The sequence below is a fragment of the Oncorhynchus nerka genome, linkage group LG11 (assembly GCF_034236695.1).
Source record: "Oncorhynchus nerka isolate Pitt River linkage group LG11, Oner_Uvic_2.0, whole genome shotgun sequence".
In the NCBI taxonomy this organism is placed as follows: Eukaryota; Metazoa; Chordata; class Actinopteri; order Salmoniformes; family Salmonidae; genus Oncorhynchus; species Oncorhynchus nerka.
In genome coordinates, this window is record NC_088406.1 from 53,294,922 (window position 1) to 53,367,010 (window position 72,089).

Sequence of the window (72,089 nt, forward strand, 5' to 3'; positions counted from 1 at the left end):
ACTCGCCTTGATTCGATTTTTTATCAATATATATTTCTTTATGCAGATTCATTTAAATTGACTTACTGAAATCAGTTGCCATCCCTCAATTGTTTGCAAATTACAGTATGTATTACCTCCTGAGCAGCTCACAGTAAGTGTCTGGTCTTCGTTGTCTTTTGGTCAGACAGGAATTTCTCTCACGCTTCATAAAATGCGCCACCGGTTTTCCTCGCAGACCCCACTGGAAAGTGCCGCAGGCAGAATCAATCATCCTGTTCGTTGATGCCAAATTGTTGTGGAAATTCTTACACAGGGACACTCAAAGTCAATCTTAAATGAATCATTGTTTATTTTCAGCAAGCTGGAGAGGTTCCAACAAACTTAATGCACCATAGTGAACATCTGTCAGAAGCTCTAACGGGGCAGTCTTGTTAGTTCTCTTATATACTGCAGACAAGTCATATTTGCATGTTTTAGCTTATAATTAATTCATCATTAAAGTTTGCTTCATTCATGTGACTGACCAATACTAGGTCATGATTGTGACAGACCATACCTCACAACATTTCTTCTCTAAGCTGAGACCTTGAAACAGATATCGAAACAAGGGTCTGGGCGAACTGCAAATACTGACAGTGAGGGTTCATTCAATCAGTCACTTGCATGAACACAGAAACAGTTATTAGAAAAGCAAACATAAAACTCAGATATGTATAAAATAGAAAAGCACCAGTATAACATTTTCCATCACAGTGTATTAACAAATAGGGCTATCTTCTGTATACCACCCCTACCTTGTCACAACACAACTGATTGGCTCAAACATGTTAAGGAAAGAAATTCCTCAAATGAACTTTTAACAAGGCACACCTGTTAATTGAAATGCATTCCAGGTGACTTCCCCATGAAGCTGGTTGAGAGAATGCCAAGCGTGTGCAAAGTTGTCATCAAGGCAAAGGGTGGCTACTTTGAAGAATCTCAAATATAAAATATATTTTGATTTGTTTAACACTTTTTTGGTTAGTGCATGATTCCATATGTGTTATTCAACTATGAGACAAAATGAGAAGAAAAAAAATCCAGGAAATCACATTGTAGGATTTTTAATGAATTTATTTGCAAATTATGGTGGAAAATAAGTATTTGGTCACCTACAAACAAGCAAGATTTCTGGCTCTCACAGACCTGTAACTTCTTTAAGAGGCTCCTCTGTCCTCCACTCGTTACCTGTATTAATGGCACCTGTTTGAACTTGTTATCAGTATAAAAGACACCTGTCCACAACCTCAAACAGTCACACTCCAAACTCCACTATGGCCAAGACCAAAGAGCTGTCAGAAACAAAATTTTAGACTTGCACCAGGCTGGGAAGACTGAATCTGCAATAGGTAAGCAGCTTGGTTTGAAGAAATCAACTGTGGGAGCAATTATTAGGAAATGGAAGACATACAAGACCACTGATAATCTCCCTCGATCTGGGGCTCCACGCAAGATCTCACCCCGTGGGGTCAAAATTATCACAAGAACGGTGAGCAAAAATCCCAGAACCACACGGGGGGACCTAGTGAATGACCTGCAGAGAGCTGGGACCAAAGTAACAAAGCCTATCATCAGTAACACACTACGCCGCCAGGGACTCAAATCCTGCAGTGCCAGACGTGTCCCCCTGCTTAAGCCAGTACATGTCAAGGCCCGTCTGAAGTTTGCTAGAGAGCATTTGGATGATCCCGAAGAAGATTGGGAGAATGTCATATGGTCAGATGAAACCAAAATATAACTTTTTGGTAAAAACTCAACTCGTCGTGTTTGGAGGACAAAGAATGCTGAGTTGCATCCAAAGAACACCGTACCTATTGTGAAGCATGGGGGTGGAAACATCATGCTTTGGGGCTGTTTTTCCTGCAAAGGGACCAGGACGACTGATCCGTGTAAAGGAAAGAATGAATGGAGCCATGTATCGTGAGATTTTGAGTGAAAACCTCCTTCCATTAGCAAGGGCATTGAAGATGAAACGTGGCTGGGTCTTTCAGCATGACAATGATCCCAAACACACCGCCTGGGCAACGAAGGAGTGGCTTCGTAAGAAGCATTTCAAGGTCCTGGAGTGGCCTAGCCAGTCTCCAGATCTCAACCCCATAGAAAATCTTTGGAGGGAGTTGAAAGTCTGTGTTGCCCAGCAACAGCCCCAAAACGTCACTGCTCTAGAGATCTGCATGGAGGAATGGGCCAAAATACCAGCAACAGTGTGTGAAAACCTTGTGAAGACTTACAGAAAACGTTTGACCTCTGTCATTGCCAACAAAGGGTATATAACAAAGTATTGAGATAAAATTTTATTGACCAAATACTTATTTTCCACCATAAATTTGCAAATAAATTAATTAAAAATCCTACAATGTGATTTTCTGGATTTTTTCCCTCATTTTGTCTGTCATAGTTGAAGTGTACCTATGATGAAAATTACAGGCCTCATCTTTTTAAGTGGGAGAACTTGCACAATTGGTGGCTGACTAAATACTTTTTTGCCCCACTGTATGAGCATTTGTTGATTTAACATTATAGGTGATTCCTTAATACAGTTGAAGTCGGAAGTTAACATACACTTAGGTTGGAGTCATTAAAAATTTGTTTTTCAACCACTGCACAAATGTATTGTTGACTAACTATAGCTTTGGCAAGTCAGTTAGGACATCTACTTTGTGCATGACACAAGTAATTTTTCCAACAATTGTTTACAGACAGATTATTTCACATATAAATCACTGTATCACAATTCCAGTGGGTCATGAGTTTACATATGTAAGTTGACTGTGCCTTTAAACAGCTTGGAAAATTCCAGAAAAGTATGTAATGTCTTTAGAAGCTTCTGATAGGCTAATTGACAACAGTTGAGTCAATTGGAGGTGTACCTGTGGATGTATTTCAAGGCCTACCTTCAAACCAAGTGCCTCTTTGCTTGACATCGGAAAATCAAAAGAAATCAGCCAAGACCTAAGAAAATAAATTGTAGATCTCCACAAGTCTGGTTCATCCTTGGGAGCAATTTCCAAATGCCTTATTAAGCAAGGAAGAAGCCACTGCTCCAAAACCGCCATAAAAGAATCCAGACTACGGTTGGCAACTGCACATGGGGACAAAGATTGTACTTTTTGGAGAAATGTCCTCTGGTCTGATGAAACAAAAATATAACTGTTTGGCCATAATGACCATCGTTATGTTTGGAGGAAAAATGCTTGCAAGTCGTAGAACACTGTCCCAGCCGTGAAGCACAAGGGTGGCAGCATCATGTTGTGGGGGTGCTTTGCTGCAGGATGGACCGGTGCACTTCACAAAATAGATGGTATCATGAGGAAGGAAAATTATGTGGCTATATTGAAGCAACATCTCAAGACATCAGTCAGGAAGTTAAAGCTTGGTTGCAATTGGGTCTTCCAAATGGACAATGATACCAAGCATTCGTGTGTCAAAATGGCTTAAGGACAACAAAGTCAAGGTATTGGAGTGGCCATCACAAAGCTCTGACCGCAATCCTATAGAAAATGTGTGGGCAGAACTGAAAAAGCGTGTGCGAGCAAGGAGGCCAACAAACCTGACTCAGTTACACCAGCTCTGTCATGAGGAATGAGCCAAAATTCACCCAACTTATTGTGGGAAGCTTATGGAAGGCTACCCGAAACATTTGACCCAAGTTAAACAATTTAACCTCACTTGGGTAGGGGGCAGTATTTTCACATCCGGATAAAAAGCGTGCCCAAAATAAACTGCCTGTTACTCAGGCCCAGAAGCTAGGATATGCATATAATTGGTAGATTTGGATAGGAAACACTAAAGTTTCTAAAACTGTTAAAATAAAGTGTTTTTTGGAGAATTGTTTTTTCTAGGTGGCTCCCATTTTGGCTGTAGTGTTTCCAGGCTCGTGAATGAGAGCGCGTTCTTTGGTATTTTTCTCTGGTAATGACAATAACGATTCTGTCTTAAATTTTATCGTTAATTTACGTAATAGGGTACCTAAGGTTTGATTATAAACGTTGTTTGACTTGTTTGGAAAAGTTTATTAGTAACGTTTTGGATTCATTTTGTATGCATTTTGATGGAGGGAAATTGGGTGGATTATTGACTGAAACACGCCAGCTAAACTGAGTTTTTATGGATATAAAGAAGGATATTATCAAACAGAAGGACCATTTATGATGTAACTGGGACCTTTTGGAGTGCCAACAGAAGAAGATCATCAGGTAGGGCATTTATTATATCGCTATATCTGACTTTCGTGTAGCACCTGCCTGGTTGAAATATGTTTTTCATGGTTTTGTATGCGGGGCGCTGTCCTCAGATAATCACATGGTGTGCTTTCGCCGTAAAACCTTTTTGAAATCTGACACAGCGGCTGGATTAACAAGAAGTTAAGCTTTATTTTGATGTATTACACTTGTGATTTTATGAAAGTTAAATATTTATAATTCTGTAGTTTGAATTTCGCGAACTGCAATTTCACCGGATGTTGGCCAGGTGGGACGCTACCATCCCACCTGCCCATAAGAAGCTAAAGGCAATGCTACCAAATACTAATTGAGTGAATGTAAACTTCTTACCCACTGGGAATGTGATGAAAGAAATAAAAGCTGAAATAAATCATTCTCTCTACTATTATTCTGACATTTCACATTCTAAAAATAAAGTGGTGATCCTAACTGACCTAATACAGGGAATATTTACTAGGATTATATGTCAGTGGTTGTGAAAAACTGAGTTTAAATGTATTTGACTAAGGTGTATGCAAACTTCCAACTTCAACTGTATATTTTGACACTTGATATAAATGCGACGAGACATACATAAATACAAGTTCAACTAAATCTGGAGCACATGGGGCACGTGACACGAGAGAGCGCTGTTTTCATAACAGCTGTGTGCGACCGCTCAGACATCTCTGAGTCACTGACAGGTCTGTTCCAAAAATACCCTGCTAGATGTATTTGCCACAGGCACAGCCAGCAGCTCCCCCGTACAGTATCAGACACTCTGAACAGTGATTAACACAATGCTTGATGACGAGTAAAATACATTTTGGTACCTTCAAATGAAAGGACATTTTGGAAACTTCAAAATACACACTCAGTTGAAGAATACTCTATGCTACCATTCACTTTTGATATTAAATATTTATTTTCAAATTGAGGATCTTATGAGGTCAATCGATAAGAATCCCATCATGAGAATATTTCAGAATTAACCGGACATGAACCTTTCCTCCCAACCATAAATTCTGTGTTTTATGGGATAAATTAATAGCATGGTGAAAAACAAGAAACCATCATCAAATAACAATATAAAAAGGGTATTATAATTTTTACAAAGATTACAGCAGGTGGCCATTACACAAAAAAGTACACAATTTTGACATCTAAGTGCACTTATGGACTTCAAACTGCATAAATATATACGTATGTTTCCTTTTGATGCAATCTATACAATGTGAATATGACATTTCCAAAAGCAGGATAGTTTTTCTGAGATGACATTGACATTGATCTGATGCCCAATGATAGACCAATATAGGGTATTATCTAATTGTGACCAATTATGTCTGCTCTCATATCATGATTCTGAAATCATATATCACTTGCTAGTAGCTTATGGTGTCCCTGTCTTAATGCTACTTCCACAGGAGTCCTGAGCTTTTTGGAAGAAGCTTGTGTGGATCTACTCTGACAGAATAAGTTCCTGACTTCATTAACAAGTGTTCTTTACTTGGTAGTGTGAAAATTAATGGGTAAAAAGCATATCAACAACTGGGTCATTCTGATTTTCTGTGAGACAAAATACCTGGAAACCAAGCTTGTCTTGGAGAAAGGTAAAAGCATCAAAGATTTGTTGCCTGACATAGCTTTATTCGCTAGACATTTCTACTGCTTCGTCATGCCTGAGCCTTTGACGTTGAGATCGTCAATGTGTATTTTCCTTCCTTCAGGTTTTGGGTTTCGTTTGTCCCTGAGGGGGAAAATGACAAAGCAGACATAAATCATTCATCGATCAACCTAAATTAAAATAAACTGTTGATCAACCATAGTATAATACTTGACATTCCAATCATAACCTAAATTCAAAGTGATGTAGAATCCAGAAATGGTTTGTTTGGGCTTACGGCCACTCCTCCTTGAGCGGAACTGTCATTATATGACCTGTGACACATGATGACTGACCTCCGTCCCTGGTCGGGGCCGGTGGTGAGGGCTGCCCGGTGCACTGCCCTGGGCTTGGGAGCCTCCAGACGGGACATGGGGACAAATGGTCGGAATTTAGACACCTCTTGCTGCCACTCTTTGTCAAAGGACTGTGCCTCGGCTATGAGGGTAAAGAGCAGAGGTCAGGGATTAGGGGTTAGGAACCGTTTATGTATCACTCTGATGAGCCTGGCGAGGAGCAGTTTCTTGGAATCTGAATACCTTATTTTTTCTGAGATAGGAACATAACTGTGGTCTATGGAATGTCTCAGACTTCAAACCCCAAACAGAGCTGGGAGAGGAGAGTCCTCTGATATAATTTACTATGTCTTTGTTTATGACTATTCATCGAACACGGATTATAGCCTACATGCCTTAAAAGAATGATCAAAGCATCAGAAAAAAACACTTAATACATTTTTGGTAACACTTTACTTAAAGACAGCAAGTATAATAATGTGTTATTACTTGATAAGCATTTATCCTCCTTTGTAATGTTTTATTATAATGCTTATAATATGTTATGTCTCTTTATTTTCAACTCAAGTAAGGATCATTATGAGATGATAATAAGACATAACATTCTTACAACATCTTACAATTCATTATAACCACATCATAATGCATATTATCTGCAGGGTTAAAGTAAAGTGTTACCCTTTGTTTTTGTTGGGGGGGATGCTGGCTCCCTTACACTACAACTGACTTACATTCATCCAGATTCTGGAAGTCCTGGTTGAGCTCCCGTTCCCCTGTCTTCTTGTTGTGTTTTTTCTCCAGCACGTGTCCCCGGTCCTGGATATGGTGTCCAATGGACATCTTCTCCAGGCCACTCTCTGAGTCCTTCAGGGACTGCCGAGTCTCCTTAATCTAGACAAGGGGACAGCCAATCAGAATGAGTTACCAAAGAGGCAACGGCCAATTAGGACTGAGAAAGCAAGCATCAGAAGTTCTTGCTGTGTCAGACAGTTGGCCAGATGTTATTTTTGTGTAAATCCTTAAAAAGGAACTGAAACCAAAACGCCTAACTTTATATGAACAGTTTTATTTCCAAAACGCATCAGAAATTATTGCTTATGTGTGCGTACAATGTGTGTGTACAATATTATACAGATGTTTTAATAGATTTTAGATATATGAAAAAAATCTCAATCACATTATGACACCTGCACTTTCCATGACATAGACTGACCAGGTGAAAGCTATGATCCCTTATTGATGTCACGTGTTAAATCCACTTCAATCATTGTAGATGAAGGGGAGGAGACAAGAAGAATGACTTTCAAGAATGACTCAAGCCTTGAGACAATTGAGACATGGATTGTCTGTGTGTGCCATTCAGAGGGTGAATGGGCAAGACGAAAGATTTAAGTGCCTTTGAATAGGGTATGGCAGTAGGTGCCAGGCGCACCAGTTTGAGTGTGTCAAGAACTGCAACGCTGCTGGGTTTTTCATGCGCAACAGTATTACATATTAGGAAGAGGTTCTTAATGGTTTTGTACACTCAGCTGGAATGGAATGTTCATATCCTGTATATTTGACTGTGATATGTTGTTGTCTCACCGAACTATCTTAAGATGAATGCACTTCACTGCTCTGGATGACAGCATCTGTTAAATGACTAAAATGTAAATGTTTTACATAAAGATCTCATACTACTATATTTAATTGTTTGTAAAAATATGAATGTCAAATTTCAAAGGTGTATAGTTCTTTATAAAGAAAACAACATTTGTTACATTTGACTGTGTAAAGCCTAGCAGTACTACTTATTTCACTGAGAGATATTTAGCCATTTGCAAAATAAATGATCTGAAATGAAACCATCAAGTGCTAGGTTTTAAACAAATACATGTCTGTTATTGAACAACCTCATTGCCATGGTTAGATAGTGAAAAAATACTTTCTTTTAAACAATATAAGCTAATTTACCAACCTTTCTGAAAATGGATACAGTGTATAGTGTTTTGGAATAAAACTCTTCATATAAGCTCTTGCAGTTCTCATAAACGGCCTCTCCCTTAGTGTTCAGTGCAGTATCAGCTTGGAGAGACCTCCCCCAGCCTCTCAGCATTATCTCTGGCCATACTTGTGTACGTACCCCGCCGGGAGCACGCCGTGTCTGGGAGGAGGCCTGGAACACTTTGGGGGGTTCGTCTCCAACCTTGGAGTAGGTCATCACTGAGGAGGAGCTGAATGAGTGGGCGGTGGGGTTGGCGTTCAGGTCTGTGGACAGGTTCTCCTGGAAAACAACACACACACACAGATTGAGGTGAGTATAAAGCCATGCAGAACACACATGTTAAAACAATGAGGAACAAAGTCTTGTCATAGAAATATAATTAATTAATTAATACTATGCCCCTTCTAGTAATTCTATTTGTATGCGCTGTGTGGGGTATTAGAAGAGACAACGTGACTCACAAAGTTTCTGTGCATGTTCCCCATCCTGTTCCTCACGCCAAACATCATGCTGTCCAACATACTGAAAGGGTTCCTCGACTCCATGTCCTGCAGAGAGAACGAGAACAATGGGCCATTCAGAACTAACTTTATGGTCCATACCACCATTACAACAGACAATATACTATACGAAACCTCCATTCACACTGTGCCATCATAAGTTGAATTTTCACTTATTTTCCCATTGACATCAAGGCATGACTGGGTGAAAGCTTGACTTAAGCTAAAGTAAGGATTCACCCCATGCTGCACTAGCATATCAATCATATCATAATCTAGATTGTTGAAATCCATGGAGAAATGTAGGCTAACTGTATTGGAAATCTTTAAAAAATCAATTTTTCAGAGATAAACGAAACTCAAACTCACACCCCATTGACATGTTGTCACTTCAGTGGACACATATGTTTAAGTAACATGCATTAGTTGGGCATTTGCAACCTTTGTGATGTGGAAAAAAACGTCACAACAGCAAAAACCACACTGATACTTAACATAGCTTTAGGTTGCGTCCTTAAGGGCACCCTATCCCCTTTATAGTGCAGAACTTTTTACCAGGGTCAATAGGGCTTTAAATCAACATCCCGTGCAAGTCCATGTCTAAATAGAGCTCTTTGACTGTTTTACAAGACTCGACCCAACCACATGATCCTAGTCTCTCTTGTAGTGGAGTGGAAGTTCCAGTAACTAACCACAGGTCTCCTAGGACGGTCAGAGTGAGCTAGAGTGCTAGGCTGAGCCACTATGGGTACCAGCCAGCAGAGTTGATCTGGTCTGCTGTGGGTGCCAGTTGGCTGGGGTAATATTCGACCCAACACTCGAGGGGAGGGGTCAACCAGCTCGTAAAACAACCAGGCCACTGATACTGATCGCATGCAAACATACACACGTAGCTTAGTAAGCCTACACATTCACTTGATATGGGGTGAACACATGCATACTCTCACATCTAACCAATTTGACATGGCACTGTGAATGTGGCCTTTTGTTCAGATTCACAATCAAACAGATATTATGGTAAATTTCAAGTTTCAAACTGGCTGTGTGTGTATCTATAAAGACATAGTGTAAGTGAGGGGGGTTAGTACGTGCCAATGGTTAGTTTGGGAATGAAACAAGGAATCGTGCTGCATCATAGCATTTGAGCAGTCTGCCGTACTAACCGTGCTATCAATACTGCCGAAAGGTGAAAGCGACTGGCTCATCCCCTGAAAAGCGGTACAATACAGAATGAACACACAAGCACACAAAGAAGCCCGAGAAAGCACAACGCATCACCGAGGCAGGCAGGCTCAAAATAGTGTCCGTCCCTACAAATGTATTCAGTTTGTTCTCAGTATGTAGTCTATAGTCTCTTTAGCTTTCGTCTCTCGTTATATTACACTTTGAATCTGAACCTGTACCCTTCCCACAGGGCCTTGAACCTGCTGAATGTACAAATTAGGAGAAAGACTCTTTCAGTCCTAGCCGCTGCTCCCGACTCTCTACCCCAGGGTGTTTATAACCCCTGGATGCCTGGGCAGGCATCCCAAACACCCCAACCCAGGCAAGGGGCACCGTATGTGGACACAGACACCAGAGAGAGGGAGAGAGGTTGGGCTAAAGGCTGGATCTCAGCCTGGAGAGTGTTGAGAGAGCTCTGCACTCCGTGTAATTGGGACCTGTTTCCACGGATTACAGGGGGTTTAACACCGAAAACAGATCCTCGTTCTGAGAAACCCTGCAAGGACCCAATGGGCGGGCGGGGGGAGAAGAGTCTGGGTCTATCTCGGCTGCTCGCTCAGCTCTTTTCCAAAGGTCACGGTGATGTAAAACGCTCCTCGCTGCCCCTGACAGGCGTGTATGTAGCACGACAGGCAATTATATCTCTGAATGGCATCTATGAACAAATAAATGCCCGTTACACTCCTGTGGCGGGCATATTTTTAGAAGGCCGCAGAGGTTGAGAGTGCAAAATGTCATGGACTCGGAGGGGCTTTAACACATTATTTTGGGGATGGTTGTGCTACTGCTCGATTATTTGAGCTCATGGTCTCTTTTTCCCCCTCCCAGCCTGTCATGGCATCGCATCTTACACTATTCCCCCCTCTCGCTGTTCAAAGGGAAGCTATGAGTCACACTGATGCCAGGGCTTTTATTTCAGCTCTCAGGGATGGGAGGGATAAGCGAGCTGGGAAGGCATGGGTTCTAGGAACTGTTAGTGACCACTGGGGAGGCTAAAGATGCCACCCCCAAAAAATGTAAACTGGTCAGCAGATTAATGATACAGAGAGCAGGTCTAACTTTAGTGACAATGTGGCCATTTCCTTTTATAATCAAAACACATAAATAAAGTAAACTCAAATGAAACAAACTGAATTCAATGTATTTTATGAAAGGTGATATTAAGTAAGCAAGTAGTTGAGTATGATGGAAAGGAAGGAAATGTGATGTCCCAAACAGCCTTTGAGAGGGAAGACGGAACATATTCACAGGATGGGGGGATCGAATGCTCAGCAAACCGCCAAGAGAAACAGTAGCTTTCCTTCAACGATGCCGTGAGTGTGTTTGTTTGCGTGCGTGAATGCATCCGTGCATGTGCTGATGTCTGTGTGTGTGTGTATGTATGTGTGTGTGCTCGTGTACACATGTATCTGATACAGGGGGCGGATTCTCTAAAGCATGCGTGATACTTGAGATCAGTAGGGGAGCCAAAATATCTGTCATAGTTGATAAGCCTTCTGCAGTGGGTGCCAGAGCACACTTGTCAAGCAGATGGAAGCGCAAATGTAACTACACAAAACACAGAACCCACAACCATATCCACCCAGGGCCGGATTAAGGCAGGGTATTACCGGGGCTGACGCCCCTGGGCCTAGGCCCATGGGGGCCCAAGAAGAAAATGTTTTTTCAAAAAAATATTATATACACTACCGGTCAAAAGCTTGGGGTCACTTGGAAATGTCCTTGTTTTTGAAAGAAAAGCACATTTTTTGTCCATTAAAATAACAGAAATACAGTGTAGACATTGTTAATGTTGTAAATGACTATTGTAGCTGGAAACGGCTGATTTCTAATAGAATACCTACAAAGGCGTACAGAGGCCCAATATCAGCAACCATCACTCCTGTGTTCAAATGGCACGTTGTGTTAGCGAATCCAAGTTTATCATTTAAAAAGGCTAATTTGTCATTAGAAAACCCTTTTGCAATTATGTTAGCACAGCTGAAAATTGTTGTTCTGATTAAAGAAGCAATACAACTGGCCTTCTTTAGACTAGTTGACGATCTGGAGCATCAGCATTTGTGGGTTCGATTACAGGCTCAAAATGGCCAGAAACAAATAACTTTCTCCTGAAACTCAGTCTATTCTTGTTCTGAGAAATGAAGGCTATTCCATGTGAGAAATTGCCAAGAAACTGAAGATCTCGTACAACGCTGGCTCTAACCAGAATAGAAAGAGGAGTGGGAGGCCCCGGTGCACAACTGAGCAAGATGACAAGAACAATAGAGTGTCTTGTTTGAGAAACAGACGTCTCACAAGTCCTCAACTGGCAGCTTAATTAAATAGTACCCGCAAAACACCAGTCTCAACGTCAACAGTGAAGAGGCGACTCCAGGATGCTGGCCTTTTAGGCAGAGTTCCTCTGTCCAGTGTGTGTTCTTTTGCCCATCTTAACCTTTTCTTCTTATTGGCCAGTCTTATTGGCCAATCAACAGAACAATGACCCAACACATCTCCAGGCTGTGTAAGGGCTATTTGACCAAGAAGGAGAGTGATGGAGTGCTGCATCAGATGACCTGGCCTCACCAATCACCCGACCTGGAAAAGTAGCCAACAAGTGCTCGGCATATGTGGGAACTCCTTCAAGACTGTTGGAAAAGCATTTCAGGTGAAGCTGGTTGAGAAAATGCCAAGAGTGTGCAAAGCTGTCAAAGGCAAAGGGTGGTTACTTTGAAGAATCTCTTCAAATCTCTTTGTTTAACACTTTTTTGGTTACTACATGATTCCATATGTGTTATTTTATAGTTTGATGTCTTCACTATTATTCTACAATGCAGAAAATTGGAAAATAAATAAAAACCCTTGAATGAATAGCTGTGTCCAAACTTTTGACTGATTCTGTATATATATTGTTTTTACTGCAGCTGCCAACCACAGGAGGACTTCGGAGCCCGCTCTCAATGAATGTAGACAGCCTGCTCATCATCAGATGGGGGGAGTAGAGGTAGGGGGCCCACATAGGTAACTGGGGGTTCCTGCCTTGATTTGGTTAATGATTAATAAAAATAAATGGCATATTAAATAAATGTGACTGATCTTTTATGTGAGTCAGAGGACCAAGGGTAAAAATAAATTACATTTAGAAAATAAATTATAATAATTTGTACCAAACCACAGGAGCCCACTCTCACGCCAGAGAGCATAATTTAGCCACAGAGGATCAAGCTTATAAAAAAATAACTATGGATTAAGTTTTATCACAAGCGCATACAGGTATCTGCCAAAATAAAGGAAACACCAACATAAAGTGTCTTAAAAGGGTGTCGGGCGAAAACGAGCTGCCAAAAAAAATCCAATGCGCCTTGGCATAGATTCTGTAAGTGGACCTAAAATGTGCCAAGAAAATGCACCCCGCACTATAACATATACTTTGTATCCCTCATTTACTCAAGTATTTCCTTTATTTTGGCAGTTACAGGTATGCCAACAGTCGGGAAGACTGCAGTTTGGGCAGCATGCGCGCCAAATATACAGCTTGTTATGTTGTGACTATAGTCATCCATAAAAAGGTTTTGTAACCTCTTACCCTGGCAATTTGACTGTTAAACTCATCGGTACACTAGCAATGGATGCCAGTCGTATTTGAATGGGAATTGCCATTTATGGATTATATTTCCATGCTGTCGCTTTGCCTTTTGCAGATTTTAAAATACAACCGGGGGAAAAACGTACAGTTTAGAAAGCAAATGCCTACTGCTGAAAAAAGACTAATCTGTCTGTCTGTAGAATCAATAGAAGAAAAAAAAAGAAAAACAAAGCAAAGCCCTATGATTTCCTAATCCGGCCCTGCATCTACCAGTAGCTTTTCAAAGATCCCTACAACAGCCCACTGCTACAGAACTAGCCACCGCTGTGCACAGTGCACCACAGGCACACACACACACTATCTTACTAATGACAGCTTCGACTGTGCGCTAGCTAGCTACAGTAGCGCTCTTTAAAGCTCTCTAAAACAGTGGCTTGCGTCCCAAATAGCACCCTATCCTAATCTAGTGCTTATGACCTATGTAGTGCACTACTTTATGGAATAGCGTGCCATTGGAGAAGCACACTCAACGAGAGGCCACTTGGAGTGCTTGCCTCTGTGAGGAGAGAGAGAGAGAGCAAGAGTAGAGAAATAATATTAAGGAACAGGATCGCGAGCAGCGAGACAGCGCTGAGGCTGGCATCCGTTGAAAGTAATTACCAGGGATAAATATACTGGGCACACGGGGAGGGGTGCAGGATTAGCTAGGGACACAGGGACTAAGTTTAGCACCTCAGGTCTTCTAGAGCAGGGCAGCTGCCCGGTCATCATGAGACCTTCATACTGGGAGAGAGAAGGTGTCTTCAGGGGGAAATTGGAGCAAAGGCCCGTTAGACCGATCTGGGTCATGTTCATTAGAAACAAAACAGAAGAAAAGGGACTGAAAAAGGGAGAGACAACTTGGACTCATTTTTGGAATCTGTTGCAAAACGTTTTAAAACAGTTTCATATCCTAATGAATATGACAATTAGACTAGTAGTGGCCAATCCTCAAAAAGGGCTTGAGATTTTGAGCAGTGGCGGTCGGTGCCGTTTGAGGTTGCAAAGGTAAACCAGTAAACTACCAGACTTTTGGTATCTTTCAAGGATTTTATGTAATATATCACAAGACATCTTGTGGCCCTTTTGGGTACTTCAGATTTTAACAGGTGTCTGTAATTATCTCTGGCCCTCTCTCTGGTCTTATCACATGTAAAACATGAAAATAATTAAACAAGATGATTTTCAAATAAAAAAGGGAATCACAAAGCTGTTAACATTATCCTTAATATGAACCATCAACTTAGTGAATACCATTGGTGTTTCATGAGGGTTTCAGCAAAATATCCTTTGTATTTGTTTTACACAGTTTCTTTTATTTTACTATGTCAGCATGCATTAATTTTGTTTTCAATGTGAAAAAGTCATTATTGGAAGAGTTGCAGAGTTAATTGAAAATAATGCATCTCATTGTTGATGAGATGCTCTTTTCATTAATTAGGCCATTTTCTCTTGAACCATATGGTCTATCTACTAGAAACTCATGGACAATATGGCACAGATATAAAACATAAAAAATAATATATTCATATAAAGTATTCAAGTTATGATTGCCATAGACAAAATTACTGAAGATTCCGGTAACTTTGGTAAACTATGGGTAGCTTTGCAACCCGAGTGCCATTTAAGATTAGGGAGGACAATTCTTTCTTTACGAGCATGGCCTTATTTCTATTACAGCATAATGGATGACTGTCATTCATATTCCATTCACCCAACTCAATGTAACGTCGATAGGTTTAGGCTAGTAGCCTACTACATGATACTCGAATTTGCCCTACGCCCATCATGAGGTTGCTACAACCTAGCCTAAACCTAGCTACAACCTAGCCTAAAAAAAGTTTATAACATCAAGTTGACAGACACATTCAATACCGCCGTACATACTTTTGCCTCCATCATGCTGATTTGGGGTGTGTAATCATTAGTCCAAACAGTTGCACTCTCTATAACCACTGTGATTATTATTTGACCCGGCTGGTCATCTATGAATGTTTGAACATCTTGAAGAACGATCTGGCCTTAATGACCATGTACTCTTATAATCTTCACCTGGCACAGCTAGAAGAGGACTGGCCACCCCTCAGAGCCTGGCTTCTTCCTAGATTCCAGCCTTTCTAGGGAGTTCTTCCTAGCCATCATGTGCTTCTACATCTGCATTGCTTGCTCTCTGGGGGTTAAGGCTCAGTTTCTGTAGAAGCACTTTGTAAAAACTGCTGATGTAAAGAGGGCTTTATAAATACAATTGATTGATTGAACCGTTATGCAACTAAAACAGGAGTTTATATTAGACAAATTTAGGTAGTTCCCTCCCTGTTTTTTTCCGCCTGAGAAACATTTTGCAACAGAATCGGCCAAATGAATACACCTCTGATTAACCGCACACACAGTTCACTTTCATAACAGCATCATCACTTTGCTAGTTCTATAATGTTCTCGCATCTACACGCTCTCCTCCTCTCACCTTTTCCCTTCGCTTGTGGACTTCAGTGCGCAACACAACAGCTGTCTGTGACAAGGTGCAAAAACCTCTCCAAGCCAAACCATCATACTATAACCGCTAAACACCACAAAGCCTACTTCGTTGTCACCATATTAATGTTATGGTCAACAAACTAGAACTAACACATTAGTAAACCCCAAATCCAATACATATGTACAATCAGGCAGTAGTGTACAGCAAGTTACAATTTAGCAGTTACAATGGCGGGCCCCGTTGGAAATACATCAATAAAACCGAACGCTTACCTTGACTTGGAAGAGTTGCAGTGTTGAATAGCCTTAGCCAGCTAGGGAACATAAATTGCATTCCTCTCTGTTTTTGTTTGAGTTAGGCTGTTGAGTAGGCTAAGTAAGTGAAAGGTAAACTAAGAAGAAAAAAGTACAATGAAATATAGCTAGCACGCTCTCTCTGCTGCTTCTCTTCATTTTTTAAGAAGTTCATTTGTACAAAACTGTTCAACTATTGTCTTTCTCACTCTTTGAGTCAACTGCTCACCACACTTTATGCACTGCAGTGCTAGCTAGCTGTAGCTTATGCTTTCATGACTAGATTCGTTCTCTGATCCTTTGATTGGATGGACAACATGTCAGTTCATACTACAAGAGCTCTGATAGGTTGGAGAACAACCTCCGAAAGTCATCATAATTACTAAGTCTATGGAAGGGGGTGAGAACCATGAGCCTCCTAGGTTTTGTATTGAAGTCAATGAACCCAGAGGAGGACAGAAAATAGCTGTGGATAAAATAGAGATTTCTTTTGTCACTGCCCTACACACAATAACCCATAATGTGAAAGTGGAATAATGTTTTTTTTAAAATAAGTTTAGGAGTAAACATTTTCTTAACAAGTCACATAATAAGTTGCATGGACCCTGTGTTCAATAATAGGGTTTAACATGATTTTTCAATGACTACCTCAAAGACCAGGAAGGTTTTCCAATGCCTCGCAAAGAAGTGCACCTATTGGTAGATGGGTAAAAATGTAAAAAGCCGACATTAAATATCCCTTTGAGCATGGCGAAGTTATTAATTACACTTTGGATGGTGTATCAATGCAGAAAATTAATCCATGCTTTTGTCACTTCTAGGTTAGACTACTGCAATGCTCTACTTTCCGGCTACCTGGATAAAGCACTAAATAAACTTCAGTTAGTGTTAAATACGGCTGCTAGAATCCTGACTAGAACCCCAAAAAATTATCATATTACTCCAGTGCTAGCCTCTCTACACTGGCTTCCTGTCAAAGCAAGGGCTGATTTCAAGGTTTTACTGCTAACCTACAAAGCATTACATGGGCTTGCTCCTACCTATCTCTCTGATTTGGTTCTGCCGTACATACCTACACGTACGCTACGGTCACAAGACGCAGGCCTCCTAATTGTCCCTAGAATTTCTAAGCAAACAGCTGGAGGCAGGGCTTTCTCCTATAGAGCTCCATTTCTATGGAATGGTCTGCCTACCCATGTGAGAAACGCAAACTCGGTCTCAACCTTTAAGTCTTTACTGAAGACTCATTTCTTCAGTGGGTCATATGATTGAGTGTAGTCTGGCCCAGGAGTGTGAAGGTGAACGGAAAGGCTCTGGAGCAACGAACCGCCCTTGCTGTCTCTGCCTGGCCGGTTCCCCTCTTTCCACTGGGATTCTCTGCCTCTAACCCTATTACAGGGGCTGAGTCACTGGCTTTACTAGGGCTCTTTCATACCGTCCCTAGGAGGGGTGCGTCACTTGAGTGGGTTGAGTCACTGATGTGATCTTCCTGTCTGGGTTGGCGCCCCCCCTTGGGTTGTGCCGTGGCGGAGATCTTTGTGGGCTATACTCGGCTTTGTCTCAGGATGGTAAGTTGGTGGTTGAAGATATCCATCTAGTGGTGTGGGGGCTGTGCTTTGGAAAAGTGGGTGGGGTTATATCCTTCCTGTTTGGCCCTGTCCGGGGGTATCATCGGATGGGGCCACAGTGTCTCCTGACCCCTCCTGTCTCAGCCTCCAGTATTTATGCTGCAGTAGTTTGTGTCGGGGGGCTAGGGTCAGTTTGTTATATCTGGAGTACTTCTCTTCTTTCCGGTGTCCTGTGTGAATTTATGTATGCCCTCTCTAATTCTCTTTCTTTCTCTCTCTCGGAGGACCTGAGCCCTAGGACCATGCCTCAGGACTACCTGACATGATGTCTCCTTGCTATCCCCAGTCCACCTGGCCATGCTGCTGCTCCAGTTTCAACTGTTCTGCCTTATTATTATTTGACCATGCTGGTCATTTATGAACATTTGAACATCTTGGCCATGTTCTGTCATAATCTCCACCCGGCACAGCCAGAAGAGGCCTGGCCACCCCACATAGACTGGTTCCTCTCTAGGTTTCTTCCTAGGATTTGGCTTTTCTAGGGAGTTTTTCCTAGCCACCGTGCTTCTACACCTGCATTGCTTGCTGTTTGGGGTTTTAGGCTGGGCTTCTGTACAGCACTTTGAGATATCAGATGATGTACGAAGGGCTATATAAATAAATTTGATTTGATATCAAGACACCCAGTCACGACAAAGACACATTCGTCCTAACTCAGTTGCCAGAGAGGAAGGAAACCGCTCAGAGATTTTACCATTAGGCCAACGACTTTAAAACAGTTACATGGTTGAATGGCTGTGATAGGAGAAAACTGTTTTTCCAAAACATGCATTTTGTTTGCAACAAGGCACTAAAGTAATACTGCAAAAAATGTGGCAAAGCAATTCACTTTTTGTCCTGAATACGAAGTGTTAAGTTTGGGGCAAATCCAACACAACTCATTACTGAGTACCACTTTCCATTTTTTCAAGCATGGTGGTGGCTGCATGATGTTATGGGTATGCTTGTAATCATTAAGGATCTGGGGAGTTTTTCAGGATAAAAAAATAAACGGAATGGAGCTAAGCACAGGGAAAATCCTAGAGGAAAACCTGGTTTAGTCTGCTTTCCACCAGACACTGGGGGATGAATTCACCTTTCAGCAGGACAATAACCTAAAACACAAGGCCAAATCTACACTGGAGTTGCTTACCAAGAAGACAGTGAATGTTCCTGAGAGGCAGAGTTACAGTTTTGACTTAAATCGGCTTGAAAATCTATGGCATGACTTGAAAATGGTAATCTACCAATGATCAACAACCAATTTAACAGAGCTTGAAGAATTATGAACATAATAATGGTGAAATATTGTACATTCCAGCAGTGGCGTGTATTCATGGATACCAAGGGAAGCCAGGCTTCCCCCAAAAATTGTCAAAGAAAATATAAAAAAATATATAAAATAATCTTTCGTCTCTGTGTTTCATCATTTTCCTTCAATTCGCAAGAGGCTGAATGTATCTCACAAGTGAAAGCATCAGAGCGACCAAAACAGCACCCCTCGTGTAGGCCATCTACGTGTAGGCCATCTATCTGATGCTGTCTTGTCCAAACGAGTATGACATTGTTTGCTGCCCGTAGCATTGAAGGCAAAGGAAGTCAGAGAGCATTTGGCTTCCCTTGATTAAAATCAGCGGTGCGCTAAACTGAGCGAGCTCAACTGTGAATGGTCCTGGTGCACCCAAAAAAAAAAAAGAGTCAAGGGAAGCCAGCTTGGATTTGGCGTCACGACTATCAAATCCCATTGAGAGCATACGTCATTAAAAGAAAGTTGAATTGCTGCATCTCGTTGTGTTGTTGTCCTCCGGAGGCTAGCTAGCTAGCTAAAATGGTCCCTTTCCTAAATTAGCCATGGATGGAGATAAGGATTTGGACTTGTGGTTTTACTTCATTCTCCGTACTGGCCAATGATTATAACAGCGATTCTGATCCACAACATTAATTCATTCATTGTTGTGCCCCTGGCCTGAGAGGATGGAAGTTCAATATGTAACTAGATGTAGAAGGCTAATTTTAACTAGCTAACCATGAATGGAAGTTAGGCTAGCGAGCAAGCATTTTAGCCAGGTAGCCTAGGACAACAGAAAATAAAAGTGTACTGAGTGACAGGCCGTTTCATCAACATGAAAGAGGAGAATGGCATTGGCCTTTCTCTCCAAGCAGGGTGAGTCAACATGCTTTTCTACTTGCACGAATGCGCGCACACACACGCAACCACATCATAATTAGCTTAAGTTGGACTAAATTGTTTTTGGTATCTTTTAGTTGTCACTGTATTTGATGATGTTTAAGTTGAAATGGTGCTGGAATAGTGGAGGCAGCTCCTGTATTCTTTGCGACTTGTGTTAACTCTCTGTTGTTCCAAATCAATAGTTGTTTAGTCGTTGGAAATATTAACTTGCTTGACCATGCTGTAGATCATGTAACTGTCTGTTACTGTACATGCAATATGCTTTGTGAACTTCACTGGACAGAGGTTGCTATCCGGTTTTGTTATAAATCAAAGGTATGGTTGAATTTATTCTGCCACTGTCTCTTCTTATTGTCTCGGCCTTTAGGCCTAAATATTAGTCGCAAGCCATATGAATTAACAGGTTATAGAGCAAACACAATTATCACAACACATAGGTTGTACTATGGTTCCTTTAGGGGGGAATCAACTTGCTTGAACATGCTATAGGTCATATAAGTGTCTGTTAATGTACATGCAATATGCTTTGTAGACTTCACTGCTATCCGATTTTGTGCAAACAATGCAATTATCAGAACACATAGGTTGTAATATGGGGTAGGGGACTTGGCAATTACGTTAGCTCCAACAACCTGACACTCATTGACAAGAAATGCCATCAACAGTGGGCCTTTGCATTTCATAGGAATTGCAGCTCACCAATGTCAATGCTAGATGTTGGAACATTGCTGCGGGGACTTGCTTCCATTCAGCCACAACAGCATTAGTGAGGTTGGGCAATTAGGCCTGGCTCGTAGTCAGCGTTCCAATTCATCCCAAAGGTGTTCGATGGGGTTGTGGTCAGGGCTTTGTGCAGGCCAGTGAAGTTCTTCCACACCAATCTCTTCAAACCATTTCTGTATGGACCTGGCTTTGTGCATGGGGGCATTGTCATGCTGAAACAGGAAAGGGCCCCAAACTGTTGTCACAAAGTTAGAAGAACAGAATCGTCTAGAATGTCATTGTATGCTGTTGCATTAAGGTGTCCATTCACTGGACCTAAGGGGTCAAGCCCAAACCATGAAAAAAGCCCCAGACCAATATATCTCCTCCACCAAACTTTACAGTTGGCACTATCCATTGGGGCAGGTAGCGTTCTCCTGTTCGTCGGTAGCTTCATGAAATAGGTTTCCATGGCCGAGCAGCCACAAACAAGCCTAAGATCACCATGTGCAATGCCAAGCTTGGGCTAGAATGATGTAAAGCTCACCACCATTGGACTCTGGAGCAGTGGAAACACGTTTTCTGGTGTGTAGAATCACTCTTGACCATCTGTCAGCCCAACGGACAAATCTGTGTTTGGCAGATGCCAGGAGAACGCTACCTGCCCCAATGCATAGTGCATGAGGGTTGTACACAATTATGAAAACATCTAATCTAATTCCGATGTCGGATCCCACTTGCTTTCCTTAGAGCAGATTACACTAGCCATAACATCAAAAAACATGTGTAACTGTATGTATTTGTGTCCGGCAGGATGATACAGAACTGAATGAGAGTACATTTGACATGGAAAATTATAATTGAATCAGCTAGCAAAAAGTAAAGCTTACATTAATCATAAATAGTTATAGTTTACATTTCTGCCTATTGTATCACTGTGTTTACAGGTCTATATTTCCAGGATGCATTATGATATCCTAATGCTGTTTGTGTACGTAGGGCAGACAACTGACTACTTGTATTCCACATTTTTGCAATATCAGAGCTTGCAATATTGGGTTACATGAGCCTGTGGCCCACCCCCCTCCAGCCAGGCATTATTCTGTGCTTTTTGAGTTTAGGGGGTGTATCAACATTTCTAACCACTTTTGCAGAAAAATATTTTTACACAACCATCCATTTCATTAATGGGAGACATTAGGGATTTTTAAAAACATGGTTGTGTTTTCTTCTACCTAGAGTAGGGTTATAAAACATTTTTTTGGGGGGGCTTCCCATTAGCCTACATTGTATATTTGCCTTCTGATAGAAAATGTATCTAACTGCATTGCAAAGCTGAGCAAATAGACTAGTGTTTAACTGTTGTGAAACTGTCATTTAGGTGTGGAACAGGACTGTTCTTAATTACAGAGAAAATGAACTACACACACACGACACGGAATCCTAACTTTGCGCACACTTAACGTGGCAATCATGCATTAATGTCAATGGATGAATTGCACGAAAACGTTATGTACGAGGATATCAAGTCAGGATTCAAGCCTACCTGAAAACATAACTATATTGTGATAAACTCATAACCAATGTCATGAGAAACGTGAACAGTTTGTTCTTTCAGATTTGCTACATTTGACCACGGGCCAAACAGCTATGAAACCAAACATGTCTGTTTTGTCTTTTCAACAGCTCGGGGCATTGGTGTGTTTGAGTGAGAAAGCAGTGTGTCAGTGGAACAATGCTCTAAATATACCCTCCTCAGGCCAAAGATAGCTGTCCAGAAAGGTGAGGGGGTTGTTCTTCTACAACCCACCAGTGCCCCAGCAGAGCAGCAGCAGAGGTTCAATAAGCAGTACAGCATCGCTGGCTTGACCCGGCAGCAGGGGGGATCCGGTTACACGACCATGGCCATTTTCCATCACGACCCCAGTCAACCTAAGCCCTTTTCTTTTTTATCTCTTTCGGCTGGCCAGCGTTCATGTTTGTTTGAATGCTGACCGCTGAAATGACGGGGGGGGGGGGGGGGGAGAGTTGTGGTGCAGGTGTTTAGGTTCTTTCACTCACTGACACAGATGAAGAGGACAGTATGAATGTCAGTACAAGGAACTGACCAACCCCTGGGACAGGAATATGATTCCACACCGCCACGTATACTCCCTCTCTGGCCTCTAGGTCACCAGACTGCTGATTATTACACACACCTGTCACCATCGTCCTGGGTCACCATAGCAACACATTAGCCCTAGTCACCCTACCCCAGTCAGTGAGTCACAGTCAGAGCATCGGTCCTCACCCTGTGGTCCTCCTGTAGCGCCATGTTAGTGTTAGGTTGGCCCCAGCTACGCGGCCCCTGTCACATCCGCCTGTCAGACTGGGCATGAAGTCCCGACCGAAGGGCTCTGATAAACTCCGCATCATCTGTTGTACATGTGTGTTGTGTGCCTGGAATGGATCCCTGTGGAGAAGAGGAAGAAGAAGAAGAGATTTAATCAGCCTCAATGTTCCCAGAGACTCTGAATTCTTTGCAGAATTGATGACTGTGCTGATGAGTGAAAAACAAATGGTCATACCTTGATGAGCTGTACTTTGAAGAATCTCAAATATATATAAATTATTTTTGGATTTGTTTAACACTTTTTTGGTTACGACATGATTCCATATGTGTTATTTCATAGTTTTGATATCTTCACTCTTATTCTACAATGTAAAAAATAGTAGAAATAAAGAAAAACCCTTGAATGACTAGGTGTGTCCAAACTTTTGACTGGTACTGTATATATAGATTTTTTTCCCGAAATAGTCATAACAAGAACACGCAACCGGGCATTGCGAGGGAAGGGCTGGTTTGTGGACTGAAGATGGGGCGATGGGGGTCGTACGGTAACGTTTATCTGATTTTAGACCAGGCCTAAGATACACACAAAAGTATGTGGACACCCCTTCATCCTAGTGGATTCAGCTAATTCAGCCACACCCGTTTCTGACAGGAGTATAAAATCAACCACACATCCATGCAATTTCCATTGACAAACATTGGCAGTAGAATGCCCGTACTGAAGAGCTCAGTGATTTTCAACATGGCACCATCATAGGATGCCACCTTTCCAACAAGTCAGTTCATCACATTTCTGCACTGCTAGAGCTGCCCCGGTCAACTGTAAGTGCGGTTATTGTCTAGGAGGAACAACGGCTTAGCCGCGGACTGAATATACTCTCCTGCAACCCGCCTCACCCAATGTGGTACGGATCTGCTATTTTTATACTTTAGAACCGGAACCCCCATCAGAAGCTAGCCAGCTAACTAGTAGTCAGTTAGCCACTCTTAGCGGTCTTCACCGTTAACTCGGACACCAGCCATCCTCAGCTCGGTCAATACCTGCCAGTCTGCACAGCTCGAGATCAACCCAGAGCATATTCTTTTCTCTACCACATCTCCGGATTCCTACCGCAAGCTCTGGACCATTACACCAGATCATCGTAGCTAGCTAGCTGTTATCCGAGTGGCTACTCCTGGCTAGCGCCTCTGTACCGAAGCTAGCACCAGTTAGCCTTGAGCTAGACCCATCTCCCGGTTAGCCAAAGAGGTCTACCAGCTAATTCTTGAGCTACAATACCTCTTTTGCCAATTGGCCTGGACCCTTTATTGCCGACACAGAGCTCCGCCAATCCATCACGAATGGTCTGCCGACGTAATCGTCCGAGTTGGTTTCAACAGGCTTTTCCGTTGCGACGTCGCCCGAATACCCATCTGCTGGCCACGGCCCGCTAGCTCCAGCTCGCCTAGCGTAGTAGCAACTACCGAACAGCTCCCTGACTCACCCATTGCTGCTCATTGGACCCTATGATCACTCCGCTACACATGCCTCTCCCTAATGTCAATATGCCTACAGGATAATTATTATTGTTTTATTTCACTGTAGAGCCCCCAGCCCCGCCCTAAATGCCTTAGATAGCTCTTTTGTCGCACCCTCCAAACATGCGGAGACCTCACCTGGCTTAACTGGTGCCTCCAGAGATACAACCGCTCTCATCGTCACTCAATGCCTAGGTTTACCTCCACTGTACTCACATCCTACCATACCCTTGTCTGTACATTATGCCCTGAATCTATTCTAACACGTCAAGAAATCTGCTCATTTTATTCTCTGTCCCCAACGCACTAGACAACCTTTAGCTGTACCCTTATTCTTACTCCTCCTCTGGTGGTGTAGAGGTCAACCCAGGCTCTGTAGCCCCCAGCACCACAACCAATCCCAAGGCGCTCTCATTTGTTGACTTCTGTAAAAGCATTGGTTTCATGCATGTTAACATCAGAGGCCTCCTCCCTAAGTTTGTTTTATTCACTGCTTTAGCACACTCCGCTAACCCTGATGTCCTAGCCGTGTCTGAATCCTGGTTTAGGAAGGCCACCAAAAATTCTGAAATTTCCATCCCCAACTACAACATTTTCCGACAAGTTAGAACTGCCAAAGGGGGCGGAGATGCAGTCTACTGCAGATATATTATACAGAGTTCTGTCATACTATCCAGGTCTGCCCAAATAATTTGAGCTTCTACTTTTAAAAATCCACCTTTACAGAAACAAGTCTCTCACCATTGCCGCTTGATATAAACCCCCCCCCCCTCAGCCCCCAGCTGTGCCCTGGACACCATATATGAATTGATTGCCCCCCATCTATTTTCAGAGTTCTTACTGTTAGGTAACCTAAACTAGGATATGTTTAACCTCTTGCTCCTACCTGACACGCAGGCGTCCCATCTAGACATCTGGAAATGCAAATGCGCTACACTAAATGCTAATAGTACTAGTTAAAACTCAAACGTTAATTAAAATACACATGCAGGGTAGTGAATTAAAGCTACACTCGTTGTGAATCCAGGCAACAAGTCAGATTTTTAAAATGCTTTTCGGCGAAAGCATGAGAAGCTATTATCTGATAGCATGTAACACCCCAAAAGACCCGCAGGGGACGTAAACAAAATAATTAGCATAGTCGGCGCTACACAAAACGCACAATAAAATATAAAACATTCATTACCTTTGACCATCCTCTTTGTTGGCACTCCTAGATGTCCCATAAACATCACTATTGGGTCTTTTTTTCCGTTTAAATCGGTCCATATATAGCCTAGATATCAATCTATGAAGACTGTAATCAAGGAAAAAAACATTGTTTTATAACGCGACGTCATTTTTTTTAATTAAAAAAGTCGATGATAAACTTTCACAAAACACTTCGAAATACTTTTGTAATGCAACTTTAGGTATTAGTAAACGTTAATAAGCGATCAAATTGATCACGAGGCGATGTATATTCTATAGCTGTACGTCTGGAAATAATGTCCGGGTAAATCTCAACCAAAATATCCGGTCGGAGACCTGAAGAAATGGGCTGTCTCTTGTTCGTTTGACCAAGAAACAAAGCCTAGGCAAATGACAAGACTGTTGACATCGTGTGGAAGCTGTAGGTATTGCAACCTCGGCCCCATTTAATGTGGTTCACCTTTATCAATCGGTTGAAGTGGTGCATTGATATATTTTTCCATTTTCAGTGATCAGATTTTCCTGCACTTTTCGATGAAACGCACGTTTTGTTATAGTCACAGCCGTGATTTAACCCGTTTTATAAACGTCTGAGTGTTTTCTATCCACACATACTAATCATATGCATATACTATATTCCTAGCATGAGTAGCAGGGCGCTGAAATGTTGCGCGATTTTTAACAGAATGTTCGAAAAAGTAGGGGGTAGGAGTAACAGGTTAACACCCTGGCCGTCCTACAATCTAAGCTAGATGCCCTCAATCTCACACAAATGATCAAGGAACCTACCAGGTACAACCCTAAATCTGTAACCATGGGCACCCTCATAGACATCATCCTGACCAACTTGCCCTCTAAATACACCTCTGCTGTTTTCAATCAGGATCTCAGCGATCACTGCCTCATTGCCTGCATCCGTCATGGGTCCACTGTCAATCAACCACCCCTCATCATTGTCAAACTCTCCCTTAAACATGTCAGCAAGCAGGCCTTTCTAATCGACCTGGCCCGGGTATCCTGGAAGGAAATTGACCTCATCTCGTTAGTAGAGGATGTGTGGTAGCTCTTTAAAAGTGCTTTCCTCACCATCCTAAATAAGCATGCCCATTCAGAAAATTTAGAACGAAGAACAGATATACCCCTTGGTTCACTCCAGACTTGACTGCCCTTGACCAGCACAAAAATATCCTGTGGCGTACTGCATTAGCATCGAATAGCCCCCGCGATATGCAACTTTCCAGGAAGTCAGGAACCAATATACACAGTGAGTTAGGAAAGCTAAGGCTAGATTTTTCAAACAGAAATGTGCATCCTGTAGCACTAATTCCAAAACATTTTGGGACACTGTAAAGTCCATGGAGAATAAGAGCACCTCCTCCCAGCAGCCCACTGCACTGAGGCTAGGAAACACGGTCACCACCAATAAATCTACGATAATCAATCATTTCAATAAGCATTTTTCTAAGGCTGGCCATGCTTTCCATTGGCTACCCCCGCCCCCCCCCCCCCCACACTTCTCCTTTACCCAAATCCAGACAGCTGATGTTCTGAAAGAGCTGCAAAATCTGGATACCTACAAATCAGCTGGTCTAGACAATCTGGACCCTCTCTCTAAAATTATCTGCCGAAATTGTTGCAACCCCTATTACTAGCCTGTTGTAACCTCTCTTTCTTATCGTCTGAGATCCAAAGATTGGAAACCTGCCGTGGTCATCCCCCTCTTCAAAGGGGGAGACACTATACCCAAATTATTATAGACCTATATCCATCCCGCCCTGCCTTTCTAAAATCTTTGAAAGTCAAGTTAACAAACAGATCACCAACCATTTCGAATCCCACCGTAATTTCTCCACAATGCAATCTGGTCATGGGTGCACCTCAGCCACGCTCAAGGTCCTAAACGATATCATAACCACCATCGATAAAAGACAGTACTGTACAGCCGTCTTCATCGACCTGGCCAAGGCTTTCGACTCTGTCAATCACCCCATTCTTATCGGCAGACTCAACAGCCTTGGTTTCTCAAATGACTGCCTCGCCTGGTTCACCAACTACTTCTCAGATAGAGTTCAGTGTGTCAAATCAGAGTTCAATTCTCGGGCCAACTCTTTTCTCTGTATAGATCAATGATGTCGCTCTTGCTGCTGGTGATTCTCTAAACCACCTCAACACAGACGAAACCTTTCTGTATACATCTGGCCCTTCTTTGGACACTGTGTTAACAAACCTTCAAATGAGCTTCAATGACATACAACACTTCTTCCGTGGCCTCCAACTGCTTTTAAATGCTAGTAAAACTAAATGCATGCTCTTCAACCGATTGCTTCCCACACCCACCCACCCGACTAGCATCACTACTCTGGACGGTTCTGACTTAGAATATGTGGACAACTACAAATACCTAGGTGTCTGGATAGACTGTAAACTCTCCTTCCAGACTCACATTAAGCATCTCCAATCCAAAATTAAATCTAGAATTGACTTCCTATTTCGCAACAAAGCATCCTTCACTCATGCTGCCAAACATACCCTCATAAAACAGACTATCCTACCAATCCTTGACTTCGGCGATGTCATTAACAAAATAGCCTACTCAGCTAATTGGATGCAGTCTATCACAGTGCCATCTGTTTTGTCACCAAAGCCCCATATACTACTCACCACTGTGACCTGTATGCTCTCGTTGGCTGGCCCTCGCTTCATATTTGTCGCCAAACCCACTGGCTCCAGGTCATCTACGAGTCTTTGCTAGGTAAAACCCAGCCTTATCTCAGCTCATTGGTCATCATAGCAACACCTACCCGTAGCACGCGCTCCAGCAGGTATATTTCACTGGTCATCCCCAAATCCAACACTTTCTTTGGCCTCTTTTCCTTTCAGTTCTCTGCTGCCATTGACTGGAACAAACTGCAAAAATCACTGAAGCTGGAAATTAATGTCTCTCGCCTCAACTTTAGGCATCAGCTGTCAGAGCAGCTTACCAATCACTGTACCTGTACACAGCCCATCTGTAAATATCACACCCAACTACCTCATCCCCATATTGTTATTTATTGTTTTGCTCTTTTGCATCCCAGTATCTCTACTTGCACATCATCATCTGCACATCTATCACTCCAGTGTTAATGCTAAATTGTAATTATTTCGCCTCCATGGCCTATTTATTGCCTTACCTCCCTAATCTTACTACATTTGCACATATTGTACATAGACCTTTTCTATTGTGTTATTTACTGTACGTTTGTTTATCCCATGTGTAACTGTGTTGTTTTTGTCACACTGCTTTGCTTTATCTTGGTCAGGTCGCAGTTGTATATGAGAACTTGTTCTCAACTGGCCTACCTGGTTAAATAAAGATGAAATAAAAAATATTTAAAAAAAAGTGGTAGGTCACACAAGCTAACAGAATGGGAACGCCGAGTGCTGAAGCGTGTAGGGCGTAAAAATAGTCCTCGGTTGCAAAACTCACGACTGAGTTCCAAACTGCCTCTGGAAGCAACGTCGGCACAAGAACTGTTTGTCGGGAGCTTCATGAAATGTGTTTCCATAGCCAAGAAGCCGCACATAAGCCTAAGATCACCATGCCCAATATCAAGCGTCGGCTGGAGTGGTGGAAAGCACGCCACCTTTGGACTCTGGAGCAGTGGAAATGCGTTCTCTGGAGTGATGAATCACTCGTCACCACAAACAAATCGGGATTTAGCGGATGCCAGGAAAACGCTACCTGCCCCAATACGTAATGCCAACTGTAAAATTTGGTGGAATAGGAATAATGGTTAAGGGCTGTTTTTCATGGTTCGTGCTAGGCCCCTTAGTTCCAGTGAAGGGCAATCTTAATGCTACAGCATACAATGACATTCTAGACAATTATGTGCATCCAACATTGTGGCAAGTTTGGGGAAGGTCCTTTCCTGTTTCTGCATGACAATGCCCCAATGCTCAAAGCGAGGTCCATACCGAAATGGTTTGTCGAGATCGGGAATTTGAATTGGAACGCAGACTACGAGCCAGGCCCAACATTGACCTCACTAATGCTCTTGTGGCTGAATGGAAGCAAATCCCCGCAGCAATGTTCCAACATTTAGTGGAAAGCCTTCCAAGAAGAGTGGAGGCTGTTATAGCAGCAAAGGTGGGACCAACTCCATATTAATGACCATGATTTTGGAATGAGATGTTCGATGAGCAGGTGTCCACATTCTTTTAGCCATATAGTGTATGACAAGGGTCTAAGCTAGGTGATTAATAGATATTACATTCTCAAAGTTTTCCTCTGGAATGGCTACACTTACTCAAAGCATATATTCACTAATGAAAAACATTATCCAATATTTTGCTGACACCAGTAACTCTATTCCTTGAGTAGTAAGTACTATGCTATTACTGTAGCCTACATATCAACCAGTAGCTATTGACACATCAAACATGGATTTCAGTGTGCGTTAGTTGTCATTTAAATTTAGTAATATCTCAAATCAAAGTTGTGCAGGTGTTTGAACAGGTGCAGCAAAATGCTTATGTTACTAGCTCCAACAGTGCAGTAGAATGTCTAGCAAATTCAACACAAATACACAAATATTAAAAAATATAAACAACAAATCAAGAAATGACAGAATGAGTCCAATTAACATTCCAAGGAAAATTGTATGTTCAGTAGTAGCCATAATATAAATATAGACACCGACAGTATATAATTTGTAAGGTATATTGTATATTAGGATGAGCTATTTCTAGAATACAGTATATACATACACAGGGAGTAAACAACAGTATATTAACAGAAAATGAGGTGACTATATATATACATGGGGCATAAGTCTCAAGGTGCAGGGCAGAGTACCGTGCAGGTAGCCAGCAAGTGATGGCTGTTCAACAGTCTGATGGCCTGGAGATAGAAGCCGTTTTTAAATCTGGAACAGCTGATATCATAAGGGAATAAGCTATGCTGATAACAAAGCATTGAAATTGGGCACACAATTGCCCCACAATAATATCTGCAAACTATTAATTGTGAACGTGGCTCTTAAAAATATAACATTATTGACAATAGCTTACAGACTGTCATTGTAGACAAGGGGTGGGTAGCATACAGTCGTTATTGTCCATTATCTGAAGCAACGCGTCGTTCAAAGTGGTGTTGACTGGTATTTAAAGAAAAACAATTTTTCGAGAAAAATCTTCATTCTGTCGAATTAATGAGTGGCAGAATACAATATCGATACTACTTACGACAAGAAAGGGTCCTCGTCAAATTCCCTGAGAAGACTGTTAAACATTTCCACGGGTGTTGGAGAGGAAAAGTGAAGTATGAAATATGTATTTTCTATTTAGCGCTATGAAGCGGCTTCTACTACCCAGTGTACGACAGCCAAGCGCGCACGGTGCCAATGAAGTTACTATGGAACCTTGCTACACTTCAGAACGTTGGGCTTTATGAACCAGGAACCACATGACCTCCGTAGAGCCATCTGGTTGGCTGGCTATTCACAGCTCGAGCAGGATCTATCAGCAGAACGTTATGTTGTCAGAAGCTGTCATGACAACGCAGCTCGCTCCAGAGAAAAAAGATATTCCATGTTTTGCCGTATTTTACAAGCGTGTGCCACTTCAGCAACGAGGCAATGCTGTAAAAGATGTGTAGGCTAAATGGCGTTTGTTGTCGAATTTATCCATTTAAATACGATGTACTATATTACTTTTCATTGGGTCTACATGTACTGTACATAGTTTTATTTGCAGTTGTCACTATGACATTGAACACACCCTGAAAGCACTGAATGAGTATCTGTGCGTTAGCGACCTCATGAATGGTCTAATGCTACCACCATCTTATTAATAGGCAACGTGCAGTAGGATGCGTAATCTGTTGATTGACAGGACTATAGAACGATAAACTTTCCTCTAGTGTGGATGCTCACCAACGTGTTATAGTTAAGTAGCCTATAGTTGATCATTATAGTAATCGGCTGGGTGGATGTCTCCGACACAACACATTATTATCGCAACAGAACTAACCTACTAGTAAGTCTAGCTAACGTTTGCGAACTTGAATGAAATACATATACACTTGACTTTTATACTCTATGGCGTTTGTTGTCTCTTTCAAATAATTTACTCTGGCAAGTTTGCCATGCAGTAGGGAAGTAAAGCGGAATTCGAATCCATCACTTCCGTTGTTTGGCTGTGCCATAGTGAAGTGGAAACAACAATACCGTTACGACCTGATGCGGTAACGACACGGTAATTGCCTTGTGAGAAGGCATCATAGTGTTGTTCAAAGTGGCTTGGAGAGAGAAATAAGAAAAACATACGGAAAACATTAGCCTACAAGATTAATTCCTTAAGTTGCATCTCATTAATGAGGAAAGAACCGCAAAACTGGCACCCGTCTCATCTCACCTGGCTCGCACATATGCGAGTCATCGTGGCTTGCTTTCATTTTTGCAATTTTTTTTCTTCCTCTTTTTCTCCCCAATTTGGTAGTTATATTGGGATAGAGTCTAGCTTCTCTGGTGTGATGTGGCCAGGTTTCCCGTGCGTCCAATACACAACCCAACCCAGCTTCTTGACACAAGGCCCAATTAACCCGGAAGGGAGCTGCAGCAATGTTTTGGAGGAGACACCTTTCCGTACACCTGGCGACCATGCCAGCGTGCAGAGCCCGTACCGAAACAGGAGTATGTGATGAGACAAGGACATCCCTCCCCTTACCCGGAGGACGCTGGGCCAATTGTGCACCGCCCCATTTGTCTCCCGGTCGCGGCCGGCTGCTACATGGAATCAAACCTCCGTGCCTTAGACCACTGCGCCACTCCGGAGGCCCCCTCCTCTCTAATTAAAGGGGTGTTCATAAATTCATCCTGGAGTGCCAAAAGGCTCGCTGAACATTTGTAAATTCAGAGAGTTGTCAGATTGCCCACAGATAAACACAGATCGTTTCACTCTAGCATTCAGAGTGCACACTGGACTCTCTGACAAAGGAGTAGAGTTGATCCAAGCCTTCTGACCTCACAACGCAACCAAGCTAACTGGCTAAAGTTGGCTAGCTTGCTAACGTAAACTCGTACATCGCATTGGGCCGTACAATTGCCCTTATTTTAGCGCCCCGAAAATGTAATACTTCCAGATCAACTGTAATGTCAATACTATTGTAAATCACAATTTCTCCCCTTTCCAACAAAATCAATTACATGACCTAAACACTGCCCGTTTCTGCATAATTCAAGCAGGCAATGAGCCCAGTCTGGTCTTTTTTTTTAAATGGCGGGTGGGGAAGCGAAACTAATGTGTGACAGTGAGAAGGACAGATGTCGTGTGGGAAAATGGCTTTTTTCACTCGATCTATCCAACTTTTCACCTTAACGCCTCTAAAATGTAAATAAAACACTATAAAGAGTTGATATAATGTGTCATTACATACCTATTTGAAGGTTTGTGTCGAATTTGAATCAAGTTCTTAGTGCGGTGCTAAAGTGATCTTAAAAGTAAACAGCGGCTTTGAGAATGATGATGGCATGCAATGGCAAAAAATGACTGGGTAATCCCCCTTACCTCCGTCACTGTCCATTTATTGTTTTTAAACAATGAGAGAAGTGCTACACCTGGTGGAGAGAGATTGTAAGACAGAAATAGTTGCTTTATGCGTGCTGTACGTTGACATGACACGTCAAGATGTAACGGAGGATCAATAAATACCTATTCTAGCGGTTTCAGCGCCAAGATCTTTGTAAGGCAGGATTTACACATACAAAACACCACCAGTCCAAGTGAAAGGTTTAACCGGTTTATTATCAGGTTTCACAAAACAGAGTAAACACTAGATCACCTGTGGAAGGTCCTTCAATCGTGGTCTTTGGTTCAATCCTTGTTGAAATCATCAGTTCCTTTATTCCAGTAAACCACATCCTCCACTCGGTCTCCCCAAATACCTCTTACTCCTTCACCTGCCGGGGTCAAAGCAAATACAATTGGTTTCACCTGTCTGCAGTTTGGCTCTGATTACAACTGGAGACAGGTGTGGCTGTTCTGCTGCGGTCTAGGTTTCCCCTGAGCTGTCCATGGTCCTGCCTCTGGGGAATACTTCTCATTGCTGTCCGTGGTCCTGGCAGCCAGAAAACAAAGAAACCTCGCAGGCACATACCGTCTATCCACCACATAACCCCTGAAACCACTACAATATATAGGGAAGGCCCTATCTTACTCTTGCTTGCTGGATATAAAATAGGCTACAGTGTTCACAATTGACTTGTGTGGAAGTTTGAATGGCGAGAGCTTCTCTGGTGTGATGTGATCACATTGGCTGGTGGTAAAAATGCAATAAACGTGAATCCTCTGTTCTCCCCGCGCTCAATGTTTATGTTTACAATGAAATGTATTACATCAGAATGCCCAACGTTAGATTGTTTCCAATAGATCCAGTCGGTATTAAATAGAATGTCGTAACCAATGATGTGTATAAACCCTGCATGGTTGCATGGTTTACTGCCTTGTCAAGACAAGGCCCAAATCCCTGTCATCAGAAAAGGGGAGTTATCTAAATCCCTGTCATCTCCTAGTGGCCAGGGATTTTATTGCAGGCAAATTTATATCCATTTAACTTAATTTCTACCAGCATGTCACATGTGCAACCAGAGGAAAACAAACTCTAGACCAGCTTTACTCCACACACAGAGACACATACAACGCTCTCCCTCGCCCTCCATTTGGCAAATATGACCATAATTCTACCTGATTCCTGCTTACAAGCAAAAACTAAAGCAGGAAGTACCAGTGACTTGCTCAATACGGAAGTGGTTAGATGATGCAGATGCTACGCTACAGGACTGTTTTGCTAGGACAAACAGGAATATGTTCTGGGGTTCATCCAATGGCATTGAGGAGTATACCACCTCAGTCACCGGCTTCATCAACAAGTGCATCGACGACGTCGTTCCCACAGGGACGTATGTACATTTCCCAACCAGAAGTCATGGATTACAAGCAACATCCTCACCGAGCTAAAGGCTAGAGATGGACACTAATCCGGATGCTTATAGGAAATCCTGCTATGCCCTTAGATGAACCATCAAACAGGCAAAGCGTCAATACAGGACTAAGACTGTGTGATCATGCTCTCCATAGCCGATGTGAGCAAGACCTTTAAACAGGTCAGCATTCACAAAGCTGCTGGGCCAGACCGATTACCAGGACGTGTATTCAAAGCACGTGCGGACCAACTGGCAAGTGTCTTCACTGACATTTTCAAACTCTCCCTGACCGAGTCTGTAATACCTACATGTTTCAAACAGACCACCATAGTCCCTGTGCCCAAGAAAGCGAAGGTAACCTGCCTAAATGATTACCTCCTCGTTGCACTCACGTCTGTAGCCATGAAGTGCTTTGAAAGGCTGGTCATGACTTATGTGAGCAAGACAAAAGTGCTGATCGTGGACTACAAAAAGGAGGGCTGAACAGGCCCCCATTAATATTGATGGGGCTGAAGTCGAGCGGGTCGAGGGTTTCAAGTTCCTTGGTGTCATTACCAACAAACTATCATGGTCCAAACACACCAAAACAACACCTTTTCCTCCTCAGGAGACTGAAAAGATTTGGCATGGGTCCCCAGATCCTCACTAATGTTCTATAGCTGCACCATCGAGAGCATCCTGACCTGTTGCATCACCGCCTGGTATAGCAACTGCTCAGCATCTGACCGTAAGGCGCTACAGAGGGTAGTGCGTACGGCCCAGTACATCACTGGGGCCAAGCTTCCTGACAGGCTCAAAGAACAAAACATCAATATTTTGGGTCCATGGCCAGAAAACTCCCCAGACCTTAATCCCATTGAGAACTGGTGGTCAATCCTCAAGAGGCGGGTGGATAAACAAAAACCCACAAATTCTGACAAACTCCAAGCATTGATTATGCAAGAATGGCCTTCCATCAGTCAGGATGTGTCCCAGAAGTTAATTGACAGCAAGCCAGGGTGGATTGCAGAGGTCTTGAAAAAGAAGGGTCAACACTGCAAATATTGACTCTTTGCATCAACTTAATGTAATTGTCAATAAAAGTCTTTGACACTTATGAAATGCTTGTAATTATACTTCAGTATTCCATAGTAACATCTGACAAAAATATCTAGACACTGAAGTGGCAAACTTTGTGAAAATTAACATTTGTGTCATTCTTAATGCTCCCACGCTGGGAAATAGAGCCTGCGAGAAGAGCTCTGTGGCATCAGGCAATTCTGCATGGGAGAGTGGGAAATGTGGGGACCAGGTGTCCAAGTAGGCTACATGTAGCTATGTGGGAGAAAAACCTTTCATCGTAGGTAAAACATTTAACTTGTATAGTCCGTTTGTAACGCCACTCACTACTTGTAGCTGTATAGTTTGTTTGTTGGTCTTGGCTAGCTTAATGTTCAAGTTGGTAGCTAGCACTCACGTGGTTGCTAGCACCGTCATGAAAAGAAGGCATGAGCGAAGCCCTACAATATTATGTTTTCTAAGTAGTGAGAACAATCTGGAGCAGGCAATGTTGTTGAAAAGTAATCTTTAGACATGTTGTACTTTGCTTAAATGTAGTTTTGTAATTGATGAAAACAAGCAGACAAAAAGAAAATGGCAAAAAAAAGGCTAAGTATTTGCTGTGAGCCAATGGGGTAACCTAGGTTGTTTTCCTGACAGGCGGAGGGGACGCAACATTCTATCTAATACCGACTGGGTCTATAAATGAGGTAAAGAGGTCAATCGAACTCGAACAAAATAATGGAATTTCCATGGAAAGGTGTGGGGGAAAGGGCCGTGGGGGAAATATCAAGAGTCTCCTCATTGCCCCCCCAGCAAAATTAGCCTACATTTAGGCTATTGTTTAGATGTGTATTTAACACTATGTTGAGGTAAAAATCTGAGTATCATGAATGTCAACCCCAACACGTTTATGGCATCTTTACTAATCAACTGCATTACAGATAAAAATGACTGACTACCACCACTGATTTCTGTATGCTAGCTATGCTAACTAGCTTATACGAACAGGGGTTAGCATTTAGCGGTCAGTTGTTCTAAACCTTAAAAGGGACAACTTCTACACGTTATGCAGCTAAAACAGCCAAATATATCCAAATCAGACTCAAGTAACCACATTGTGGGTGTCATGATTCCTCCTGGCACCAGAGGGTGGCAGAGACCGCCCAAGAGACTTTTATTAGTCTCAAGTGTGTCTTATTATTTCATGATAATTTGTGTCCCTGTTAAAAAAGGTGTGTTTTCTGTGGTCCTTCGCAGAAGCTTGAATTGTTTACCGCGTGCCGTTGTCTCTGAGTGAATTTTCCAGACGTTAAGTTTTTTAAATGTTTCATGTGTACTGGGATCCTGTGGCTACTGTATCTCAGTAAAGTATTATGTTTATCCTTAACCACTGATTCCTTGTCTGAGCTCTTCTCTGCACCTGGTTCCAACCTTACCACTTCACAGTGGGCCTGTTACAATACATAAATCATTACGAATATCCACTTTGTTAGATCAGATTTGTTGAATGTGCACCAATCTGGTCAATGGAATGTCTGCATTCCATTGCTTCCTTTACAGCATCTATCAAAGTTATGAAAACGTTTTTTCAGTCTAATTTGTATAAACATTGTGATTGGACGATAGCTGTGAGGGTTAACAAATCCGGATCAAATCCTCTGATCTCCTCGAGCTCATTAATGATAGAATGTTCATGTTTGAAGATTGCCGAAAGGCTACTCTCTTTGGCAATGACAAGCAGAGGCAAGGAGTGGAATGTAAGCTACAGAGACTGGTACCCAGGCTACTGGCAAACCAACTCCCTGACCAAAATGGCTGACCTTTATGCCATCATAATTAGGTTAATTCCCATTCTAGTATTCTAATTCCTAATTCTATAGCCACAACTTCAAATGTGCTGAATAATAATCATTTATTTAACTTTCCATTACAGAAAATAATCTCAATGCACATAAAAAGTAAACAACAAAATATTAAAACTTTAAATTGAAATGATGAAGATATAATGTCTCTAGATTATCTGGTAACTCGAGCCCCTCTGCTGGGGGCAATTATGAAACGAACAACAAAAGTAAACTAAAAACCTCTACATTAAACCCTGTGCTTCTAATAAGTAATAAGCCACGTAGTCAAGTCTTTGTCAGAAGGCCTACTGTAGTGCTCATCACACAGAAATCTGAATCGTCCTGCTTGAAGTTGACAAAAGTGGCCCTTTGTCTAAATGTTTAGTAGCAGCTGACTGTAAGGACACCCGGCTCTCTGGGAGTGGGTTCTGCTACCCGACACTCTGGCATGTGGCTGACTGATGTAAGGAGGACCATCTGCTGAGAGTTACAAACAGACCCTTGAAGCCCACCCTCAACATACAACACAGACATGTACACACTAGAGTGCGCACAGTCACTCTCTCTCACACACACAAGTGCTCGAGTATGCATATGACAGAGAACACACCCTCTTGTGCTCATGATGTACACAACAACACAAATACAAGGCCACATAAATGACAATTCACTCAGAATTATTTTTTTTTGCAAATAAAAGTCTTAAAATGGTGAGGTACAGTTGAAGTCGGAAGTTAACATACACCTTAGCCAAGCTGACCACGACTCCATTTTGTTGATCCCTGCCTACAGGCAGAAACTTAAACAAGAGGCTCCCACGCTGAGGTCTGTCCAACGCTGGTCAGACCAAGCTGACTCCACACTCCAAGACTGCTTCCATCACGTGGACTGGGACATGTTTCGTATTGCGTCAGATAAAAATATTGACGAATACGCTGATTCGGTGTGCAAGTTCATTAGAACGTGCGTTGAAGATGTTGTTCCCATAGCAACGATAAAAACATTCCCTAACCAGAAACCGTGGATTGATAGCAGCATTCGCGTGAAACTGAAAGCGCGAACCACTGCTTTTAATCAGGGCAAGGTGTCTGGCAACATGACCGAATACAAACAGTGCAGCTATTCCCTCCGCAAGGCTATTAAACAAGCTAAGCGTCAGTACAGAGACAAAGTAGAATCTCAATTCAACGGCTCAGACACAAGAGGCATGTGGCAGGGTCTACAGTCAATCACGGACTACAAGAAGAAACCCAGCCCAGTCACGGACCAGGATGTCTTGCTCCCAGGCAGACTAAATAACTTTTTTGCCCGCTTTGAGGACAATACAGTGCCACTGACACGGCCTGCAACGAAAATATGCGGTCTCTCCTTCACTGCATCCGAGGTGAGTAAGACATTTAAACGCGTTAACCCTCGCAAGGCTGCAGGCCCAGACGGCATCCCCAGCTGCGCCCTCAGAGCATGCGCAGACCAGCTGGCCGGTGTGTTTACGGACATATTCAATCAATCCCTATACCAGTCTGCTGTTCCCACATGCTTCAAGAGGGCCACCATTGTTCCTGTTCCCAAGAAAGCTAAGGTAACTGAGCTAAACGACTACCGCCCCGTACCACTCACTTCCGTCATCATGAAGTGCTTTGAGAGACTAGTCAAGGACCATATCACCTCCACCCTACCTGACACCCTAGACCCACTCCAATTTGCTTACCGCCCAAATAGGTCCACAGACGATGCAATCTCAACCACACTGCGCACTGCCCTAACCCACCTGGACAAGAGGAATACCTATGTGAGAATGCTGTTCATCGACTACAGCTCGGCATTCAACACCATAGTACCCTCCAAGCTCGTCATCAAGCTCGAGACCCTGGGTCTCGACCCCGCCCTGTGCAACTGGGTACTGGACTTCCTGACGGGCCGCCCCCAGGTGGTGAGGGTAGGCAACAACATCTCCTCCCCGCTGATCCTCAACACGGGGGCCCCATAAGGGTGCGTTCTGAGCCCTCTCCTGTACTCCCTGTTCACCCACGACTGCGTGGCCACGCACGCCTCCAACTCAATCATCAAGTTTGCGGACGACACAACAGTGGTAGGCTTGATTACCAACAACGACGAGACGGCCTACAGGGAGGAGGTGAGGGCCCTCGGAGTGTGGTGTCAGGAAAATAACCTCACACTCAACGTCAACAAAACTAAGGAGATGATTGTGGACTTCAGGAAACAGCAGAGGGAACACCCCCCTATCCACATCGATGGAACAGTAGTGGAGAGGGTAGCAAGTTTTAAGTTCCTCGGCATACACATCACAGACAAACTGAATTGGTCCACTCACACTGACAGGGTCGTGAAGAAGGCGCAGCAGCGCCTCTTCAACCTCAGGAGGCTGAAGAAATTCGGCTTGTCACCAAAAGCACTCACAAACTTCTACAGATGCACAATCGAGAGCATCCTGGCGGGCTGTATCACCGCCTGGTACGGCAACTGCTCCGCCCTCAACCGTAAGGCTCTCCAGAGGGTAGTGAGGTCTGCACAACGCATCACCGGGGGCAAACTACCTGCCCTCCAGGACACCTACACCACCCGATGTTACAGGAAGGCCATAAAGATCATCAAGGACATCAACCACCCGAACCACTGCCTGTTCACCCCGCTATCATCCAGAAGGCGAGGTCAGTACAGGTGCATCAAAGCTGGGACCGAGAGACTGAAAAACAGCTTCTATCTCAAGGCCATCAGACTGTTAAACAGCCACCACTAACATTGAGTGGCTGCTGCCAACACACTGTCATTGACACTGACCCAACTCCAGCCACTTTAATAATGGGAATTGATGGGAAATGTTGTAAATATATCACTAGCCACTTTAAACAATGCTACCTTATATAATGTTACTTACCCTACATTATTCATCTCATATGCATACGTATATACTGTACTCTACATCATCGACTGCATCCTTATGTAATACATGTATCACTAGCCACTTTAACTATGCCACTTTGTTTACTTTGTCTACATTCTCATCTCATATGTATATACTGTACTCGATACCATCTACTGTATGCTGCTCTGTACCATCACTCATTCATATATCCTTATGTACATATTCTTTATCCCCTTACACTGTGTATAAGACAGTAGTTTTGGAATTGTTAGTTAGATTACTTGTTGGTTATCACTGCATTGTCGGAACTAGAAGCACAAGCATTTCGCTACACTCACATTAACATCTGCTAACCATGTGTATGTGACAAATCAAATTTGATTGGATTTGAATACATTTAAACTCAGTTTTTCACAATTCCTGATATTTAATCAGAGTAAAAATTACCTGTATTAGGTCAGTTAGGATCACCACTTCATTTTAATAATATGAAATGTCAGAATAATAGTAGAGAGAATGATTTATTTCAGCTTTTGTTTCTTTCATCACATTCCCAGTAGGTCAGAAGTTTACATTCACTCAATTAGTATTTGGTAGAATTGCCTTTAAATTGTTTTACTTCGGTCAAACTTTTCAGGTATCCTTCGGCAAGCTGCCCACAATAAGTTGGGTGAATTTTGGCCCATTGCTCCTGACAGAGCAGGTGTAACTGAGTAAGGTTTGTAGGCCTCGCTTTTTCAGCACACGCTTTTTCAGTTCTGCCCACAAATGTTCTATAGGGTTGAGGTCAGGGCTTTGTGATGGCCACTCCAATACCTCGACTTTGTTGTCCTTAAGCCATTTTGCCACAACTTTGGAAGTATGCTTGGGGTCATTGTCCATTTGGAAGACCCATTTGCGACCAAGCTTTAACTTCCTGACTGATGTCTTGAGATGTTGCTTCAACATATCCATGTAGTTTTCCTCCCTCATGAAGCCATCTATTTTGTGAAGTGCACCAGTCCCTACTGCAGCAAAGCACGCCCACAACATGATGCTGCCACCCCCGTGCTTCACGGTTGGGATGGTGTTCTTCGGCTTGCAAGCCTCCCCCTTTTTCCTCCAAACATAACGATGGTCATTATGGCAAACAGTTCTATTTTTGTTTCATCAGAACAGAGGACATTTCTCCTAAAAGTACGACCTTTGTCCCCATGTGCAGTTGCAAACCATAGTCTAGCTTTTTTATGGAGGCTTTGGAGAAGTGGCTTCTTCCATGCTGCGCTGCCTTTCAGGTTATATTGATATAGGACTCGTTTTACTGTGGATATAGATACTTTTGTACCGGTTTCCTCCAGCATCTTCACAAGGTCCTTTGCTGTTGTTCTGAGATTGATTTGCACTTTTCACACAAAAGTACATAATCTTTAGGAGACAGAACACATCTTCTTCCTGAGCGGTATGACGGCTGCGTGGTCCCATGGGGTTTATACTTGCGTACTATTGTTTGTAAAGATGAATGTGGTACCTTCAGATGTTTGGACATTGCTCCCAAGGATGAACCAAACTTGTGGAGGTCTACATTTTTTGTGGAGGTCTTGTGGAGGTCTTGGCTGATTTCTTTGGATTTTTCCATGATGTCAAGCAAAGAGGCGATGAAGGTACAGTTTGAAGGTAGGCCTTGCAATACATCCACAGGTACACCTCCAATTGACTCAAATGATGTCAATTAGCCTATCAGAAGCTTCTAAAGCCATGACATAATTTTCTGGATTTTTCCAAGCTGTTTAAAGGCAGTCAACTTAGTGTATGTAAACTTCTGACCCACTGGAATTGTGATACAGTGAATTATAAGTGAAATAATCTGTCTGTAAACAATTGTTGGAAAAATGACTTGTGTCATTCACAAAGTAGATGTCCTAACCGACTTGCCAAAATTATAGTTTGTTAACAAGAAATTTGTGGAGTGGTTGAAAAATGAGTTTTAATGACTCCAACCTAAGTGTATGTAAACTTCCAACTTCAACTGTACATGATTCCAAATGTGCCATTTCATAGTTTGGATGTCTTCACTATTATTCTAAAATGTAGAAAATAGTAAAAATAAAGAACAACCGTTGAGTGAGTAGGTGTTTTCAAATGGTACTGTATAAATAATGGAATGTTATCCAGCTAGCTAGTTTTTACAGCACTGTTAATGTGCGTTATGAAAGTGAAGTGTACATCTACTGAAGTAGCTCAGGTTAGTTAATAGTAATCTAACTCTATATCTTACTATCTAATTGTGTGCTCCCTTGAATTATGCAAGCAGTCGGTGTGGATTGCAGTGATTAGAAGCAACAAAACATTTGCCTGACCAACCATGGATATGAAAACCCAGGGCCCATAGTCCATCTCAACCATTCCGTTGACCCATCTGTACTGCAAGATAACTAGTTAGATGACTAAAATTACCCCTTTTATATAGCCACTTGATCTACGGTTACCTGTGAATTTTCTCTATTGCATCTGTCCGCCTCCCCGTTCTCCTCCCCTCTTCCTGTTTACTCTGTTCTAGTTCTACAGAATCTAAAGAGGGGTTCTGCAGCGCCAGACAGCAGATACCTCCAGGGCTCCTTTCCCAACATCCAGAGTCCTCCCCCGTGATCTACCCAACATCAGACATTCAACCTCCATCAAGATGCATCAAAGTAGATGTCCTAACCGACTTGCCAAAACTATAGTTTGTTAACAAGAAATGTGTGGAGTGGTTGAAAAACACATTTTAATGATCCCAACCTAAGTGTATGTAAACTTCCGACTTCAACTTTATGATCACGCTCACAAAGTGGAATTTCACTAGTACACGGGCAGCCTGGGAGTAGGAGAGCTAACCACAGCCCTCCATCTCTTCCCCAGTCCTGTTATGTCTACCATCTGCCCCAACCCACAAATAGTGTCAGTCTGAACCTGGCAAGCCCAGCCCTCAGCCACCAGACAGGAACACAGAACGCTGGGCTCTATTTGTGTCCTGTGACTCTCCTGACACCCACAGGGGGATAGGTCAGCATCATAAGTCATTCGAGCTTTGTTAAGAACAGGTAGAATAGAGCTGACACATCTGAGGGAGCTGGGTAGTCACCTGACTGTCGTCAAAAATCTACTCCGGTTTGCTGACGACAACAGTGGCAGGCCTGATTTGCAAACAACAAGACAGCCTACAGGGAGGAGGTGAGGGCCTGGCGGAGTGGTGCCAGGAAAACAACCTATCCTTCAATGTCAACACTATGAAGGATCTTATTGTGGACAGCAGAGACAGCACGCCTCCATCCACATTGACAGGGCCACAGTGGAGAGGGTGAAAAGCTTCAAGTTCCTGACAACCTGAAATGGTTTATCCACACAGACAGTGTGTTGAAGAAGGCACAACATCGCCTCAACCTCAGGAGGCTGAAGAAATTTGGCTTGGCCCCTAAGACCCTCAAAAACCTCTACAGATGTACCATTGAGAGCACCGTCCGCAACCTCAGGTCTCTCGAGGGGGTGATGCGGTCAGCCCAACGCATCAACGGGGCACTCTGCCTGCCCTACAGAACATCTACAGCACCCGGTGTCACAGGAAGGACAAGAAGATCATCAAGGACCTCAGCCACCCGAGCCACGGCCTGTTCACACTGCTACCCTCTAGGCGGAGATCGTACAGGTGCATCAAAGCTGAGGCGGAGAGACTGAAAAACAGCTTCTCCGTCTTGCCGTCAGACTGTTGAATAGTCACCAGTAGCCAGCCTCAGTCAGCCTCGGCCCAGTACCCTGCCCTGAACTTAGTCACTGTTACTAGCAGGCTTCTACCCGGTACTCTACCCTGCACCTTAGAGACTGCTGCCCTATGTACATATTCATAGAACACTGGTCACTATAATAATGTTTACATACTGTTTTACCCACTTCATATGTATATACTGTATTCTAGTCAAGGCTCATCGTATATAACTACTGATGTAAACACCGTTCCTATTCATATACTGTCGATACACACCATTATACTATATACATACACTGAGTGTACAAAACATTAGGAACACCTTCCTAATATTGAGTTACATCCTCTGCCCTCAGAACAGCCTCAATTCGTCAGAACACCCCTGAATGAGTAGGTGTGTCCAAACTGTATGTACACACATATGCAGTACCAGTGCAAAGTTTAGACACACCTACTCATTCAAGGGTTTTTCTTTATTTGGACTATTTTCTACATTGTAGAAAAATAGTAAAGACATCAAAACTATAAAATAACACATATGGAATCATGTAGTAACCAAATAAGTGTTTAACAAATCAAAATATATTTTAGATTCTTCAAAGTAACCACCCTTTGCCTTGATGACAGCTTTGCAAACTCTTGGCATTCTCTCAACCAGGTTCATGAAGTAGTCGCCTGGAATGCATTTAAATTAACATGTGTACTTTGTTTAAAGTTATTTCGTGGAATTTCTTTCCTACTTAATATATTACCGTTCAAAAGTTTGGGGTCACTTAGAAATGTCCTTGTTTTTGAAAGAAAAGCACATTTGTTGCCCATTAAAATAACATCAAATTGATCATAAATACAGTGTAGACATTGTTAATATTGTAAATTACTATTGTAGCTGAAAATAGCAGATTTTTTATGGAATATCTACATAGGTGTACAGAGGCCCATTATCAGAAACCATTACTCCTGTGTTCCAATGGCACGTTGTGTTAGCTAATCCAAGTTTATAATTTAAAAAAAATCTTAAATTATTATTTTAAATCTTAATTTTTTTAAATGACAAAATACAAATCTTCTTGAAACATTGTAGTTTCTTGACAAAAAGTCTGAGGGAAGTCCAGTGAATGAGGGATTAAATAAAAATGTATAAAGATTCATGTTTAGGGACAGGGGATTGTTCCTGACGGTGTGGCCTGACAAGGATAGACTAATTAGAGCTCGTCCAATCAGGGCACAGGACTACCCATGAGCCTCTCCTAGCGGAGAGACATCAGCCTGTTGAGCCAAAGCTCCTCGGCCTTCTCCTTGTCCAGGAACAACTAGAAGAGAAGACAGAGACAAGCACAGTGCACTGGTTAGATACAAATGAGTACATAACAGAACACACAAATAACCAGACAGAGAAGTTATTGGAATGAGTGACAGGGTCTGGAGAAAGGTGTGTATGTGTGTGTGCATGTGAAAGAGTCTGAGGGGAGATGTGTGGTTGAGAAAGTGAGGGATGAGTGGGTGCAACACACTGAGACAATCAATGCTGTACTTCAGTAACCTTGAATATTACTATACTGAACAAAACTATAAACGCAACATGCAAAGTGTTGGTCCCATGTTTCATGAGCTGAAATAAAAGATCCCAGAAATGTTCCATACGTACAAAAAGCATATTTCTCAACAACAACAAACATTGCACAAATTTGTTTATATCCCTGTTAGTGAGCATTTCTCATTTGCCAAGATAATTAATCTACCTGGCAGGTGTGGCATATCAAAAAGCTGATTATACAGCATGATCATTACACAGGTGCACCTTGTGCTGGGCACAATAAAAGGCCACTCTAAAATGTGCAGTTTTGTCACACAACACAATGCCATAGATGTTTGAGGGAGTGTACAATTGGCATGCTGACTGCAGGAATGTCCAACAAAGCTGTTGCCAGAGAATTTAATGTTCATTTCTCTACCATAAGCCGCCTCCAACGTCGTTTTAGAGAATTTGGCAGTATGTCCAACCGGTCTCACAACCGCAGACCACATGTAACCACGCCATCCCAGGACCTCCTCATTTGGCTTCTTCACCTGCGGGATGGTCTGACACCACCCGGACAGTTGATGAAACTGAGGAGTATTTATGTCTGTAATAAAAACCCTTCTGTGGGGACAAACTCATTCTGACTGGCTGGGCCTGCTTCCCCAGTGGGTGGGCCTGGCTCCCAAGTGGGTGGGCATATGACTGATTTCCTTATATGAACTGTAACTCAGTTGAAAATGTTGCATGTTGCGTTTATATTTTTGTTCAGTGTACATTAGAGGAAGACTTGGTCAGGAGAACAAGATGTATGTGTGTGTGCTTGCATGTGTCTATACGCATGTGCATGCCTGCGTACGAGTGTGTGTGTATGTGTGTAGGGCCTACTGAGTCAGATCCGGGAGTAGGAGGGGAGGCTCCCTGACTGAGCTCACTCTGGTGTGGTGCTCCGTCATACATTGACACCTCTTCCTGGCGCTCAGTGTGCTTTTACACGCAGGATGTGTCAAAACTAGCCCCCGTCCCGTCCGGGCAGCACACTGACCTGCCACAATGGTCATGAGCCTGACACAAGGGTGTGTGCTCCGCCCTACTGAACTAACCTAGCATTGACCCCAACCTGGCACATGGCCATAAGTCAGCCACAGAATTGTGTTGATTGAAAGGTGCTTAATTGAGCTTGCCTGCCATGGTCCTACGTGGCTCAGTTGGTATGAATATGGAGCTAGCAACAGCAGGGTTGTGGGTCCAAATCCCAACGGGGGCTACCGGCGCAAAAATAAGCACTCACTGCTGTAAGTCACTTTGGATAAGCGAGTGTACAAAACATTAAGAACATCTGCTCTGTCCATGACTGACCAGGTGAAAGCTATGATCCCCACTTCAATCATTGTAGATGAAGAGGAGGAGACAGGTTAAAGAAGGATTTTTAAACCTTGAGACAATTGGGACATTGATTGTTTTTTTGTGTCATTCAGAAGGTGAATTGGCCAGACAAAATATTTAAGTGCCTTTGAAAAGGGTATGGTAGTAAGTGTTCAGGGGCACTGGTTTGTGTCAAGAACAGCAACACGGCTGAGTTTTTCACGCTCAACAGTTTCCCGTGTCTATCAAGAATTTTCCACCACCCAAAGGACATCCAGCCAACTTGTCACAACTGTGGGAAGCATTGGAGTGAACATGGGCCAGCAACTCAATATTCATGTTTTGTACACTCAGTGTACATGTGGCTGGCGCATCGTAACCAGTGGATTAATCCCAAAAGTGCAAACTCTGCTCACCGGGAACTTCGGACAGACTCAAAAGAACGCTCAAAGCATTTGAAATAAATCACTTTTTGAACCCATGTCAGATTAGCCATGATGGGATACTACTGGGGATTCATGGCTGTGGTGGGTGACAGAAGGGTACACTCACCAAACAGTTTATTAGGTACTCCACCCCATTCACAAAAATGGTTATGTGGCTGTGGCTTGCTACATAAAGGAGGCAGACAGGCATCGAGGCATTCAGGTACTGTTTGATTGAAAGTTAGAATGGGCAAAACGAGTGACCTAAGCGACTTCAAATGTTGTATGGTCATCGTTGACAGGTGCGCCGGATCCAGAATCTCAGAAACAGCTCTACCCTCTTGGGTTTTTCATGGATGACAGTGTCTAGGGTTTACCGAGAATAGTGCAACAAACAAAAAACATCCTGTCAGCGGCAGTCCTGTGTGCGAAAACAGCTCGTTGATGAGAGAGGTCGAATGGCAAGAATCGTGCAAGCTAACAGGCGGGCCACAAACAGATAAATAATGGCGTACAACAGTGCCGAACGGCATCTCGGAATGTACAACTCGTTGATCCTTGTCTAAAAACAAGAAGAAGTGGCTCCAGTGGGAATGCGATCACCAACACTGGACAATTGAGGATTGGGAAAACATTGCCTGGTCCGACAAATCCCGGTTCCTGTTGCGTCATGCTGATGGCAGAGTCAGGATTTGGCGTAAGCAGCACGAGTCCATGGACCCATCCTGCCTGGTACAGGCTGGTGGCGGTGGTGTAGTGGTGTAGGGAATGTTTTCCTGGCAAACGCTAGGTCCCTTGATAACAATAGAGCAACAAACGTTTCTGATAGCTTGTAGAATCCATACCAGGAAGAATTCAGGCTGTTCTGGAAGCAAAGGGGATCTGACCCGGTACTAGATGGGTGTACCTAATAAACTGTCTGGTTAGGGTATATGTCTAGTGTATGGATTTTTTAAAGTGGATTATTGTCTAGAATATATAACCCCCCCCCCCCCCCCCCCCGGTATCTGGTATCTTACCCAAAATTCCAGGATTTTGGTACAACCCTACTAAGAGGCCCAAAGTCTCTGCCTTGATAAGAACATTTGTCATGAGATCCATATGATTACAACCAGGTCACACAATTTGCTTCAGTTAAGGCAAATTTAAGTGCAGGTTTCTATTTTGTTTTCTACAATTTGGAGGCTAAGGACACCCTAAAGATCCACTGCAGCCGTTCACAGAGCACGGGCCGCCTGACAAAGAAAACCCATTCGAAAGACAGATCATTTCCATCTCTTCATATCCAGTGTCTCTGTGTGTATATAATGATGTTTGATTTATCCAACATGCGTCTGATAGCTTAGGAGAGCTAAAGATGCAGCGTCTGTTGTGTAGCGGCCTTGTGAATCACTCATCTCTTGCCTTAAACATGACGACACACACACACATACGCGTATGGCCTAACCCACAGTATGGGGTGTACACCGTTCCCTGTGTGTTATCTAGGGTTTGACACGGTGACTAGATCAGTCCCCCCCCACCCCACCCTCTCGCCCAGGCTCTGGGGTGTCGCAGCAGTAACGAGTTTGAGATGACAGTATCTACAGTAGGGGTAATGGGGAATCATTATTCCTGATTGGCTCTCCCCCGCCTGGGGCATATTGCTGCCATAGATCAGGCTGTCGTGGGTTGATCTGCATGTGTCAGGGCTAACTCACTTTCCTCCGCAGGGAGATAAATGACTCCACACAGCTCTTCCAAAGGGGGGGGTCTGAGTAGAGAGAGATTCAAGTTAGGCTTCATTTCCTATCCTAAGGCCTGACTCTGTGTGGATGGAAATTCTTGATTGTCGTGGGGTGGGATGTGTGTGTGTGTGTGTGAGTCAAAGAGTCTGAGGGGACATGTGTGGGTGATAAGTGGGCCCAACACCCTGAGACAATCTATGCGATACTTCATATTCCTGTGTGTGTGTGTGTTTGTGTCCCCCAATCGGAAAATAGTGTGTGTGTGTGATAGGGGAGAACTTACCCTGGGGTGTGCTAGCGTGTCGCTGTCGTTGTAGCGGATTGTAGTAGGTAGAGAGCTGATGTCTGTAATGTCTGCTGATGTCTAAAAACACAGAGAAGGCTCGTTGATATAACATTACACTAGGGCTGCAACATTTCTAAGTTCTCCAGATATCCTGGTTATGGGATTCTAAACTTCCTGCCTTTTTTCCTTTCTAATTCTAGGAATCTTCCAGACGGCATTTCTGGAAAACCTTGGAATTTTGGGAAAGTCATCTGAATTTTGGAACTCTACATCACACCAGGTCAGACCAAACAAATCAATCACATGGGAAAGTCGTGTAATGTACCATTTATTTGTCACATCAAGTTTTCTGACAAGAACAAAACAATGTGCTGCTGGCATTAACGAGCTAGAACACCCATGAGGAGGAATGACAGAGGCAGCAGATGTAGTTTGGTGTTTGCCCAGAAGATGGCAATGTGAGTATAAGTCTAAAGTACTGACTGGATCTTCTGAGCAGTGTGCGTGTGTCTTTGTTTAACACGTGCACTTCCTGCAGCCGGGAGGGACACTGATGAGGGTGTATGTGCCCGCGTGTGGAGCCTGATGGAAAATTCACCCTACTCGAGTGGGGATGGAAGGAGGTTAGGACTTGGCAGCTAGGGGGGTCACACCACTCTCCTCACACCCTGTATCCTCATTATTTCATTAGGGCCTCTATTTGAACATGCCATGTGTAAATCGGTGGCTAATTGAGTGCTAACTGGAGAGGGCTGCAGGTGTTTGGCCCCTGGGGGCCTCAGAACACTTAACTATAAAAAGTACCTCAATGACATTTACACTTTGGTCATTTAGCAGACGCTCTTATCCAGAGAAACGTACAATCAGTGCATTCAACTAAGGTAGGTAAGAAGACAACCGTACGCAATCACGTCCCTTTCCTTGTCCTCCTTTCATACCACTTACACAGGCCAGGTACAGCCGTGATAAGACAGAGAGAGAGATAAAACATTTTTTTTATTTTTAAAGAGAGAGCAACAGCACACAGAGGGATAGATACAGGACCCGGTCCCAGTGCCTGGTGTAATCTATCAACCCGCTCCACTTGGACTGTCACCTTTTGTCCTAACCCTCCCAGGATCGGCAATGATTGCCAACAAATCTAATATCCTCCACGTTTTCCCAGGCAGGAGCATTTCAATAATGACTTCTGTGCTTCTGTCGCTGTGTCTGTGGAGAGAGAGAAAGCGAGAGAGGGCGAGGGACAGAAATCCGCCGCGGTGGCTTTTGTGGCGGTTATCCCGCTTTTGTGGTGGCCGAGCAGATCAAAAAACAGTCCCGACCGGCCCCCTTTCTCGTCCCGAACAAACAGACGGAGCAAACGGCATTGAATGGGAATGGTTTAATTTGGGTCCGGGAGCCGCCCTCGGACAGATGGAATAAAAACTGGAGGGGGGGAGGAAGGAAATCTAATAAGAGAGAGAAAGAAGCGAACAGAGAAGGAGAGAGAGAAAGCGCACCTTGACACTGTCTCGGGATGATTTGAAAGCCTGAGGAACAAAGGATTCACTCTCAATGGCCTCAATGTCCTTTATCCTTCGCACATGATCAGCCAGCGACGTCCCTTCTGGAAACAGAAAGAGAGAGAGAGAGGGAGAGATAGAGATCGAGAGGGGGAGAGATAGAGATGGAGTCAGAGGGAGAAAGTGAGAGAGAGGTTAGCAGCGTTAGGGGGGAAAGGTCATACACACTGGGATTTGTTAGCTGCCCTCAAGTCACGTTGACACAAGAGGGACATCTGGGGAATTGAACCCGATTATATTTTGGATGCTTGACTCTGTCCATGTTCTCTTGGCAGTAATGCTCTTTGGCACTTGCTAACAAATCTCTGATGTGACCGAATCTCTGTATAAAAAAAAGGAGATATTAGCTAGGGGGACCTGACAGGGGGTCAGGTCTGGGGCCTACCCCCGTGAAAGAGAGAGATACACAGGGCAAGACACTTAAGACAAACAAACAAAACAAACACAGAAGGTTGATCAGTCCCAAATGGCACCCTATTGCCTATATCGTGTACTACTTTTGACCAGAGCCCTATGGGTCAAAAGTAGTGCATTTGGGATGTACCCGAGGATCACAGTATATTTAGGAAAACATCAGACTAAATAGAATATATATTAGAATGTTTTTAAACATTGTCATTGCAAACAAACACGGTGTAGCCTCAAAATATGCTTAAAACAATAACTGTAATATATTGGATGGTCAGTCATTGCATCAATAGCTCTGTCTATGAATTTAAGAGTTGTTACATTTCTCTAGGCCCATCCCTCAACTTTTTATCAAAACCGAAGCTGGGTGTCCGCTTTGCTATTGTTTCAACTGTTGATTGCCCATTTAAGCAAATCTCAGTAAGCACAGTCGATTATCTTACAATGAAACGATTTAAGTGTAAAAAATGAAGTCCACATTTTACGCATCAAATTAAAAAGACGTAGGCGGAAGGCACATTTTTGATTTATGAACGTGTGTCTGGAAAGGTAGGAACTGTAAGAATCTGAACAATCATTTTCTTCTTTCGCCTGTCAATCTCTCCACCAATCAGTCAATATTTATCCCTCGCTTACCTATCCATTCATCCTCCCCTGCACACTTCCATCTATCCAGCTGTCAATCTGAGAGATACCCCTGTCTCTGTTTGAGTTCCATGTAGAAGAGAGAGACCTCCAGTGAGTCTGCAATATGCTTCAATAACAGAAGCTGCGACTACAGTACCTGGTAGGGAAATTCAAGAGTTTCAATGAACAGGTGTGGGCTCACAATGAATGACACGGATGAGTGTCACACACACACACAGAGACAAACACACTCAAATACACACACACACATACTCACACACAACGAAGACACACCAGTTTGAGCTAATGACAGGAATTAAATGCATCCATTACCAGCCACAGAGAAGCTGTCACAACAGATCTTTCTGGGCCGCGTGTTTAATGAATAGATTCATATTTGTTCTGGTTTTTATTAGGTTAGCGTGAGTGGCACAGCAACACACTTTCACACACACTTCTCATTATTTGCCTCAGTGCACACGCACGTACGCACGCATGTACACACATGCACAGAGTGAGGTAAAAGAGACAAAAGAGGAGGACATAATGTTGTTCCAACAAACTTTGTTTCCATTCATATTTACTGGGAGAACTGGACAGACTGACTAACAACTGGAATTAAGCATTCCATCCATGACAGTCTGTCTTGTTGTGTGAGGAGAGGGGGAAGAAAAATAGACATGGTATCTCCAAAAATAGTTATTACCTTGAATGTGCGGCTAGATGGAGAGCGGGAGCACCGGCCCAATATCCTCCTGAAGACTGTGGCCTGTCCTTTACATGACAGACACAGCATCATAAAAAAGTATTGTGTGTGTGTGTGTGTGTGTCTGAATGTGTGTGTTCAAGTTTGACGGAGAGCCAAATCCATCAACAATGAATCCCGTTTTCAATCAGTGATCGATGAATCCACCCTCCGCCCTCTGAGGTAAGAGTTAATAAAGGACACACACACACCTAAGCCCCCTCCCCACCCTATCTGCCCAGATATATCAATGACAGACCTTCGGGCGGGCGGCAGAGTGGACGGACGAGGCCTACGGAATCCATTAAAGCCTCATACTTTTTGACAAACACATTATTGGTAGATAAAATGACTTCCATATGCTGTTTGTCAGATGTCAGTGGGGAAAGATATGTATTTCATAGGAAAATCAAAAATAATGGACTTTGAGAGAGAGAGAGCGAGAGAGAGAGAGAGAGAGAGAGAGAGAGGAACGGGCCGAGCTACATACAAAACAAAAATCAATACCCGTGCCGACCGAGTAGCGGAGAGTGGAGAGCCCGGGAGGTCAAAGTTGATATTTAATATTGACACATTATCTGGCAAATGAATTTAGCGGCGCGACTCGATTGTCACCGCATTACTGGCAGCACTGGTCTGTCGGCGATGAGATAAAGACTGAGGGAAGAGAGAGGGAGGAGGGGACATAAACAGACAGTAAAACTATTAGAAAGACAATGCCTTCAATGTACAGCACGTTTATGACAGCTCAATATATTCATTAAACTGCTGTATGACTCTCCATAGAGTTATCCAGCTAAGTCAGGACCAAAAATAGCTGTAAACAGTGGAGTAGGCCTTTAAATGGTCTTACCACCATTATGAGTGACCTGGTGGGGCATCAAACCAGAATGATCAATACACTAGACCATATTGAGTGCCTTTACATTTTTTCATCCTTGTATTCACTCGTTATAATGACCCTAACAATGGTTAGTGATTGATCTGCTTCTTATCAAATCCAATTTTATTAGTCACATGCGCAAAATACAACAGGTGTTGACCTTACAGTGAAATGCTTACTTACGAGTCCCTAACCAACAGCGCAGTTTTAAAAAATACGGATAAGAATAAGAGATAAAAGTAACAAGTAATTAAAGAGCAACGGTACAAAATAAAATAACAATATATACAGGTGGCTGCCGGTACAGAGTCAATGTGCAGGGGGCACCGGTTAGTCGAGGTAGTATGTACATGTAGGTAGAGTTAAAGAGCAACACAGAGTGGCAGTGGTGTGGAGGGGGATGCAAATAGTCTGGGTAGCTATTTGACTAGATGTTCAGGAGTCTTATGGCTTGGGGGTAGAAGATGTTTAGAAGCCTCTTGGACCTAGACTTAGCTCTCTGGTACCACTTGCCGTGTGGAGAGAGAGGCTCTGTGTGTGTGTGCATGTGTGTGTGTTAAGTGTGTGGGATGGGCAGAAAACACTTGGAAACTCATTACCAAAATTAGTCCAAAGGCATCCTGATGAGCAACCTGGAATCAATAGCGTATTGTGCCCTCTAAATAGCTGTTTGTCTACTTCATTGATTAAAATGGTGGAGAGAGGAGAGAAAATCAAAAACACCAATGAAAGAAAGCAGATTCCCTGAGCCATACGGGACAGAAAGTGTGTATGTGTGTGTGTGTGCGTGTCAGAGAGAAAAAGAGAGATGGCGTTTCTGCTGCAGTGACAGAGTCCAAACAGAGGAGAGCGCTGTTTGACCACAGATTCCAACAGTGCCAGACCGTGGTGTCTTTGTAAATGTGACTTTGCTCCACAGTTTGTCAATCAGCAACAGCGAGAGCTGAATATATCGCTGCTAATGATTAATTCGAGTAATTGAGTGCCTACCATCGCGAGCTAAATTACGACGGCGTTCATTGTGCCGAGCAAATAAATAAAGGAAACGAACTGTACGTTGTTTCGAGGTCGGTCACAAATTAAAGGTACCTTCAAAGGTGCTTTGGTGTTATATTTGCGAAAGGCAAGCAAAGAGCACGCTAATGGTGACATTAAAATAAGAAATAAAAAATGCGAGCGGGGAGAAAAGGGCAAATTTTACTGCCGTTGACATGGCGGATGTAATTGGACAGAGTTGAGCTGGCTGCAGTAGGGATGGCTGGCGCTACGGCAGGGCATGATCCTACATGGTCCTGTTGGTCCATAGCACGTCCCTGCCTCCCCTTACCCTCCCTCTTAGCACTGCAGTAAAGTATAATTCAATGCTCAATTTAGGGTATAGTCTAGCCTTAGATTTTTTTTCGCCCGCTAATTTATAGAAATTAAGACATTAATTAAGCCACTAGCCATCATTCAAGTCGGGGAAGATAAATACAAACTTTCATAATAACCACCTTCCCCATTTTAGGGCTCATTATCATCAATTTTTAATGCAATTATGCTATTCTTTTTACGCTGAGCTCATAAATTACCCGCCCTTTTGTTGCCGGCTGGCCTTGTAAAATCCAAAGTAATGCTTTGTAGTCTGATCTTTAAGGCAATTACTGGTTTCTTCAGTCTTTCATCTCCCTGCATTTCCAATAACCCTTGCCTCCAATGATTTATCCCTGCCACCACCCGCCAACACGCAGATGCGCACGCACGCACGCACGCACGCACACACACACACACACACACACACACACACACACACACACACTTGAACTCATCTCTGTTTACCATGTTCCTTACCAGGATGCCAAGGTAACAGAGCAAATGGAGCATCTATGTTCCTATTGGAGGATCCCCGGTGGGTCTTGGCCTACCTGTGGTCTACCTTGTTGTTTGCGTAACCCCACGCAAAGCTAAGTACACAGAACACAGGTTCACTTGGCATCAAACGGTTAGTTTCATTCAGCGCTAGGGGGCATTGAGATAGTTATACACTGAAACACTGTAGCACTTCCTTAAGCCTCAAGGTGCTTCTTCTTGAGGCCTAAACATGTTGTTTAATACATGACTGGGTCTGGGAATATGTTCAAACCACATTGGATGAACACTGATGTTTTCAGTCCGAAAACGTCAAGTTATGCTAACCCCAAAATCCACATTCCAACCAAATGGCCGATTATTGAAATAAAGCAAAACCAGGTCAACTGTACAATTCTCAGCTCTGCCTGAGCTCTGAGTTTATACATGAGGACATACAGTACATGCGGAAATTATTCAGACCCCTTGACTTTTTCCACATGTTACAGCCTTATTCTAAAATTGACTAAATAAGAAAAAACAGGTTGTTAAGAATTTTTTTTTTTAAACGTATTAAAAACAAAAATACCTTATTTACATAAGTATTTAGAGCCTTTGCTATGAGACTCAAAATTGAGCTCAGGTGCATCCTGTTTTCACTGATCATCCTTGAGATGTTTCGACAACTTGATTGTAGTCCACCTGTAGTAACTCTCTATATAAAGGTATGACAGTGCAGGTCAGAGCAAAAACCAAGCTATGAGGTTGAAGGACAGGACTGTGTTGAGTGCTACCAGCAGGTATTTATCTTGGTGTGCGTATGAGTGTGTCTCTCTACAAGGCACAGATCACTCAGCAAATCTTAAAACACACATCTCCAGCCAGCCCATCCCAGCCCTGAGAAATAGCAAAAACAGAAACAAAGGCTGGGTTATTAAAAAGGTGTCTGGCCCCGTGGTCCGGTAATAGTTTTGGACTGCATTGATTATAGCGCGCTGACAGCTTCCGATGCTAGCACTGAAAATGCATCAAGTGCGTAATGAGGAGCTATTAGGCCCATCGATTTGCTGATTTCAATTGATAGCTACCAGGCCAATGCGGCACGTCAATATTTGCATAACTAATACCCTGCTGCCTGTCTGCTGCTCCCGGCCTTGACAAATGAGATCTCAATGAGGGGAGGAGAGGGAGTTGGATGGAAAGAGAGGGGAGGGGGTGGGGTGGGGGCAGAGTGGTAGCAAGAGAAATGGGAGAGAAAAAGAAAAAAGTAACACAGAGAAAACAAGATCAGATAAAACAACAGCAGTTGACTCAACCCACCATTATATGAACCACATAGAAATAATGCATCAGATAATGTGTTGGGTTGAGCTGTATTGTGATGTGGTGTGTTTTGTTGTGCGGTTATTATGCTCTTTATGTGATGTGTAATGTTTTGCTGTGCTGTGTTGTCTGACAACTTACGTCTTGCGTTGTGCTGAGCTGTGCTGTGATGTGACGGAGCACGCTGCCGTACAGTGACGTTGGGTGGTGTGCTACATTCTGCTGTGCTGTGATGTGACGGAGCACGCTGCCGTGCAGTGACGTTGGGTGGTGTGCTACATTCTGCTGTGCTGTGATGTGACGGAGCACGCTGCCGTGCAGTGACGTTGGGTGGTGTGCTACATTCTGCTGTGCTGTGATGTGACGGAGCACGCTGCCGTGCAGTGACGTTGGGTGGTGTGCTACATTCTGCTGTGCTGTGATGTGACGGAGCACGCTGCCGTGCAGTGACGTTGGGTGGTGTGCTACATTCTGCTGTGCTGTGATGTGACGGAGCACGCTGCCGTGCAGTGACGTTGGGTGGTGTGCTACATTCTGCTGTGTTGTGACGGAGCACGCTGCCGTGCAGTGACGTTGGGTGGTGTACTACATTCTGCTGTGCTGTGATGTGACGGAGCACGCTGCCGTGCAGTGACGTTGGGTGGTGTGCTACATTCTGCTGTGCTGTGATGGAGCACGCTGCCGTGCAGTGACGTTGGGTGGTGTGCTACATTCTGCTGTGCTGTGATGGAGCATCCTGCCGTGCAGTGACGTTGGGTGGTGTGCTACATTCTGCTGTGTTGTGACGGAGCACGCTGCCGTGCAGTGACATTGGGTGGTGTACTACATTCTGCTGTGCTGTGATGTGACGGAGCACGCTGCCGTGCAGTGACGTTGGGTGGTGTGCTACATTCTGCTGTTCTGTGATGTGACGGAGCAAGCTGCCGTGCAGTGACGTTGGGTGGTGTACTACATTCTGCTGTGCTGTGATGTGACGGAGCAAGCTGCCGTGCAGTGACGTTGGGTGGTGTGCTACATTCTGCTGTGCTGTGATGTGACGGAGCAAGCTGCCGTGCAGTGACGTTGGGTGGTGTGCTACATTCTGCTGTGCTGTGATGTGACGGAGCACGCTGCCGTGCAGTGACGTTGGGTGGTGTGCTACATTCTGCTGTGCTGTGATGTGACGGAGCACGCTGCCGTGCAGTGACGTTGGGTGGTGTGCTACATTCTGCTGTGCTGTGATGTGACGGAGCAAGCTGCCGTGCAGTGACGTTGGTTGGGTGGTGTGCTACATTCTGCTGTGCTGTGATGTGACGGAGCAAGCTGCCGTGCAGTGACGTTGGGTGGTGTGCTACATTCTGCTGTGCTGTGATGTGACGGAGCACGCTGCCGTGCAGTGACGTTGGGTGGTGTGCTACATTCTGCTGTGCTGTGATGTGACGGAGCACGCTGCCGTGCAGTGACGTTGGGTGGTGTGCTACATTCTGCTGTGCTGTGATGTGACGGAGCACGCTGCCGTGCAGTGACGTTGGGTGATGTGCTACATTCTGCTGTGCTGTGATGTGTGATGTTTAAGTCTTGTGATGTGCAGTGCTGCTGTGCTATGCATGCTAGCACGTCATGCTGGCCATTATTGCTAGGGGGTTTTGGGGGTCACACCAGGGGGACAGAGTGGCAGCCTGGGCCAGATGTCCGAGAGAGGGAGGGGACCGCCCAGTACCACAGCAGGTGGCCAAGCTGTTCTAATGACGCTGCCACAGCCACATTGTAAGGTCCCCCACGGGACCACACACACACAAAGCTCCTTATCAACCAAGCATCCCTACCACCTCAAAACACACGCGCCCCGTAAATACGTAAGCGACGCGTGCCGAGTCCCCATGGTCCTAAAATCCTTATCACTGTGTCAATTGCCCTGGGTGCACCCTCTCCTTGATCCCTGTCATTCTCAGTGTGACACCTGAAGTCACCTGTCACAACACTAATGTCCCACCTACACCCATTATTACCACCGACCTCCGTGTAAATACTAAACCCAATGCTCACTCTGATAACCTAAAGTATCACAATACTTCAAACCAAACAGCAACAAAGAAAGTCTATGACAGCCCTCTCCTCAACCGTAGAGCCCTGAGTTTTACCTGAAGCACAAATGTGTCTAAATGTCATTGATATTAACACAATCACATCTCTTAAATGCTTTTTTATGTGAAGCCTACATTTTCAGTAGGGTTTAAGATGGATGGATGGTTGGTTGAAGGATAGACAGATGGATGAAGGTTGGATGGATGGATGATCTCTGTGCCCAAAGTTTTTCCCCTGAGTACATGACCCCATATTGACGGCCAGCGTCCTAGTCAGAGCAGCTGAGGACAGACACCTCGTGCGTCCTGGACTCCCTGACGTCTCCTAGAGAGATAAGCATCCTCTCCACTCTTCACTCAATAAAGGGACCAATAATTAATTAATTACCTCAACACAGAGCCTAATGACAGGCAGACACTGCCGCCGCGCTCCCATCTCCTTCACCATCTCCTTACCAGTCATTTGCCAGGGTTAGAGCTTCCAAGCCCATTCTATTCATTCTTATTTCTATGCTTTTTTTGACGGTATGAATAGTGTGGAGGGCATTTGATAATGCAATGTGTTTAATTGTGAATTCCCTATTAGCTGTGACTTTAGCAATAGCTGCTCTTTCTGGGATCCACACAAAACCCAACCGTCATACATATAAATAGACAGAAACAGCACACGGAGACAGACAGCAAAACCTCTATTTATCTGGTTAACAAAGAAGCCAAATCCAAATCCAAAAAAGGCCCTCTTTTCACGACACACAAAAAAACTGTGCTAGAGTCACGAGAGACCGCATTACAGTGCACCCAGGCTGCATCACCAAATGACACCATGTCCTATAGTGAACTTAGTTTTACCAGAGCCCTATGGATAGTGCACTAAAAAGGAATAGGCTGCTATTGAAGACGCAACCCTAATACTTGAGCCATAAGCCTTCTATTTACCCTGAAAGGGAGTGGGGTTTTGTGGGCTTGGATCTGTCCACTTACCCTGCCCAGTGCACTGTCAAGGTGGGTGGGTGTTAGATGGGGGGGGGGGGGGGGGGGGTAAGGAGGGTGGGATAGAAGGGTGAGGGGAGCAGACTGCACACACAGCACTGTGGGTTAACTAAAGACAGGTGTGTGTCCGTGTGTTTGTGCGTGCGACTCCGTGTCTGTGTGTGTCCGTGTATGTGTGTGTAGGGTGAGTGGGTGTCAGCAGACAGCCAGTGTCTGTGTGTGTCCGTGTATGTGTGTGTAGGGTGAGTGTGTGTATGTGTGTGTGTAGGGTGAGTGGGTGTCAGCAGACAGCCAGTGTCTGTGCTGTATCACGGCGTGCCACTAAAATGTGAAGCTTTCACAGCCTGAACCGTGACGTCCTCAAGACCAGACCCTCTCTGTATGTACGAGTGTGTTTTAGTGCCTGTGCATTATGTGGGCGTGCAATACTAAAATATTATGCCTATTGTAATGTTCAAATATGATTATCTTGCATTCTGGGTGATTCAAGTGCATGTTTCGACCTCAGTCCAGCTTTAATCGAAACATGGGGTAATATCCTTTACGAGAAATAAGATACATTTTACCAGTATATTTAATTGATAAAGTGATTTGAACTGTGTGGGTATGTGTGCACTGCTAGTGTGTGAGTGTTTGCGCACGTATGTGTGTGTGTACGCAAGTGTGTGTGTTTGTATATGGAAAAAATGTGCTAGCGTGTGTGCATTCGAGTGTAAGTGTGCTAGCGTGAGTGTGCGTGAGCTAGAGAGAGTGAGTGAGCTAGAGAGAGTGAGTGAGCTAGAGAGAGTGAGTGAGTGAGCAAGAAAAAGTGCAGTGCTCTCCACTTTCTCGTCCTGGTCTGGTCAGCATGTCTTTTATGAGCAGGTCCGTAATTAAATAAACACCCGGGCAACTAATTACTTAATTGGAGCGCGCTCTTTAAAATGAAAATGATGTAATCAAGAATCCAGGAAAACGGAAGGGAGATTTACAAACAACACAAGCACACGTATACACATATACATACACACTGGTGACCTACAGCCTTGTTGACATCCAACCCCCCCATCATTGATTTCTCCTTTCTCTATTTGCACCCCTGTTTTCCTGCCTCTCTCTCTCTCTCTCTCTCTCCAAACCTAAGGAGGCTCTGGCTGGTTCTACGTAGCCAGATTTAAGATCTCTTTTGGACCATCTCAACTAGCGAAATGTCATGGACATGGTGAAGGGTCTGGGTGGGGGCCTGGTAAAGACACTCAATACATTACCTTACCGGCACCTTACCGTACCGACTTTACCTTATTGAAGGAGAAGGACTTACGACAGAAACACAGAAAAACACTGTGTCCTCATAGGCATTCAAGCAACTGGGCTTTAGGAACGAGGAGCGCCTATTTCAGTTGTAAAAAGGGGCCATTTTCAAATGACCACTTGATAAGGGACAATGCAATTTTCATTTGAAGCAGGTATGTGTCCCAGTAGACCAAACAGTTACCTAAACAACCTAAGTGTATTGTTAACCTAAGTATATTGTGAATATAGATGATACTCAACTAACTAGTCTATGTGTGTGTCGTTTGAAAGTCAGTTTTCCTCAATTTCCTTGATTCTTGATTACACCATTTTCATTTCAGATTTTTTTTAACTACAAAAATCTAACTCTTCAATATATTCCGTAGTTAAAGTGGAACAACCCCTGGATGGAATGACAACCATAAAGCTGTGGTTCCCTTCTCTCTGCTTTCGAATCGGAGGAGAAAACTGACAGGACACATTACATCAGCCCAGTCACTCATTCACACCCTCTCACCCTCCTTCCCTCCATAGCCAGGTCTGGGGGTGGCTCTGGCCCTGCGAGGCGCTGTCTGCGAACCTTCCCCTCTACATGTCCCCCCAGTATCACCCTATCCCAGCCGTAGTGGTCTGCTCTACCACCCTCAGTCCCCCACAGCCCCTTCAGCCTGGTCTGGGACCACCAGTTACATCATGATTAGGTGCGAATGAGCCACACACACACACACTTTAACCCTGTCCCAGGAAACCCCTTTCCCACCTTGAAACCTGACCGGAGCAATAGCATCTACACATATTATACACACACATTTACAAACACTTTTATACAGGATTGGAAAACACAGCCCCCCTCCAGGCCTGTTTATGAACTCTGTCTGACCATAAAAACTTTAGAGGACCACATGGCTGGCTGCCACCCAGGGAGATATCCCCCAGCAGAGCAGTGTGTATGCGCGTGCGTGTGTGTGTGAGAGAGCCTGGCTATCCTGCGCCTGCATACTGCTCAGTGTGAGTGTGACCCTGTCCAGACATAGACAAACCCTACCACACTGTCCTCCATAGGTCCATACAACAGCACTCGGGCAACACACACTTATAGTGCCTTCAGAAAGTATTCACACCCCTTTACATTCCCCACATTTTGTTGTGTTTACAGCCTCAATTTAAAATGGAGTAAATAGAGTTTGATGTGTCACTCGCCGACACACAATACCGCATAATGTCAAAGTGGAATTATGTTTTTTAGAAATGTTTACAAATTCATTAAAAATTAAACGCTGAAATGCTCTTGAGTCAATAAGTATTCAACCCCTTTGTTATGGCAAGCCTATATAAGTCCAGGAGTAAAAACTTGCTTAACAAGTCACATAACTGGCATGGACTCACTCTGAGTGCAATAATAGTGTTTAACAGGATTTTTGAATGACTATCACATCTCTGTACCCCACACATACAATTATCTGTAAGGTCCCCCAGTCGAGCAGTGAATTTCAAACACAGATTCAACCACAAAGACCAGGGAGGTTATCCAATGCCTCTCAAAGAAGGGTATATATTGGTAAATGGGTAAAAAAAAGAAGCAGATGTTGAATATCCCTTTGAGCATGGTGAAGTTATTAATTACACTTTGGATGGTGCATCAATACACCCAGTCACTACAAAGATACAGGTGTCGTTCCTAACTCAGTTGTCGGAGAGGAAGGAAAACGATCAGGGATTACGCCATGGTGACTTTAAAACAGTTGCAGAGTTTAATGGCTGTGATAGGAGAAAAATGAGGATGGATCAACAACATTGTAGTTACCACACAATGCGAACCTAAATGACAGAGTGAAAAGAAGGAAGCCTGTAAAGAATAAAAATATTCCAAAGCATGCATCCTGTTTCCAATAAGGCACTAAAGTAATACTGCGTAGAATATGAAAAAGCAATTAACTTTTTGTCCTGAATTACAAAGCAGTGACTCTAAAACAGTTACAGAGTTTAATGGCTGTGATAGGAGAAAACTGAGGATGGATCAACAACATTGTAGTTACTCCAAAATTACTAACCGAAATGACAAGGTTTGCAATAAGTCACTAAAGTAAAACTGCAAATAAATGTGGCAAAGATATTAACTTTTTGTCCTGAATACAAAGCGTTATGTTTCGGGCAATTCCAACACAACACATCACCGAATACAACTCTTCATATTTTCAAGCATGGTCGTGGCTGAATCATTTCAATTTTTTTAATGTTATGGGTATGCTTGTAATCGGCAAGCACTAGGGAGTATTTTAGGATAAAAATAAATAAATTAGAGCTAAGCACAGTCAAAATAATAGAGGAAAACCTGGTTGTCTGCTTTCCAACAGACACTGGGAGACAAATTCACGTTTTGGCAGGACAAGTGCCAAAAACACAAGGCCAAATATACACTGGAGTTGCTTACCAAGACGACTTTGAATGTTCCTGAGTGACCTAGTTAACAGTTTTGACATAAATGGGCTTGAAAATCTATGGCAAGACTTGAAAATGGCTGTCTAGCAATGATCAACCATCAACTTGACAGAGCTTGAAGAATAAAAAAAATAAAAAAATAATGTGCAAATATTGTACGATCTAGGTGTGCAACGCTCTTAGAGACTGACCCAGAAAGACTCACCACTGTAATCACTGCCAAAGGTGATTTTAACATGCATTTACTCAGGGGTGTGAATACTTATGTAAATGAGATATTTCTGTATTTCATTTTCAATAATTTGCTAACATTTCTAAAAACACGTTTTCTCTTTGTCATGATAGGTTATTGTGTGTAGATGGGTGAGAAAATAACATATTTAATCCATTTTGAATTCCGGCTGTAACACAAAATGTGGAATATGTCAATTGGTATGAATACTTTCTGAAGGCACTGTACAGTCAGATGAAACCTCATTCAGATCACAATCAAGGGCATTCTTAGGTTTAATATATATATATATTTTTTTTCCTTTATTTTTTATGAAGATCTTAATTACAAGGGTGACCTAGTCAATTATTTCAAATTCTTATGAAATATAATGGACTTGTATACTTTTACTGGGCAGCGATCAATCTCTTTTTTGTTATAAACATTTTATTATATGAATCAGATACTTTATTTGAGATGATTTCACTTTCGATGTCTGAATAATAGCAACAACAAGGGATACATTTCTAAAACAGTGACAAACGCGGTATCAACATCAATATGTTTTTCCTGTGGTTTTGGTGACATTCTGAAGGTACAGTACATCACTCCATAGACAGAGGGGTAATTGATAAGGGTGACCCGTAAAACGATTAGTGATCAACAGAGGTGAAAGGGTGCTGTCAATCATCTGTCCACTTGACCTGTGGTGTGCACTGCAGAGGCACACGCGAAATATCTGCACAATGTGGGCTAATATGCTGCTACAGGTGTTGGCGGGCTGCTTCCATTTTTTTTCATTCACATGGCAAGTTAAACATTTCGGTAGATACCCCTCCATGCACTGACGTTTGGTTTGGTCTGGTCGAGTCCCCTGGTGTCCCATAGCGAGAGAGCCAAGCAGTGGCATCCCATTATCCGACAACAACAGGGGTCGACCCTGGGTTATTAGAATTTGCCACGCAGCTCCACTTCTCCCCTGAACCGCAGAGGGAGGGAGGGATGGAGATGGAGGGGTTCCTCACTTAATCACTCGCGGTGGCTTTTCAACGAGGGGGGGGGGGGGGGGGGGCTACTTTAAATTTTGCGGTGATGAAAAATCAATAAAGCTGTAATTGCTTGGCTTATCGCCGTGCGCGGGAACAAATTGGGAGAAGGCTGGCGCCCGCGCACGTTTGGCTGCAGCAGCGCGGGAGTTTCTGGGGTTCACTGGGCCAGCTGAGGGAAAAGGTCTCGCGTGATAATTAAATCTTCTCACACTGATTTTCTGCCAAATTTATTTCCCCAGGGTCCATAACTCTGATTCACTGCTTACAAGCCAGGCATAACTAATCATTTCAATGCGGGGTAGCCTTACAGCAAACCTGAATTGGGGGGAGGGGGGGGGAGAAGGACATTGACTCGACTGGTGGACACCAATTCAACTCCAAATCAAACTTCATTTAGGAGAAAAAAAATATCGGTGGAGTTAAGTAGGCTACTAGACGACGACATTGTAAAGGAGTTTGTTTCTGTAAGGCCTGCATGTCAAACATTTACATCTACAGTAGCCTCTAAATGCGTAATTTATCGGCCTCTCTCTCCAAATAAGGCAGTATTTATTCACCGTTTTAATCAAAGAAACAAATATAAGTCATATAACCGGTTAACTGTCAGTGCAATATTCCTCAACATGTTCAAGACATTATTGTATCGACAGTGAACATAATAACACAACAAATAAGTGGATCCATCGCAGAGCACTGCCACTAAACGACAAGTGATGAGTCCACCCCAGGATCGATAGCAGGTCAATACAAACCAGATTTTCTTAGATCAAAATCACTGTGAATGATATTCTGTCAGAGCGCACAATAGAAACACAGTCAGCTTTCTCGGAGCATCCAGGAGATACCCTCGATATATAGGAAAATAAAGCCACAATAGGAGAGCGTACTGTAGCAAAATGGAATTAGGCCTAATGACGAGGGCAATGACAACGCGTTGACGTTATTCACCGTGTCTCATCATCAGCGCCATCTCCCATATTAGACTTCATGCAGGATGATAATCGACACATGAACACCGATGTTTACCAGGTGCTGAATATCTCTGCTTGTCCTTCAAGTGCTGTGGCAGGATCCTCCTGCCCGCCCGGTAATTAAACATTTAAAGCAGCACGAGTCCCGCGCTCCCGGGGTGTGATACCGGGGTCAGACGCCTGTAGATTCTAATTTGCGCGTCATTTGTATTCATGACAGGGTGCGTGCTAAATATTTAACAGCAGTCAGGTAGGAGTTTGTATTGTAAGGCTTTCGAGGTCAAATGATTTAATTTGCAGGCAGATTATATTAAAGCGTCCAATGTCCAATCCCCCCTCTCACTTCCATTTTTTTTTATTTTATTACCACCAAAGATACAAATTGAGGCACATAAAGATTGCGAGAGCTTGTTATCTGCAGCCTATTTATTAATTTGAATTAGAATACGGAGCCCATTTATTGTAAGGCATGATAGCACATGTGAATGGTAGACTAGGGAACATATCGGGGTATCACACATTATTAAATGGGGCATAATCACACTGGCGGACTTCAACAAAATATTAATTCAAACATTGCAAGCGAATGCAGATAGATAGGCCTACTACCAGAGACACAGACAAGGCTAACCCTTAATCAGCACTCTAACTGCAGCCATGCTTAGAACATGAAATGTATGCCAGTTTCTCCATATGGGTACTTGTTCTCCTCTATAGGAGAAGGGGGAAAGAAAAGGCATCTCTTGGTTGGTCCATTTTCTCTCCCTTGCTACTTCATTTTTTAAATTCTGTTCTACTCTGCAAGGCCATAGATGAAGTCCAGACATTTTCCTCTTCAGGATGGGGCTGGTGATTGACAACAGAGCTAGTTAAATGGTGATGAGGTGTTAATGGCTGCAGGGTCAGGGAGATATGGTGAATATTTAATCACCATCTAATTCCAGAACACAGCCACACACAGACAGGTACACACCCCAACCCGTGACCCATCCTACAAACAGCATAATTAAAGAAACAGTTATTTTGTTTTAATGCCAAAAGAGCAAGCCCGTAGTATATATTCCTCCTAATGATATGGGTTAAAAAGCTATTACATGTCTCATTAAAATATATGATCTTCCAATCTGCCAGCGGTTTGGGGTGATGGGGACAGAGAGAGGTGCATATGGCTTAAATACCTAAATATCATCAGCATAGGCGCAGGGATACAACCCTTTACAACATCATGTAGTCGTACACAAGATTCAGATGCACCAACGAGGATGATGACAGCCTTCTGGGTGTATTGGCTTTGAAGTCGCATGGCTGTGTGTGGGAATGGCTGAGGTTATTAAGCATTTGACATGCATTATTTCCATATTGACTGCATGATGGTAGAGCCTCTGCCACGGGCTCCTCTCAACAACCATACACGTGAAAAGAAGGGGAATTAACAATCTTAATGAGCCCGGGTTTGATCTCTCTCTGCCACACAATGCACACAACACCTGATTAATTTGCACCTTTTCATATCAGGAAGGCTAGTGGTGTGGACCCACCCACCCACCCACCCACATACTCACTCACTCACTCACTCACTCACTCACTCACTCACTCACTCACTCACTCACTCACTCACTCACTCACTCACTCACTCACTCACTCACTCACTCACTCACTCACTCACTCACTCCACTCCACTCCACTCCACTCCACTCCACTACACTCCACTACACTGGGTTGAGGACCACAGCCATTACATCTGAGCATAGAGGAACCTTCTACACCTGGGGCCACAGACAGCCACTGACATAGAGTCAAGTCTTGCCCTCACACCACATTGGCCTGAACCCTGGTGTTAGTGTGTGGCATCACACTCCTCAGCTAAAACAACAAGTCAGGGAAGCAATACATACAGCAGACATACGTAGTGGTTCTCTCTTCCCAAGTTTAATTTTCCAACTCTAGTATTTTCCCTTCGATAGATGAAAAAGTAACAGCCCTTTCAAGTTGAGAATACTTTGTTAAATTATGACCATGGGGCCAAGTATAGATCCGGATGTACTCTTGATAAAACCCACTTTGCTCAGGGGCAGCCAGTGTGCAATAATATAATAATAGTGTGCATATCACAGCTTCCACATGAATCGAGAACGGTTTCGATTAGTACCAATACCGTCGGACTTGTAAATCTATTTGTGAAGTGGAGTGTAGGTGGCTGTTCTTGTCCTCCCTCTCTCGTTTGGTTTCATTTTGTTCTTCTTAGCGGTTCAAGTGGTAACTTTCTTGTCAGGGCTGATCTGTAGGAGCCCCTGCGGGAGTGCATGGGAGACCCCGGTGACCCAGCGTTTAATAAGCATCGGACCCACCTCCTCTGTTTAGTGGCCCATTGAGAAGCGGGGCTGGGTGCCAGTAGACCGTGTAACGCCAGCTCACTGTCTTCGAGGTCAGAGCCAAAGCAGCTGTTGGGTCGACGAGGGCGCTTTGACGCTTTGATGAGACATTTTGCACCCAACTATTTCGGTCCACTCTCCCAAAGAGGACCAGGAATAAAAAACCAAGCCTCGCAGCCTTATGCAGGCACAGCGCGTTACTTAATAAAACAGGAACAGTTTGAGAGAGGAATAAAGTGGCTTGGAGCTGGGGGGGAGGGGGGAGTCAATTGATTCCAAAAAAGGCGAGATTACAGCGTGAACTCTGCTTAAGAAACCTACTTGACTGGGAGCTCGGCACCGTAGCCTGGAGCCACACACTTACTCAACACTTTGCCAATGTCTCCACTGAGAGAAAGAGAGAGGGAAGGGGGAGAGAGAGAGAGAGAAGGGGAGGGGGAGAGAGGGCCGGAGCAGCAAGAGAAATGAAAAATAGAAGGAGAGAATGACAGACCAAAAAATGAGGGCGATACAGAGAGCGATTTAATTTATGTCCTCGCTGCCAACGGAGGAAAGACCAGAGTAGGTTTGCAGGGCTAATTAATTTCTGATGGCCGGGCTTTCATTTGGCTAAAAGGTCACAAAACTTTAAAGGTCATGCACAGTTTCCCACTGTGTGTGTGTGTGTGTGTGTGTTACTGTTACCAAACCCCTTGAATTACTCTCCAGAAGGGATGTGGTGCAGTACATAGCCAAGTAAAGACACTGGTAACATGGCATGTACCACAACTCGACAATAACGACACTGAACACCTTCAGCAATCTGGAAGTTTTCAGTATGTGTGTGTGGTGTAATGCTATGAAATGCTTTGTTTCTCAAAGACATGGTAGAGGTGCGAAATGTAATGAATTCAATGCTAGCTACATCCGCACACACATACACACACTTACACGGACGGAAGCACAAACACGCACATACACACACAAAGCCATCCCCACCTGCACCCTGACGACCCTGACATTTTCTCATTTATTTCAGGACGTCACTGACTTAATTTCATCTGAAGCCTTTTAATACTGCTAGCACTTTCTGTAGCTCCATAAGCAAATGGCTCCTGACTTTATTTGAGAATGTCTGTCGAAATGCTGTCTACTTCCCAAATGGCACCCTATTCACTATGTCAGGGTTTTTCTAACTTTTTTGGGCCCGGGGACCCCCTGTGATAGCAAATTCATCAGGGGCTCTCTTATAATCAGAATACGACTTGAGTGAGACAAAAATAGCATACAATGCTTGGCCAGACGAATCAAGTCTCGGGCACTGGGAAGAAACATTTTAAAAGTCTGCCTCTTCGCATCGGAGAGAAAATGTTGCATTTTTCAAGCTAACTTCCTGTAATTACGTACATTATGTTATGGGGCAGAGAGATTTTTTGAATTCTGCGAGAAAACTTTGCAGTTTTAAAGCTTAAATTACAGTGCATTTATACAGTATAATAAAAAATAAATAAAACATGAAAAGTTGAAACGTCTTGAGTCAATAAGTATTTCAGCCCTTTGTATGGTGAGCCTAAATAAGTTCAGGAAACCGTTCAAGGAATTGATTGATTGAATTTATTTGACAATTTGTAAAAATCCATACATAAGGGGGCTCCAACTGGTGACGCCTCCACATTCAATTTAAGAAAATCATCAAGGATAACACAATAAAGCTTAACAGCTTATTTCCATTGTCGTCCTTCTGAAGAGGGAAAGGGGGAAGGTTAGGCGGCGAGTGTAATGACAACAGACAATGACAGACACAATTTTTGTTTGTTTCACAGCAACCGATAATGTTCCTAATAAACATCTATGGACAGGTACATCTTCCTTGTCTCACATACCCTTAATATATAAACAATCAATCCCTAATATACACACAAGACAATCACATTATAATAAACCACAGGCACCAAAAAGGCAGACCATATGCTATCCTGGGCATTTCCCTCTCCACCACCTACTTTAATCTTACCACTCACTTTTGAGACATGCTACTATTTAGCAATTATTTCAGTGTGAACTTGAAACTACCTATGGAGGTTTTACGTTTCAAATTCTTTGGAAGATTATTCCAAAGAATAGCAGCCGACTATAAAAATGTTTGTTTCCCCATTCCACTTTTAAATCTAAATTTAATCTAAGTCCCTCCTTCTAGTTTAATAGTTTTGGTTATCCCTTACTAAGTTAAAGTAGTTACATAAGTATCTGGGGACTATATTGTGGACAATCTGATGTACAAGACACAATTTTATCTGAGCAACTCTCTCGTCCACTTTAAGCCATCTAAGGCTTTCAAAGTGGGAATAGTTAAGATGCGTAAGTGCTGGAAGTTTAAGAATAATCCAGACTAATTTGTTCTGAGATGTCTGCAAATGTATTTTTTTATATCCTGAGGGCACTATTGTACCAGGAAGAGCATGCATAGTCGAAGTGGCACTGAACAAGAGCCCCTGCCAATGTCCCCATTGCATTCTTATCCAGATATTTGGAGGTTCTAGCCAGGAACCTAATTTTATGGTTCACTTTGGCGATAACATTTTGTGCCATGCTCTCCCCTGTCAGATGGTTATCTAGCACACATCCAAGATACTTAACAGTCTTTTGCTGCGACTACTATGCGACTACTATTGCGACTACTATGTCACCTACTACCACCTTCTGGGGATTTCCTCAGTTTGAATTTGGACCCGAACAAGATGGACTCTGTTTTCCAAGGTGAAGTGACAGCTTATTGTCATATAGCCATTTACTGAAATGGGGCGGCAGGGTAGCCTAGTGGTTAGAGCGTTGGGCTAGTAACCGAAAGGTTGCAAGTTGGAACCCCCGAGCTGCTAAGGTACAAATCTGTCGTTCTGCCCCTGAACAAGGTAGTTAACCCACTATTCCTAGGCCGTCATTGAAAATAAGAATTTGTTCTTAACTGACTTGCCTAGTTAAATAAAGGTACATTTTTTTTAAAATTCAGCACTGAGGGCTTTTTCAACCACATTTTTGTCTTTGTGGGAAACCAACAGTGCAGAATCATCTGCATATAGGAAAAGGTCACATGTACAGGCAGATTTCAGATCATTTATATACAATATAAGTAAAAGTGGACCCAGCAAACTCCCTTGGTGTACACCGCAGTTCAAGATTTGGGGTTTAGACAGGGTCACATCCACCATCTGTTTTCTTCCTTGCAGGTAAGAGGTGACCCATTTTACTTCTAAGTTGTTAAAGCTCATGGCTCTTAGTTTGATTAACAGAATCTCACGATCCACTGTATTGAACACCTTTTGGAGAACTAACATAACCATACCACAAAATTTCCCTCCATCTACTTCCTTTCTTATGTGGTCTGTCAGATATAGTAGGCAGGTGTCAGTGGAATGGGATTTCCTGAAGCCAGATTGGAGCTCATAGAATAGGTTATGCAAGGAAATATAACTGTCAATCTGCTTGAACATAATCTTTTCCATGACCTTTGATAAAGCACACAGGATTGAGACATGCAGATAGTTTTCACGATCTAATATATTCCCTTCAATAGACAGATTCACAATGTGAGTTACACAGGGAGTGATAATTACCGCAGCATCCTATAGAAATCTGTCAGGAATGTTGTTAAGGCCAGATGCTTTGGAATGGTCAAGATCTTTCAGCATCTCACGGTGAAACCGCTCAGGGTTTCACCATGAGGCCAATTGTGATTTTAAAACAGTGACATTACTGAGTACCACGCTCCATAATTTCAAGCATTAGTGGTGGCTG

The 72,089-nt window shown here is 43.3% G+C and overlaps 1 protein-coding gene and 1 long non-coding RNA gene across 2 annotated transcripts; both read right to left on the reverse strand.

Moving 5' to 3' along the window:
- Window positions 1-313: 313 nt before the first annotated feature.
- Window positions 314-31,220, reverse strand: LOC115137141 (myeloid leukemia factor 1-like). Its single transcript, XM_029673241.2, is given in 9 exon segments — window positions 314-5,973; window positions 6,186-6,327; window positions 6,917-7,076; window positions 8,308-8,448; window positions 8,631-8,717; window positions 9,833-9,877; window positions 23,057-23,097; window positions 23,100-23,218; window positions 31,034-31,220. Coding segments are annotated over 9 exon segments (867 nt in total). The 5' UTR covers window positions 31,081-31,220; the 3' UTR covers window positions 314-5,888.
- A 13,187-nt stretch (window positions 31,221-44,407) lies between these two features.
- LOC115137663 (uncharacterized) lies at window positions 44,408-49,315 on the reverse strand. Its single transcript, XR_003864826.2, has 2 exons — window positions 49,264-49,315; window positions 44,408-45,567 (listed from the first exon to the last, which is right to left on the reverse strand). It is a non-coding gene; the product is annotated as an uncharacterized LOC115137663 (long non-coding RNA).
- Window positions 49,316-72,089: the final 22,774 nt, after the last annotated feature.